Source organism: Symphalangus syndactylus, chromosome 10 (genome assembly GCF_028878055.3).
Source record: "Symphalangus syndactylus isolate Jambi chromosome 10, NHGRI_mSymSyn1-v2.1_pri, whole genome shotgun sequence".
Classification (NCBI taxonomy): Eukaryota; Metazoa; Chordata; class Mammalia; order Primates; family Hylobatidae; genus Symphalangus; species Symphalangus syndactylus.
In genome coordinates this window covers 67785716-67857804 of record NC_072432.2, presented here as the reverse complement: position 1 = coordinate 67857804, position 72089 = coordinate 67785716, and the positions used below count along the sequence as shown (strand labels likewise).

Below are 72089 nucleotides of genomic sequence, written 5' to 3'. Positions count from 1 at the left end.
ATCCAAAAATATATAATGCAAAGTAACAAGTGATAAGTGCCATAGCCAAAACATCATAGCATACTGTGAACCTCAGAGTAAAACCAGTTTCCCTAGTATATGTCAGCATTGGGTGGGCTTGAGATTATTAATGTTTCATTTCTTAATAATTACTGACAATCCACTGTGTGCTGGGCCCAGTGGTGGACTATATAAAAATACAAAAGTGAATTCCAAATTGTGATCTTCATAGATTAGGTTTTCTTTTCATAGCATACTATCTACCTGCCTAAGAGAAACTATTTCTGAATCAGTCTTCTTTACACAGTGAACAAATAAATGTCAATAGACCTTAGTAATAACACAAGCAGATAAAGTAGCATTATTGTTCTGAAGCATTCAGTGATATTTAATGACATTTGTATGAATAAATACCTTTAGACAAATTGTTTATTTTCTCTAAGATACCAGAAATACCTGATCTACTTACTAAGAATGGACACTTCCAGACCCTATCCTAGACCTGAGAAAATAAGAATATCTGATCTTTGGGCCTGGGAACCTGCATTTAGGGTATTCTTACACATGCTGAAGTCTGAGACCACTTCGATAAATTTTCTTGAAATTCACTTTTTAAGCTATTATGTTATAATTACATGAAGTATATAAAGAGAGCTTTTAAGGTAAATTCAAGTGAAATCAATGCATCAAATGAAAAGATCTAAGTCAATGATCATAATAATTATCAAATTTATCACTCTGGATTAAACCGCTCCTTTCATAGTATTCCCCAAACATTGTGATAAATATGACTCCTCTGGTCACATTGATAAACATTAGTTCAGACGTTATGTTAATAAATTAGAAGATAAAGAAATGGAATAGAGCTTAGTTTACTAGAACTCTTTTCAGAGACAGTAATAGGGAAAATGATGTTTCTGGTTTCTCCATCTACAACGTTCTGTTTCATACTAAGAATAGGCAACTTCTGAGGAGCCATACATAAAGCATCCATCTTGAGCATTTGTATAAATTAATGGCATATTTTTATTACATAGACCTGACTGCAAGACAAATGCAACTTAAATTATTTTCTACTTTGAAAGAGTACAGAATTCCATTTATATAAGAAGCAAAAGATTCCATGTCCTAAAGAAAATAAGTTTAATAAATAAATTTTCTCATGTTAGAATTAAATATTATTGGATATAAGAAAACAAGAACCACAAGATATAATTTTTTAATGTCACTCTAATAAAAATTTCTTGCTTTGTTCATTGTCTCACGAGAAGTTGTTAAATCTTTTTTTTTTTTTTTTGAGACGTAGTCTCTCTCTGTTGCCCAGGCTGGAGTACAGTGGCGCGATCTCGGCTCACCAGAAGCTCCAGCTCACCACAAGCTCCGCCTACGGGCTCACGCCATTCTCCTGCCTCAGCCTCCCGAGCAGCTGGGACTAATTTTTTTGTATTTTTGGTAGAGACGAGGTTTCACGTCTTAGCCAGGATGGTCTCGATCTCCTGACCTCATGATCCGCCCGCCTCGGCCTCCCAGAGTGCTGGGATTAGACGCTTGAGCCACCATGCCGGGCTCTGAGAAGCGGTTAAATCTTAATAAGAGTCTTAGGTGTTAGTCTAAATAAAGGAATTTTATTGTGCTTAGCATCTAGAACTTTCATTATATCAGAGAATATCTATGGTTAGATAGGGACTACCAAAAATTTAAATTAAAACTAACAATTCATATTTATGTATTTACAACGTATTATAGAGCAGTTTCACCTGAAAACCTCACAAAAACTCGGAAACTATTTGGGATGCTCCAATATATAGCATAGATCTGAATATGAGGTAAGCCCTCAATAAGTGTTAGTGGAAATATACAATGAGTGAATGGGCCTCTGTGTAGTTGACGCCTAGGAATAACATAGAGGTTTCAGAGTCTTACCTGTTAATTCATGCCACTGAATAGACTACATGAATATGACACAGGGATAGATTCTAGGTAAAGTGTAAGCTCAAAGTTAAAATGTCTCCTTATTGACAAGGATGCCTGACATTTTCACAAGATGGAAAAGGACAGCATTTTTGCTAACACCTGCCATCCCTAATATAGGGAAGCCTTTGTTTGCAGCACAATCTGTCCTGTTCTGGTTAAGTTGTCAGTCTGGCAGGGATAGAGGGTTTAAAAAAAAAAGTAAAAAGAGTAAAATGAGCTTAAAAAAGGGAACTTAAATAAAATAGTTTACAGAAGGGGCTATGATAAAATAATTACCAAAAGTGAAGCAAAACCTTTAGCCTGAACTAAACCAAGGATAAGCAGTTATCAAATAACCTAAGACAGCCAATATTTCTCAAAACTCTACAAACTCTATCAGGGACACAAATCATCTGGGGATTTTGCAGAATTGCAGACTCTGATCCAGTAGGTGTGCCTGAGCCCCAAGACTGCATTTCTAACAAGCCTCCAGGTGATGCTTAGGCTGATCTGCTGGTCAGAATGGCAGAGACCCATTCTGTTTTGCTTACTGCTTTGAATCTAGATATGACTTTGTCATCCCTGCATCAGCAGTGGCAATCCTGGCGGAAGAATCATCTATAGAAGAAAATTTCTCTGAAACTGATAGAACAGAGACTGTAACTAAGATCGCTGAGCCATTTACTGGAACTACCTCTGTACTAGATACCTCATATTATAAGGAAGTCATCTCTACAACTGAAACAAGTATCTCTGAACTACTGAGAGAAGAACGAGATGAGTTCATGATTTGAAAGCGGCAAAAGGGATACCATGCAGAATTGTGCCAATAGCCTAGCCAGCTAGCCTTAACATCTAAGAATTTTTTTTCAGCAAGCAAAAATCTTTAAAAATGAAAGAATTCGGGCATTTAAGGCAAGTGTTACACTTAGTAAATGCAGATGCTTAGGACTACAGGTCATGCAGCGAATTTATGGAAACAAAAAAAAAAACAGCAGTGTAAGAGTCCCCCTAGTATCACAAAGTTTGAGTTATCTAACAATTACTTAATTTAAAATTTTTCATCCTAGCCTTCAGGTGTATGAAGACAGAGCAATGTAGAAACTCACTTCCTACAACATTTAATGATGCATATCTTGTAGTTGATCGTCAATATTTTAGTGAGAATTAAGGATATGAAGAGAATCAAATCAACATTTCAAAAACATTACCATAGTAAGAGGTGACAGCGTGCTGGCAGTCCTCACAGCCCTCGCTTGCTCTTGGTGCCTCCTCTGCCTGGGCTCCCACTTTGGCGGCACTTGAGGAGCCCTTCAGCCCACCGCTGCACTGTGGGAGCCCCTTTGTGGGCTGGCCAAGGTGGGAGCCGGCTCCCTCAGCTTGCAGGGAGGTGTGGAGGGAGAGGCGCGGGCAGGAACCGGGGCTGCCCGTGGCGCTTGCGGGCCGGCTGGAATTACTGGTGGGCGTGGGCTTGGCGGGACCCCCCACTCAGAGCAGCCAGCCAGCCCTGCCTGCCCTGGGCAGTGAGGGGCTTAGCACCCAGGCCAGCAGCTGCGGAGGGTGTACTTGGTCCCCCAGCAGTGCCGACCCACCAGCACTGCACTCGATTTCTCACGGGACCTTAGCTGCCTTCCCACGGGGCAGGGCTTGGTACCTGCAGCCCACCATGTCTGAGCCTCCCAGCCCCTCCATGGGCTCCTGTGCGGCCCGAGCCTCCCCAACGAGTGCCACCCCCTGCTCCACAGCTCCCAGTCCCATCAACCACCCAAGGGCTGAGGAGTGCCAGCACGTGGGGCAGGACTGGCAGGCAGCTCCACCTGCAGCCCTAGTGCAGGATCCACTGGGTGAAGCCAGCTGGGCTCCTGAGTCTGGTGGAGATGTGGAGAACCTTTATGTCTAGCTCAGGGATTGTAAACACACCAATCAGCACCTGTGTCTAGCTCCAGGTTTGTGGATGCACCAATCGACATTCTGTGTCTGGCTGCTCTGGTGGGGCCTTGGGGAACCTTTGTGTCCATACTTTGTATCTAACTGATCTCATGGGGACGTGGAGGACTTTTATGTCTAGCTCAGGGATGGTAAACGCACCAATCAGCACCCTGTCAAAACAGACCACTCGGCTCTACCAATCAGCAGGACGTGGGTGGGGCCAGATAAGAGAATAAAAGCAGGCTGCCCGAGCCAGCAGTGGCAACCCGCTCGGGTCCCCTTCCACACTGTGGAAGCTTTGTTCTTTCGTTCTTTGCAATAAATCTTGCTACTGCTCACTCTTTGGGTCCATGCTGCTTTTATGCACTGTAACACTCACCGCGAAGGTCTGCAGCTTCACTCCTGAAGCCAGCGACACCACGAGCCCTCCGGGAGGAACAAACAACTCCAGATGTGCCGAATTAAGAGCTGTAACACTCATGGTGAAGGTCTGCAGCTTCACTCCTGAGCCAGCAAGACCATGAACCCACCAGAAGGAAGAAAGTCCGAACACATCTGAACATCAGAAGGAATGAACAACTGCGGACGCGCCACCTTAAGAGCTGTAACACTCACCGCAAGGGTCTGCAGCTTCATTCTTGAAGTCAGTGAGACCAAGAACCCAATAATTCCAGACACAGTAGTACTAAAAGTTCTCCCAAAATGCTTGTTCTAAACAATTTTTTCATTAATATTTCACTAATGATTCTCTTCTATTAATTTTCAACCCTCGCCCACATAAGAATTAAAACAATTCAATAATTAACACCCACATGTAAGATATATAAGAAATATGGTAGAGTTCTTGGCACATGTTGGATGCAAACTAAAGCAAAATGATGGTTTACGAATACGCATGTTTGTCAGAAAAAAATGTTGTGTAAACATATAAATCAATTTAATCTTCTTTCTGTTAAAATTTGTTTCCAGAATTTTTGTCTATGTTTTCCAGGTCTTAAACACTGAATATCACACTCTTCTTACGATTCTTATTAGCAATTCAAGGACATAAATCTTCATTCTTTTCTGACACAGACTATTTAAATGGATCTGTTTTTACTTTCCTGATTTTTCTTCAATAAGTCTTTTTGGCAAGCAACTGATTTACTATGTGTAAGTGTGCTTGATATTCTAGTACAGACTTCTCAAATTAGGAGGGATAAAGTGAAATGAAAATTCATTGTTTGTGTAAAGAATTACATAGCTCTAGTCACAAGAAACAGAATTATTCTACAGAAATTCATAATTATATTAAAAAAGAAACAAAAACAATGCCAAACACCAAGTGAATGGCAGACATTGTGTAGGGGGTTTATATAAGGATTTACACTGTTAGATAAACTATAGACTAGAATAACCATGATAGTATGTTAAAAACCTGAAACAAATTATGACACAAAAATTTGTTATACAGTGAAGTGGACTTCAAAAACACAGGATATACTAGTTAATCTTGCCTGAACAATCAAGTATTTGGGAAAATATTAAATTAGAATAATGAACAAATTTTTAATTTATGTTTAAGACCATACTTTAAAATAAATTCTACATAGATTAAAGACTTCAAAGTAAAAAATAAAACTATACAAAAACTTACAAGGAAATATACCTCTATATCCAAATGAAGCAGAAAATTCTATCTCAACATTAAGAAAAGGCAAAAAGAAAAGACTGATAGATTTGGCACCATAAATAGTTAAAATATTTTAACAAAGAAAATTAAACTAAAATTAAAAAGTAAATAACGAATTTCATTATACATGGCAGTGAAAAGATTACTATCCTTACTCTATAAAAGTTTCTACAGGCTGAGTGGCGGCTCACACCTGTAATCCCAGCACTTTGGGAGGCCGAGGTGGGCGGATCACGAGGTCAAGAGTTTGAGATCAGCCTGGCCAATATGGTGAAATCCTGTCTCTACTAAAAATACAAAAAATTAGCTGGGCATGGTAGCAGGCACCTGTAATCCCAGCTATTTGGGAGGCTGAGGCGGAAGAATCACTTGAACCCAGGATATGGAGGTTTGAGTGAGCCAAGATTGTGCCATTGCACTCCAGACTGGGTAGCAGAGCAAGACTCCATCTTGAAAGCAAAAAAAAAAAAAAAAAAAAAAGTTTCTACAAAGAAAGTGTTTTAAATGAGCAGTACAAATAAACAGAAAATTCATGAAACAGAAATTGCCAATGAACATTGAAAAATATTCAATGGACATATTCAAAAACATGTTTAAAGCTATTATATAGCATTTATAACCATTTGACAATTTGCAGTGACTACTGTTCATATTCATAGTTGACTAATTTTCCAGCCTTCTCAAAATCTCTCCAACCTTTCTGGAAGGCCGGAAGCCAATCAGGCAACACACGTAGCAAGTATTAAAAAAAAATTGAAGTTTGTGGCCTAGCTATTTTACATATTTTAGCTCTGATAATTTTCCCAAGAATCAGAGATCATGAAAGTGCCAACAGTTATTGAGCTCTGACTACTGGTCAGGCACATTTGTATTTACATTTAGAATAACATTTGATCCTCATGATACCCTTAGAAGGAGAAATAATATTATTCTTATTTTAATGATAAAGAAACTGAGTCAGAAGAGCTATTGAACACGCACCAACCTTCACAGTTAATATGTAGCAAAGGACACTTCAAACCCAGGCAGTCTTTCTCCAGAGCCCATGCTCTCTTAATCACTATACTGTATGGATTCTCAGGTTTAACTACAAGAATGTTAGCAAACTCTTACACTTAAGAATGTGATTTTATATGTTCATAAAGGAGAAACACTGAAAACAATCTACAATTGTAGTCACATGTAATTAATTACACTTCTATATATCCATATGAAGCCATAATTTGCATCTTTTTTCTAAGGAAGAATATTTAATCAAATGGAGGATATTTTCATACAGCTCTTTAATAAAACCTACACAGTGGTATATATGCAATATACACATGCATACACATACACACATATGCACACAGAATGTTGACTAGATTATAAATATCACAATATATTAACAGGGATATAATCTCTAGGAAGGACTGCAGGTGATTTTGTTTCATTTTCTGTTCTTTTGTGCATTTCTAAATGCTCTGCAATCATCCAGTATATAAAGTGTCCACAGGAGAGGATGAATGTTTGTCAACTCCATTCACCAGAAAATTTGGAAGCCATGCTAGATCTCTCTCTCTTCCTTACTTCCTATACCCAATAAAAATATTAGCTAGTATTTTGAGTGTTTTCTATGTGTCAAACAGTAAGTATTTCATTTTTCATTCATAAAACATTTATTAGGCACCTACTATGTTCCAAGCGCCATGAAAATGTTTTCAGACACTGTTGTGAATCAAATGACACTATCTCTGCCTTCATGGAAATTAATCTACTAGGAAAGACAAATTTTAAACAAACAATCTCAAATAATCACACAGGAAGAAATATCTAAATACAAACCGTGGTGGGTGTTTCAAAGAAAAAACAAAAGATTATAATTGCAGATTTCAGACAAACTTAAGACCAAGAAATTGTCTCTGAGAGAGTGAGATTTAAGCTAAAATACTGAAAAATGTGGAGAGATGAGGAAACAACATCTCCAAAAATCTGAGGCTAGATTTTTCAAGGATATGAACAGACATAGTATCAGCTGAAAAATAAGATGAAACTAGACAGGTCGGCCGGAGACAAATTATATGGTGCTTGTTAACCATCCTGGATCTTATCTGTTTGGAAGCCATTAAAGGTTTTAATGATTATATCCTCAAAATAATCTTAGTACTGAGTTGCAAGACTAGTGGTGAGATGATCAGCTACAAGACAGCTGTTAGGCTAAACCAAGGCAGTGGCAATGGTACTGGCAAAGCTGAAAAGCAACATTATTTTATAAACTCCAACTATACTTATTTTCAAGGACTTTAGGAAAATAGCTTGATAGTCCCCTTCGTGTGGAGAAGACAAGGCTCTGAGGCATAAACTGAACTAGAACAGTTAAACAATTAAAAAGATAATGTGCTCTACAACAGGAGGTAACAGGAATTTGTGGCTAGGGCTTAGAAATAACAAGGTGAACAGAGCACATCAGCAACTGGTTACAGTCCAGGAAGATGAGTGGCCAGTGAGATTCCTGGTGGTCAATGAACATTTTTCTAAGAAAGGGTGCCGGAGTATCAATTTGCATTGTGCTATTTCAAAGCAAAATTTCTCTTGCCCTGAAGTTTGATTAAATGTGAGACACAAGTTCTTGAATATGCAATTCTTAAAAATACAAATATAGAAGGCAAAGAAAAGACAGCTGAGATGAATAATTAGAGAATAAAGATGAGACAGAGTCTTTATTCCCAAATATTCTAAATAGTGATGACCCTAGGAAGGCGTGATAGACATACAGTGGGTGGACATTTAGAGTAGTCACATTTCACAGATAACCAAAGTGAAACTGAGAAAGGTCACTGGCCCCAGATAATGATGCTAGTAAGTAACAAAGCTCAGCTCCAGAGACCTGAGTGGCTCCAAAATTCAAGTCCAAATCACACTGCTTTGTGTGAACTGCTGAATAATGAATCATTCATTCCATCTCTTTATCATAACCCTCCCCCTTTACTTATTCCCATTGCCACTGCCTTGGTTTAGCCTGACAGCTGTCTTGTAACTGATCATCTCACCCGTCGTCTTGCATCTTGCCAGTTAATTATGCCCCTCAGCACCCATCTCTAAAGGTTTTTGCTCTCTCCCTGCTCACCCTGTGTCCCACATGCCTTGCCACAATTATGTAGAATAAGCACATAAACCAGTCAGAGGAAAGAGGACATGACAAGGTGTGTTGGAAGGGTTCTGGGGAATGAGCTTCAGTCTGAAGACATTTAGGGCCAGAAGCTGCTACAGCCAGCCACCTTGGGATGACAAAGAAGGAGGTTCCTTGAGAGTAAAGTGAACACTGAGGAAATTTGAGACAAGAAGTACAAATATAAAATAATGAAAGAATTGACATTAATCATACCAAGTATTAATAGCTAGCCTAAAGAATCTGCTTATTTATCTGAGATAATGCATTTTTTCTATTCTACTTAAACAAGTTTGGATTAAGTTTTCCATTGTATGAAACCAAAGCATTTTAATAACTAAGAACCCAAGTTACTTCAAGTCCCTGTGTTTTGTTTAGTTTTGTTTTGGGGGGCTGGGGTGGGGGAGAGAAAGGGTCTTGCTATGTTGCCCAGCCTGGCCTCAAACTACTGGCCTCAAGCAACCCTCCTGCTGCAGCCTGACAAAGTGCTGAGATTACAGTGCCTGCTGTAATCCTGGGGCCACAGTCTCATGTGGTAAGTATCATCTTTCATATTCACCTCATGTGCTATTAAGACAGCCAAATATAAAGGGGGTCCCTGGAGAAACTCCAACTGGCCTGCGCACTGGGAGAATGGGTTAGAGCTATGGAAGTTCACACCATTTTTAGGGGGAGGACCCTGGCCCCTCCTGTCCCTGTGTGGAAACCTGGGATTCAATCTGGGAGATGGGGGCTGAGTTTTTTCATTTTCACCTGATAAATTCCATTTTCTCACCCTTCTATGTGTCCTTGAGCCTAATATTTCCTGGTCCTATGACAAGAACCTGGTTTTTAGCTTAACTAAAAAGAAAGACTTACAACATTTTTGGCACCCAATGTGGAGCTTGAGAAAGGGTGAGTGAATTGCAAACCAAAGAATCTTTTTCTCTTTTGTTTCTAAGCCTTTTTTTCCTCAGACTTTTTCTGAGAGTAGAAGAAACCACCTCCATTGCTCCCAAGGGTTAGTAATGTTGGCCTCGGTCCAACCCAGCCTTTCCATGGCCTTTCCTTCCCTTTACAGGACAGATGGGTAAACAATATTTCCCCAACCGCCCTCCCCTCCCTGATGTGGCTGGGATGCATGGCCCAAGGGACCCACATGGCTGGCTGGCATTCTCCACCCCATGTCCATCTCTCCTCCCCCCAGGAGTCCATCTCTGTTCCACAGCAATGAAATGTCTCTCCCTGGTGGAGAAACCATTTGCATAAGAATAAGAGTTTTTTACCCCAAGCATCCTTTTCTCCTCTCCACTCTGTCAGCAGTGTACTTTTAAATAAGGGTGTTTTTTTTTCCTTTTGGAAGAGGTTTTACTGAGCTGAGAATGATGGGAATCACTGTTTATATTTTCTGTAGAGTTTTAATTGTGAGAAAGGATTTGTGAGGTTAGTCTTAAGCTGTAGCCAATCTGGTATGTTTTGTGCATCTTTCTTTATGGTCCATTGCAAACTTTGCTGCAAGCCTCCATCTTCTTGTCCTTGGGGGAGTTGCCTATAACCCCATGGCAAGTCTTTGTTTAGCCTTCACTTGGCCCAGATTTGCTTTGGCTTAGGGAATGATTCCCTTCTGGTTTGATATCTGCATGACCTTTTGCTATTTGTTGATTCTCCTCCCCTCCATGAACCACCTTGTATTTTCCTTTCTCTTAGCCTTTAGTAAAGTTTGAAAGCCAGCAATATTGGCCACTTGGTGCAGTTAAGTCCAATAATGAGAGTTAAAATGATTTTCTTAAGGAGGGCTCAGCTTAATTAAAAGTAAATATCCAACTTATAGGTATATTTAAAAGGCCTTCATGTTTTTTTCTCTTCTGGGATCTTGCTTTTCTGGAAAAAAATTTTTCTCAGTAACCTGAATTATTTTTCTCAATTTTTGTCTTGCCACTTTTAATGCATGAATGAGACGAGAGAGACCTCTGTTCTCCTCATGGGACCCCAGGAATTAAAAGTGGATAGATCCTTCTCAAAATCTGTCTTTGGCCCCATCTATGTCCGTTTATTAGGCCTTATGTTTTCCTAACCATCTCTTAAAGGGCTCCACCCAGAGGCCAATAATCCAATTAGGAGATTGGCAAATGAAAAATCTTATGGCTGCTGGGTTTTCTTCTGCCTGTCTGTGTAGTTGTATATGTGTTGTGGGTATATCTATTGAAAAGAGCTCTAATTAAAGGAAGATAAGCCTAAAGGAAGATAGGAACTTGGATCAAACATTTTTTAAAGGGAAGATAAAAGCTGAGATACTTTTAAGTTCACATGACTTTATCCTGTGAGCAATGAAAACAGCCTTAAAGATTATTGATAAAAAGCAGATGTCATTGAAATATAAATAGGTGGACTAAATTTTGCAGGTTGGGTACTAGGTTTGCTAAATATTTCAAGGTTATAAACCAATTTTTGGTTTTTGAGAACTGTTTGACTTGCCTGCTCAACAATTGGTAAGGCCTGGGATGTAAAGAACTAACCACACTCTTATTTGTGCTGGAAGGAGTCAAACCTTGGCTGCATCTAGCACATAATTAAAATAACTTACCAGGTTTTACATTACAGTTAAAAATTGATAAATTTTACCATTATAACATGTAATTGAAAGTGCTGAAAATACATTTACGTGCAAGGTATGTAAGAACAATAAAATGTGTTTTTAGTAAAAGATTATAAAAACGCATAAAAATGTAAATTCTGTCAAGGTTAAAGAATTGTTTTAAATCAGATAAAGCATAAAAGTTCAAACAAGTGGTGGAAGGATCATAAAAATTAATTTTGCAAAAATTTCACGTATGAACATATTGACTAAATTCAAAAATGTATTATATGGTTTTCCTGTAAATAGAGCATTGAAATAAAAGCACAACAAAGTACTCTTAAGGTACTAATCTACTCTTTAGCAAAATTTGTAAAAAGTTATAAAAGGTTTTTGTTTCTTTAAAATTTCTGAGTCGTCATTTTGACAAAATAATATATGGTAATCTGGAATTCTATTTCATAACATCAAGTGTTTTAAACCTCTAACATATTTAACAGGTTGCCCAAAATCAAACTTCGGTTTCAAAATCGTCTTTTCTGACACTTGGTTTTTTGGATACTTCAGAAGGTCCCCTGGAGCATCCAGAAGAGAAGTAAATAGGATTATTTGACATATTTAGGTACATGGGATTGCCAAAATAGTGTTCAATCTTCTTTTAGGTTGTACTTTAGTGAATAATACTAATATTGTTCTAAAATTGTATGGGATTTATAAAGTTCTAAGTATATGCTATAAATTATAATTAAGGTTGTTATGTTATTATAAACCACGGAGATAGCCAAACTTATTTGTCAATTGTATTTCTAACCGTAACTGTCCTGGACATTTTTTTATTCACAGACAATTGTTGTCTTGTTCTAATCCTTTGCAAAAGATGGTTTGTAATAAGCTATGGAACTTTGACAGGTGCACTCAAATACAGGTTTCTGATATCTTTTGAGATTGTAATATTGGAATAAAGGAAAAACATACAGAACTCATCAAGAGCTGAAATGTTCACAAATATCAAACAAAACAAGAGCTAACTGAATGAATTCAGGAAACTGAAATAACCTTTTTGACTTTTGCTTGAAATATTGCTGATCCTTGTTTTATTTTTTCAGAATCAAGGAAACTTATTTTGAATGATTTATGGCCTTTAATAATTGAGTAAGGCATACTCCTGTGAGCAAAATTTGGAGGATGTTTATTTCTCTCTGCCTAGTTCCTCTAAAATTTGGAAACTGTGAGTATTCTTAATTTATGTCAATATACTTGTTTGCATCAATGCGGGAATCGAACAATGAGAACTCATGGACACAGGAAGGGGAACATCACACTCCGGGGACTGTTGTGGGGTGGGGGGAGGGGGGTGGGACAGCATTAGGAGATACACCTAATGCTAAATGACGAGTTAATGGGTGCGGGAAATCAACATGGCACATGGATACATATATAACAAACCTGCACATTGTGCACATGTACCCTAAAACCCTAAAGTATAATAAAAAAAAAAAAAAAAGAAAAAAAAGAATCCATTTTCTTTTGCAAGAGGATGCAATTGGAGAAACTGATTGTTTTACAAAGGTTTTGACTGGAAAGGTATGCCTCCCTTTAAGAAGTCAAGCTCAAGTTGAAGAGCTGATAAAAGCCCCTTGGGGAAACTGGCCTCATACCTTTGTTGACACAGTCCCTGTACAGGGTTCATGACCTGTGTTTAGTAAAAATGTCACTTTCTAACAAGTTCAGGAGCTCCAAGTTTATCTTGGGACCTTAAGAAAAGAAGATTGCCCAACTCACAGGTATTTGAGGATACAAAACTATGGCTTGGCTTGGCTTTAAAAGGTCTTATCTGATATTCCTTGTGGAAGACTTCCATCAAATCCAATCTAAAAGGCCTATGAAAAAACAGTTATTCCTGCTGCAGTTTATGCAAATAATCAGGCCAACTATAAGACTAAAATCTATTTTTCAAACAACTTAGTACTATCATGATTCATTGTGTTGGTTTTTTTAACAAAAATGAGGACTGGATAGAGAGAAATTATGTTTTAAAACTTATCATACATTTGTCATTAAATGCTAGACTTCCACCTCCATACTTAAAATTCTCCAGTGACTTTCCACCAACTTTAGAATGAAGTCCAAAATCTTTTGGTATTTATCAGAGTCTCCACAATGGGAACCTTGCTTATCTATGCAGCCTCATAACATGCTACTGCCATTTTATTTCTTAAATTCCAACTATATAGATCTCATTTTGATCATCCTTCAAGCATAAAACTATGTCTTGAATCAGGATCACTGAACATGCTATGCTCCCCCTGAAACATTGTTTAACTCACCTTTTAAAGTTCATCTAAATGACATTTCCTCAGTTATATCTTCCCTGAATCCTAATCTACACAGGCCTGTGTTCTTTCATCATATTACAGTATACTATATCTTGCTTTATGTAACATCCATAATTATTTAAATTGCATGTTGCATTACTTTCATCAGACCACCGTAACAAAGTACCACAAACTGGTGGCTTACAACAACAGCTATTTATCTCCTCCACTGTTCTGTGGTATATAACTCTGAAATCAAGGTGTCAGCAGGACCATGCTCTCTCTGAAGTTGGCAGTGGATAATTTTTTCTTGTGTCTCTTCCTAGCTTTGGGGAATGTACTGCTGGCAATTCTTGATATTCCTTGGTTTGTAAGCACAACATTCTAATCTCTGCCTCCTTTTCACATGAGGTTCTCCCTTGTGTCTCCATGTCAAGATGTCTCTCTATTTATAATCACACCAGTCATTGGATTAGGCCCACCCTAATCGAGTATGATCTCATCACACCTAAATAACATCTAAGAAGGCCCCATTTCCAAATACAGGGTCTCACAATTCCTGAGGGGTAGGACTTCAGCATATTTTTGTGGGGAAGGCATAATTTAACCAATAACCTGTTTAATGTTTATCTTCCCTACCAGGGTGCGTATCTGATAATTAGGATGATCACATGGTTTACCACAGAACCAAAACTCTGAGACTGAAAGAAGACAATGTAATAATGACTCCAAAACAACAGCTATAAACCAAAATGTCCTAATTAAATAGAGCTATCTGCACTCCACTTGAAGGGAAGAAATCAGATGCCACTGTTCACTGCTCAATTCTGAAAGCTTGGAACACAATAGATGCTCAATAAACATCTGTTAAATAAATGAATAAAATGTACCAGTGAATGAGGAATGATGTTTTCATTTATTAAACTGAATGCTCTCAGAAGACAGATAATCTGCACTGGATGCTTAGAGATAAATATGAGTTTGCCAAGACAAGATCACTGGTGGCAAGCTGTTGAAAGGGGAAGGGCAAAAACCCAGAAGCATAAAAGCACTTAGTGTGATCAATAATTTTGAAGTAAGCACAATGGGTCTGAGTACAAATGGTAACAAACATACCAAATTGTGAGTGCTATTAAGGCTTTACAAGCAAATAAAAAACACAATCAAACTTATCAGACCATGCATATTAGTCAGGATTCTCCAGAGAAACACAACAAAATGGGATATATAGAAAGAAGGAAAGAAAAAGCCAAGCTGGGAATTCAGGCAAGAGTTGCTATGGCAGTATTGAGTCCAAAATCCACAGGGCAGGCCAGCAGGCAGGAAACAGGAAACTCAGAAAGAGTTCTGTGTTACAGTCTTGAGGCACAATTTCTTCCTTTCCAGGAAACCTCAGTCTTTGCTCTTAAGGCCTTCAACTAATTAGATAAGGCCCTCCCCCATTATGGAGGGTAATCTGCTTTACTTAACATCAACTGATTACAAATGTTAATCCCATCTAAAAAAATACCTTCACAGCAACATCTAGACTAGTGGTTGACCAAACAATGACACATCATAGCCTAGCCTAGTTGACATGGAAAATTAACCAATCACATCATGTGTAGCAATTTAGTGTTAAAACTTCATATAGTTAACAGCTCATATTCCCTGAGCTAGTTTCACTGGAATTAGAGTTTCAGGGTAAAATTCATTGATGACATATTGGGATGAATTTCCTGGAGTCTTTAAATAGAATATGCATAAGAAGCATTCATGGAGCTCTGTTGTTGTGGAGCTCCAGTAAACTCCTCCAGGACTAATGCTCTGTAATGTGGTTTGGGAAATGCAGAGATAGACAATGGAAAGCATCCAAAGTTTTAAGCATTGGATTAACCTGTAAATTGTGTTTTAAGAAAATAATTTTGGTGAAAAAGTAAAAGTTGGATGGGGGTGGTTGAGGAAGTAACAAGCATAAATACAACAAACTATGTCATTCATGTAAGATGTAAAAGAGATAATGACGCCCAAAGGAAGAGCAAGAATCAATAAGAATAATTATGAACATATTCCAATACTTATCAAGGTTTTCCAATTACACTATTAAACAAAATGATGATATAATAACCATGAGCTTAATTACACAGACTCCTTGACATGAACACTTTATGTAAAAATCTGAAAGTTCAAACCAGCTCTGTTGGGTAGGGTAGCTGTTTCTAGCCAAGTTATCTGAGCAAGAATCTTGCGAGTTGGAATACTGACATTTTTCTCTTAGTCTACAGAATTTTACATTAGAGTCATTTGCAGCAAAGTCAGAAAATGAAAGAACATTTATATATATATATAAATATAATGATATACTGAAAATGATAGCTTCCTTTATCTTTATTTTTAGCTTTTTAAAATAAAATACTTTATTGCTGAAAGTAAATTTTTAGAGATTATAAAATTAGCTCAACTTAAACAATAGTGGTTCAAGAGTATTGCATTCTTTTCTCACCTTTTCTTGATATAAAAAGGAGAAAAAGGGCCAGAGGTGGTGGCTCATACCTGTAAATCCCAGCAGTTTGGGAGGCCAAGGAGGGAGGGTCACTTGAGCCCAGGAGTGTGAGACCAGCCTGGGCAACATGATGAAATCCTATCTCTACAAATATATATATAGTCAAAAGCATTATATTTCACCTAAATTTATGCCAGGAAATCTACTAGTTGATAGAGCCACAACAATGCCTAAGACAGAGTCTCTCTGTCTGCAGCTTATTCACTATGATTAGACGGAATTTCTCACAACAGAAGTTAAACATACCTAGGAATATCCTGGTACATGCAAAAGAAAAATCTTTGGAGACAAATAAAACTGGGCTCAAATACTGGCTCTTGAAACTATGAGCAAGTTACTTATTTTCTCAAGTGTCAATCACTTCATATACAAAATTACCATCCATATAAAAGCCCACAGAACTACACCTATATCTTGATTTAGATTTTTAGATTTTAGGTTGTTCTCATTGTTATTAGTTTATCCTAAAATAATTTTTAGAAGGTATAAATAAACCGAAAATCCAATAGCCAAGGAGATGAAACCACCATTGCAAAATGGTAACTGAGACAGTGAAAGAGATCTGACCTAACCAACTCCATCTTGCTTCCAACTTCCAAACTGTTCTTGTTCATTCCTGGGCATAGGCTGAACTAACTTTAGAAAGAACTTAGTTGATAGTTTAAAACAAAGATGATAAGAGCCCTTTCCCAAGACAAACCTCCTTCTTGCCTGGGGACTAGACTGCCTTTGTAGGACTAACAAATTAGCCACAAGATTAGAAAGTATGGTTTAGAAGTCATGCAACTGGAGGCTACAAGACTCTAAACCTCCCTAAAGTGCTCCTAAGATCAGTGCTTGAGAAATTTTGCAGACCCTGCTCTTGATGGATCGGCTGGCACCACCCAGATGGATTAACTGGCTCATCTGATCTTGTGGCCCCAACCCGGGAACTGACTCACCACAAGAAGACAGCTTCCACTCCCTATGATTTCTTCTATCTAACCAATCAGTACCCCTGGCATATTGGCTTCCCCCTACCCACCAAGTTGTCCTTAAAATCTCTGATCCCTGAATGCTGCAGAGACTGATTTGAGTAATAATAAACCTCCAGTCTCCCAAACAGCCAGCTCTGTGTGAATTACTCTTTCTCTATTGCAATTCCCCTGACTAGGCAGTGGGCAAGGTGAACACACTGGGCAGTTACAAATTTGGGGACTCACCCAGAATTGCCCTTGTGGCTACCTTCCCATGGTTCAGTAGCCCCCATCTGACAATGGATCCAGAGGCCAGCCCAAGTGGCCACCTTGTTCTCTTGGACTGGGGGCTGGCTCTGGTATTCTCTCTACAGGTGGGGCACTGCCAAGCCAATGTGCATGAATTTAATGCAATAGAGAAATAGTCCTGGGGAGACATCCCTTAACTGTAGCCCTATCATAGGATGTCTGTCTGTAGCCCCACGTTGGGGTGCTTGTCTGTAGCCCCACTGTGGCATCTCTGGGTTGCTGAGTATCCTAGGTGCTGCCAGTGCCTCCTTCCTTCTCCCTGCTGGTTGTGTAGCCCCATAGTGGGATGTCTGTCTCTAGCCCCATTGCAGGGCTTCTGTTTGTAGCTCTACCCTGCGGTGTCTGTCTCAGTTCAACTCCTTTGAGGGTCTCAGTTTGTCTGCAGCCCCTTGCAGGGTATCTATCTTGGTTCGGCTCCTGAGAGGGTCTTGGTTAGCTCTCCCTAACTAGTAAGAAGAGTCTTAGTTCAGGAGACTTCTCTTCAATCAGGAAGATTTTGGGGAGATTTCACAGACAGACAACAGCAGGATAGCTTGGAAAGGATACTTTTGGAGTTCTTGGTTGGGGATCTGATTTGGAAGGCTTTCTGTCTGGCTTGTCGTTGTCTGTGTTTGTATATGTAAAGGGGATCTCAGAAGGAATTGTTGATGGAAGTCCAGCAGGCCTAACTCAGACAACCCTCCTTGTTTGTCTGGTCACATTCGGTGAGCTCTAAAGAAAGCTCAACAGGCATGTCTTGGGGTGACTCTCTACTTTTCTACTTGTCCAAAGACCACCCATTGTAAATTGCTGGTTGGAGGTAACCCCTCTCAACCTGGAGTTGATCAAAGACAACAGGGACCAGTAGAAAACAGTTTGAGCCTCGCCAGGTTGACATTGGAAGCTGAATGAGATGACTAATATCTGTTTTATGTGTATTTTGCTGGGATAGAAAATGTTAATTCAGATCCCTGTGCAGCCTTTTGGGCAACATCTTGCAAAATTGAGAATCCTTTGTCCATGCTATCATAAAATAGAAAAGTTTGATTTTCTTTTGTAAAGTAGCTTGAATCCCACAGCTATGGCACAGTGAGCAGGGTCATCAAAAGCCACTCTATTCTTCTGAAAGCTGCAGAGCAAGGGAACCTGGAAACGGTATGCCAGCAAAAAGGGTAAGAAAATCCTACCAGCCAAGTTTCTGGTCTCTCTCTCTGTGTGTGTGTGTGTGTGTGTGTGTGTGTGTGTGTGTGTGTGTGTGTAAACGGTAAATGCCACAATTTATCTCCTCTGCAAGGGTTTGATTAATAGAAAAAAGGATTTGTGAGACTCATCTTAGGCTGTAGCAAATCTGGTGTACTTTGTGGTAAGAATTTGTCTTTTTGTATTGTTCTGTGATGGAGAGAGGAGTATCACAGGATAAAAATGTGGGTTTAGGATGCCTGTAAGCCCACTTTTCAAGGCAGCCCAGCAGGCTGATCAGTTACAAACTTCGCCACGGGTCCCCTCAAACCAGTACCAGATGAAATTTCTCTGTCTTGTGTCCTTAAGAGCTTAACCTTGTGACCATGTGGGGCTAGTTTTCTTGGTTTCCACCACCCAGAAAACAGGAATTTTGAGGTTCAAGTCATAGTTAGCCTTAAAAATTATCTTGAGCAGTTAAAAGCCTTTATAAATTCAAAATTAATTTCTCTCAGCTTCTTCTGGGAAAAGCAATAGAAATTGCTCAATGCTGTGTAGCTCAGTAGCTAAGGCTTTATCTTTTGACAATGGTGGCCCAGGTTCAATTCTTGACTTCTGGAATGATTCCTTTCTGGTTCATTCTTTGTATAACTCTACCATTTATTGAGGCTTTTCCCTCCATGGGTAGCTTCTGGTTTCCTGTCTTGAATTTTCCTTTCTCTAAACTACACTTGGGGAGATTCTAAATCTTATTTACAAAGAAAAAAATAAAAAAGAAACTGCTTGCCATCTCTTTGAGACCCATTATGCATCCATGGTTAAGTTATAACCTTAGTTCAAACTTATTAATTTTATGTGGGAAGTTACTTGTGGTAGAATTCAAAAGTAGAAATACTGGTTGTCCTGGCTAGAGTCTGGTAATGAGGTTTAAAAGGAATTTTTTTAGAAAAAAGGGCTCTATGGTTAAAATCAACTTAATTAAAAATGGTATCTAAACTATATGTATTTCAGAGGGCTTTATCTTTTTTCTCTTCTTGAACTGTGTTTTTCTGAAAAAAGTATTTTTCTTCTCAGTAGACTGAATTGTTCTTCTCCATTTTGTCTTCTTGCCACTCTTAATGCCCACATGAGAGAACCAAAGATAAACTCTAATAGCCTGGGACTCCTAGGGAAAAGATACCACAGACCCCAATCTAGGAAAAACCTCTGCTTTCCTCACAGAAGCCCAGGAATACAAAGAGAATAGATCCCTCTCAAAATCTAAGGCTCTGTTCTGTTTTGCATTGTGTTAGCTGATGGTTTTGACTTTTATGGGCATCACAAATTATTTTGCATCATGAGAGAAACTTGGCGTGTAATAACCAGCTAGGAAATATACTTTTGGGGGCGATTAATGGCAGTTATGGAGACGTGAATCCCAAATGTCTAAGACAAGACTCAGTTAACTTAGAAAGTTTATTTTGCCAAGGTTGAGGATGTGCACCCATGACACAGCCTCAGGAAGTCCTGACAACATATGCTCAAGGTGGTAAGGGCATAGCTTGGTCTTATACATTTTTGGGAGACATGAGACATCAATCAATATGTGTAAGGTGTACACGGGCTCAGTCTGGAAAGGTGGGACAACTTGAGGCAAAGGCAGGACAGGTCAGAGGGAGATAAGAGACAAATGGTTCCATTCTTTTGAGTTTCTGATTAGCCTCTCAAATGAGGCAACCAGATATGCATTTATCTCAGTGAGCAGAGAGGTGACTTCTGATAGAATAGGAGGCAGGTTTTCCCTAAGCAAACCCAGCTTGACTTTTCCCTTTAGCATAGTGATTTGGGGGCCCCAATATTTATTTTTCTTTCACATTTTCCCCTTTTCTTTTTAAAAATATTTTAGAGAAAGCATTTTAAGAGAAAATTAGTCTCTGGTCTCAGGATTCATCTGATCTATCATGGCTAGGATGGTTTATTCCTAGATGGTAGGTCCCAAGTTGTTATGAAAGTTCATTTATAGCAGGTTGTAAAGTCTCATGTCCTATGAAGAGAAAATAGGGTGAGGAAGGGAGAAAAAAAAAAAAGAACAATTCTGGAAAATTGATATAAGCTACATCGCTCTGAAGTTCATACACCAGTAGGAAGGTGTGAAAGTTGCTTATGTATATAAATAGGTTGCTGTTATTTTCTTCTGAAGTTTAAGTTGTTTAGCTTCAGTTTGCAGGGTTTTACAAAAGCACAGCTTAGTTTACAGTGACTCCAGATTAGGAAAAATGGGAGAAAAAAAGAAGGAAAAGAATGAGAACATTGTTTTGAAGACTTGTAGCCAAGAAAAATTAGAATTTTGTCCAAACTGTAGAAAATAATAAAAATTGAAAAACATTAGGCAAGAATGGAATCTAACAACAGGTGTACTATAGTTTTTGAAACATAATTTTTCTCTCTCCAGTTTCCCATTTTTACTAAAGACAAATCATGGTAGAACAGGTTTGCTTTATTATAATTGGCCTAACTATTTGTATACAGTGCAGCAAGAACAACTGTTTTTACATAGGCTTTCAAAGTCACTTTGATGGAACTTTGTTCCATAGAAGGAATCTCAGATAAGACTTTTTTAAAGCCAAGCCCAGCCACGGATTTACATCATAGAATATCTATGAGTTGGGTGAATTCCTCTCCTCTTGAGGTTCCATGACAAACTTGGGGATCCTGTGCCTGTCAGAAAGTGACATTCTTTACTTACCATAGGTCACAAACCATATATAGGAACTATGTAGAAAAGGTATGAGGCCAGTTTACCCAAAGGGCTTTTATTGGCTCCATAAGTCAAGTTTGATTCCTTAAAGGGCAGCACACTATTCCAGTCAAAGCCTTGGTAAAACAACCAGTTTCTCCAATTGTGTCCTTTTATAAATGAAAACAGATTCTTGTTGCACTTATGCAAATAACTGTATTGCCATAAGTTAAGAATACTCACCAATAGTTTCCAAATTCTGGAGAAATCAGGTAGAGAGAAACAAATATGTTCTAAATTATGTATATAGGAGTATACTAAATTTTTAAAAAGCAGTCAATAGATCAAAAGAAAAGTTTCCTTGACTCTGGCAAAAACAAAGGATCAGCAATGTTTTAAACAAAAAGTCAAAAAGACTACTTCAGTCTTCTATTAGTTCTGTCCATGCAGTTTATTCCTATTTTACTTGATATTCATGAACATTTCAGTTCTCCATGAGTCCTGAAAATTTTCCTTCTATTCTGATGTCACAATTTCCAAAGTCATCAGAAACTTGTGTTCAAGAGCACCTGTTAGAGTTTTATAGCTGATTATAAAACCACCTTCAAAAGAGGACCAAAACAAGACAACAATTGTCCATGGATGACAAAAAGCTTTAGGGCAGCTATAGTCAAAGACACAATTGACAAGGAAATTTGTTACCTCTGTGGTGCATAATAATTTAACATAATAATAATAATTATTACTGATAATGTACACTAAATCTATCAGAATTAAAGGTTTCCCATAATTTTGGGACACATATGGGAAACGTATAATTCTGACATGACTTAGTGTATCAGAATGGCTCCACGTTTAATGGAGCCAGCAATTCAACACAACGTAGATCATACTTTGACTTCAAACACCATTTCATATTTGACAGTGTTTCTTGTCAGGCCTCTGAGCCCAAGCTAAGCCATCATATCCCCTGTGACCTGCACTTACACATCCAGATGGCCTGAAGCAACTGAAGATCCACAAAAGAAGTGAAAATAGCCTTCATTGATGACATTCCACCATTGTGATTTGTTTCTGCCCCACCCTAACTGACCAATGTACTTTGTAATCTCCCCCACCCTTAAGAAGATTCTTTGTAATCTCCCCCACCCTTAAGAAAGTTCTTTGTAATTCTCTCCACCCTTGAGAATGTACTTTGTGAGATCTACCCCCTGCCCGCAAAACACTGCTCCTAACTCCACTGCTTATCCCAAAACCTATAAGAACTAACAATAATCCCACCACCCTTTGCTGACTCTCTTTTTGGACTCAGCCTGCCTGTACCCAGGTGAAATAAACAGCCTTGTTGCTCACACAAAGCCTGTTTGGTGGACTCTCTTCACACAGACACGCATGACATTTCTTGTATAATTTTTATACCAAATAAACCAAATTATGTCATTTTTGGACTTTAGGGAACCTGATATCTTGAAAGATTAATTAGGTCAGAAAAGACATAATTTATAATTTGATTTTGGAATGTTTGTCAAATATCAAAGGTTTAAAACACCTAAAATCACAGTTCATTGTAAAATAAGTCATTCGTTTTACCAAAGTCAATTCTGGAACTGAGGTCTTTTCATTTCCATTTCAGGGAACAATACACTGTTTTACTCCAAAATATAAAGCTGTAATTTAAGGCATTTGTACTAACTTTTAGATTAGAATATGTGCATCTTTCATTTTTTAAACATTTTTAATCCTTCATTATTTTTAATAGATTACATTTTTAGAGTCCCTCATCATTTTAAGTAACAAATTCTTACCAATAGACTATATATAAATTTTAGTAATAACTTTATTAAACAAGCCCAACATGATATTAGTACTAATTCTGCCCCTCTCTGATGTTCTTTCTTCATTTAAAACACTAAGACATTGGCGAGGCACAGTGGCTCATGCCTGTAATCCCAGCACTTTGGGAGGCTGAGGTGGGAGGATCACTGAAGGTCAGGAGTTCAAGCATGGCCAACATGGTGAAACTCCATCTCTACTAAAAAAAAAAAAATACAAAAATAGGCCAGGCATGGTGGCTCATGACTATAATCCCAGCTGCTCAGGAGGCTGAGGCAGGAGAATAGCTTCAACTTTGGAGGCAGAGGTTGCAGTGAGCCAAGATCATGCCATTGCACTCCAGCCTGGGTGACAGAATGAGACTTCTTCTCTAAAATAAATAAATAAATAAATAAGACATTAACATCTTCCTATGTCTTGCAGTTATTTTGAATATTCAGTGAGAAAATAAATATAGCATGATTTACTATACAATAAGTGTATTACACTAATGGTTTAAAATTCTTGAAGTACTTGATGTCATTTACAGAGAAAACGTGTATGACTAGATTTGTTTTGGTAAAAATAATATTACAGCAAAGAAAATATATTTTTAGAATTAAGATGAATCCAGGAATGTTCCCCAAAAAGATTTTGAAAGGGGAACTGAATTTATGTGGTTACATGGTTGAGGTTATCAATCTAGCAAAATTCTGATTAAAGGGCAATTGTATCTTTGTTTACATTCACAGTCTGGGGACATCCAGGTTATATTACGAAGACCAATTTGGTATTTACTATAGAAAAATAGAACTCCTGCTTAAAAATATTGGGAAATTTTCCCATGACTCTCAGTCGAAAGGAAAGCTACTTTTCTCAAGAAATTACCATGATTATATTTTATGGATATCGTAAATGTTTTACCTGCTTTCCTTTTTTTTCAACTTTGGCTACTTGGAAGCTCAGGGAAATTTGTTGTCAACTTCCAGAAAGTTTACAGACCTATATGATGTGGGTTTCTTGCAGCATCCATGCTGTACAAGTTAGAGATATTAACTTTTCTTCAGTCTAAAAGCGCTATTGTTAATTACGTTTCATCATGCTAGACTTCAATCCAAGAGAACACATTTTTTCTCAGAGCTCAATGGCATTATTGATATCCTACACAACAATATTTCCACAGAAATTTTCAAGGTAATCTGTAAGTTCTAAAGCATGATAAGTATTTCAGGTGGCATTACCCCAGAAATAATATCACTTCCTTCTGAATAAGAAGAAGCAGCACATACTTTTCATAGGTCCAAAGAAACTATGATGATTGCTACATTTCAGTGGAAATGAGTGTAATACAACAGGAAATCAGACTTCAGATATGTTGCTGCATGACTGAATTTAATTCTGCTAATCTACCTCTATTAAGAAAATATTTTCCATCTGTCACATAAATCTCTGCACTAACAATAATTTTTCTTTACTGTCACTTTTTTAATTTCCTGTGACCAGAGATATTAGCTCTTTTATATATTGTTCTAGTAAGTATTGAGTCAGGATCTTTTAAAGCCATAAGTTAATTAAAGATTAATTTGAGTGACTGTTCCTGTTTCTTAATAGATGTGTGCTTCCACTTATTTGTGTTCCTCAGATTCTTTCTGGTCACAACCCACTCAGAAATTGTCTTTCGGTTTTGCCAGCGTTCATCCTAAATCCCTCAGAGCCAATGATCCATTACAATGTAGATCACACTTTGACTTCAAACATTTGGCTGATGAATATGTTGGCATCAAAACAAGAAAGAAGAGACATTCAGCTTTTGACAAACTGAATTATCATCAAAGAAAGAAGTGGAAATTTCTATGTTAATTAGGAATAGAACCATCTTCACTGATGTTGGGGCATGTAATCATTCAGCAACATATTAAGGGCTAAGATTAGCAAACCAGGAATATATTGTATTGCACTTAAGTCATCAGAATTTTTTTAAAGGCAGTGAAACTCCAACAAAGTAAATGAAATTAAGAACAGTCATTCAAAACTAACATCAACTCTGGAAGTTTGATAGGAATAAAGCAGCTTCTTTATTCCTATCCCACCTCACAAAGGATTTTTAAAACACTAAGCACTTAGATATGCTGTAAATTCAGCAACTTGCACTATGTCTTACACCCAGCAGATATTCAATAAACGTGGGAGGGAGGGAGGGAGGGAAGGAAGGAAGGAAGGAAGGAAGGAAGGAAGGAAGGAAGGAAGGAAGGAAGGAAGGCGGGCAGGCGGGCAGGAGGGAAGGAGGGAAGGAGGGAAGGAGGGAAGGAAGGGAGGAGAGGAGAGGGGAGGAAGGTTGGTTGTAATCTTCATGACCTAAAAATTATAAATATGCACATTTTTCAAATGAAGAAATTGAGACACAATGAGATAAAATAGCTTGTCTCATATAACCCAGCAAAGAATTGTTGGTATTTGGCTTTGAAGTAGAATGACCTGACTATTAAGTTCGCTTGATTCATCTCTACAGTGTACTGTAACATAAAGTTAGTTAAGTGTATGATGATTATTAAGATTTGGGGAGCGACATGGAATGCTGGTTAAAAACTCACTCAGGCCCCAGTAGGAAGACTTAGGTCTTCACTCAGTGGGAAGACTTAGGTCAAGCCCCACTCAGCTAGTTAGCATCTATGTCATCTATGTGTACAAGAGAGATAACAATAGAACTCATTTTATCCTGCCACATGGAATATGCTAAAGGTTTAATAAGTAACAGCTGTTATTATTAAATAATAATGTATAAAAACTACAGATTATAGGATCATCTAGCTTAGGAAAAATTATGCTCAAAGCCTAGATTTATCAAAAAGACAAGGCTGTGATTTTCCATTAGACATCCACTTCAAAGTCAAAATATCCGTGTAATTTTGCCATAATCAAAAATTTTGCATGTCATTATATTTTTATTTAATTAAATGTCTCAAGTTAATAATGGCAAGAACCACATGATTTTTAAAATACAGTTGTTCTCATTTAGTTCTTCTTTGGGAAAAGAGAACTTCCTAAAAAATGCATATATAAGGTCTTGTAAATAGTCTACAACCTTAAGATAATCACAAAGAAATAAAATATAGTTAAGACTGAGAAACTGCATGAACCTTCTATTATCCCTCTTCCACCACTAGATTTGTCTTTCCTGCTTTTTTGAAACTTAGATCTAAATCTTAACAGCAGCACTCATTTTCATCATCCTTCAGAAACACTTACTCAATGAAAACAACTGTGAAAAACCATACATAGGATAAGATATATACAAACTTTCAAGCACGAAACAATAATACAACTTCATTATTTCAACTAAAAAATAGAAACATGAAACCCACAACATATAGCACAATGATCCAAACAGTCAAGCGATATTTTAGATATTCTTTACATTACTGGCCATGCATCGTACCTGTGTGCAGGTGTGTGTGTGTGGTATTTAGCAACATTTATTTAATTAGGCACTTTTAATTTTAATTATCATTTTTGTTCCCATATGTTCTCCTGATCATGTTAGAATTCAATTTAAAAATATTTGTATTTCGCACATGTGTAGGCCTTTGAAACAAAATAGAAAATATGATGAGACTAGCAAATAACAAAAGATGGCCCATTAAATCACTTAGAATAGAAAAAGCTTGTGCCAGCTTTTCCTTTGAAATAAAGAGGAAATGGTGCACCACAAGCCCCAGATTGTTTTTCTGAGGTGATAGGATATTATGATTTGTTGTATCTGTTTCCTCAGGAAACAGCAAATGTTGAACAGGTCAATGCTTTTCAGGAATGAAAAAAAAATCCAGAAAAAGACTGCCAAATTGGCAAGAACAACTTTCCTATCTTTGTTTGAAGAGCATCAACTCGGAAGTTATTTTATTTCCGAATAGCCTTTCTCTTATTGCCAACAGAAATCCATTACAATATATAAGAGCTAAGATTTCTTGTCCCTTTTCACCTTTATTTGCCGTCTTTCAACTGGCAAGAGTCATTTCGACCAGCAGATTAATCAACTGTAAGACGGATCCTCACACAAAGGTAGGTACTTGGAAATATAAACTGAATATTTTTACTTTGAATGTTAAAATTTTTCTCAAAGATAACATTTTCAAAGATAACATTTTATGAGCTTTTCATAGAACATTCATTATCAACAAAAACATAAGTAGCTTACATGAAATTGTAAGTCATTAAATGCATTAAATTTTGAAAAATTCTGGTTTTTACAGGTCAGAGTAAAACATTCGTGTTGGGCATTTGGGCCAATCAGTCCATCCAAGTACACAATTGACTTTTCTTCCTGACGTACCTTAAAGTTCTTGAACTTCATAAGGTAGAATACTCTCAGGTGTACTCTAAAAGAGAGGATTGCTCTACAGAATATTTTTATTATTGGTTTTTCTTTTGTTTTTCAAACTTCTTTTAAGAATGGATCATAGGAAAAGTAATAGTTAAAGGAATAGCCACACCCACATATATATAATTGAATATCCAGTGAAATTTTGTCCATAGGATTCTTTCAAGACTTCCATTGCTCAGACCACACGCTCAACCTATGTGCAGAGTTGACTAACAGGAAGCCAATTTGCACCATGGTGTATGGAGTTGCTTTCCCCGAACTCAAGCTATCATGTACTTGAAATATATTGTAAAATTTGACCCAATTGAGAGTAGAATACCTGGACATCTCCATGTTCTTGCCTTGGTCTCTGATATATGGATTTTTGGAAGCACTTTGAGACCACTCATCACAGACTAAATTAATGTAATAGAATGTTGTTAAAACTAGGAAATATATTATGTGACTCTTCTCTTAGACTATATCCAACAGGGTGATTCCTTTTTTTTCCTTATTTTTAAGCTGTTCCAAGCAATAAAATTTGTAACATAAGATCTAGTTAAAATGTTAATATCTCAAACCCATCTATAGAAATCTATAAAGTAATGTACCTACTATTTTTAAAATATCAAAGTGTTCAAATGTAAATAAGTATACATGTTAAAGTAGTTACTTCTAAGGGAAATACCTTAGTTATAAAAGCTTCTATTGCTCAGAGCAATGTATGAACAACTCTTTGGCATTATCCCCAGGATCAGTTTACAAGTCAAAAATAAAAACTACTTCCACTATTTTGAAGTCAAATTTTATAAGCCTACTAATATTGCCCCACAGTAATACTGAATCCAAAATAATTTTAGGCAAATTCTCTAAAATTGCTATAGTAGGATATTTGTATTACATTATATCCAAGTGTTGAGACATTTTAAATAGTACTTTTTAATAAAAAACAATCATACTGATCACCTATTGTGCTTATTTTCAGAGGCAGCCGAAAGGATGAAATCGCTGACTTGGATCTTGGGCCTTTGGGCTCTTGCAGCGTGTTTCACAGTAAGTATCATTAACCACGATCACACATCTTTATACTTTCTCATTAGCCATTACTTCAGATTTCTTTTTACATTAATGATGTTACCTTTTCTTATATATTAGTAACTATTAGCCATCGATGAAACACTGTTTAGAGCTTAAATTTGAATTTAAAATCTAATTTAAATAGCCACATATGTCTGATGGCTGCCATACTGGACAGCTCAAGTCTGTGATATCAGACTGCATTAAACAGATATGTATAAATGTTAAGTTCCCATACTCTAGTCAGTTACACAGTAGGTAAAACTCTATAAAAACAGGTAATCAAAATAAGGGAACCATTTTCCCAGCATGTAGTTTATGGATCATTTACACCAGAGTCACCTAACTCACTTATTAAAAATATAGTAAAGACCTCATCCAAGCCTCAATAAGAGTATCAGATTATGGGACCTGGAAAGATGCATTTTACCAAGGATCCACAAGTATCTTTGCATGCTAAATTTTGAGAGAATGCTAAGCATTTATATATAAACAACTACTTTGTATACAAAACCAGGTTGAAGACAAATGAGATACTAAATATCATACAAAATTACAAAAATGTTTTTTAAACACACGTATTTCAAAGTAGTAGAATCATACTCGATTTCAAAGTAGTGTTAGATTAATTCCAGTGACAGAAAGAGAATATTAATTCCAGAGTAATTTCCACCAAAGTACTATAAAATCTATATCAAATTGAAAAATATGAAAGCTGTTTTTTTAGATTATGACTTCCACAAATCAAGCAACATAAAATTACATCATTCTGAAACATGAAACATAAAATAATTCCTCTTTCATCTACTTTCTTTTTTTTTTTTTTTTTGAAACGGACTCTCGCTCTGTCTCCCAGGCTGGAGTGCAGTGGCGCGATCTCGGCTCACTGCAAGCTCCGCCTCCCGGGTTCACGCCATTCTCCTGCCTCAGCCTCCGGTGTAGCTGGGACTACAGGCGCCCGCCACCACGGCCGGCTAATTTTTTGGTATTTTTAGTAGAGACGGGGTTTCACCGTGTTAGCCAGGATGGTCTCGATCTCCTGACCTCGTGATCCACCCGCCTCGGCCTCCCAAAGTGCTGAGATTACAGGCGTGAGCCACCGCGCCTGGCCTCATCTACTTTCAAAAAGGAACAAAAGCAGGAAATTCACAGGTTACTGAGGTAGTCTGACCTTGGCTAAATTACTGAGAGCATTATATGTTGACATACTTTTTAATAAACCAATAAAATATATTGATATATTTTAAAGGTAATATCTTAATGGCTTGATTATAAAGCTGATTTTCAATATTTTTATTCCCTCAGAATACAAAAGAAAAACATTTATAATTTCAAAGTATCAGGCTTTTATTATATAAAATTTTTTTATAAGATTAATTTGAAAAAGATAACTTTCTGGGCTGGGCACGGTGGCTCACGCTTGCAATCACAGAACTTTGGGAGGCTGAGGTAGGTGGTAACTTGAGGTTAGGGGTTCAAGGCCAGCTTGGCCAACATGGTGAAATGCCGTCTCTACTAAAATTACAAAAATTAGCCCGCCATGGTGGCATACACCTGTAATTCCAGCTACTCCAGAGGCTGAGGCAGGAGAATCGCTTGAACCCAGGAGGTGGACACTTCAGCGAGCCAAGATTGTGCCACTGCACTCCAGCCTGGGTGACAGAGTGAGACTCTAACTCAAAAAAAAAAAAAAAAAGAAAAAAGAAAAAGATAGTTTTCTGATAACATAAGCAGTTTAAATAGAAATAAACCTTTCCCCAACTTAATTATATGAGATTCATGATGATTAATAATTATTGAATGTTGGAAATATGAAGGGTAGCATGTCATTTACGTGTGTGTGTATATGTACACACACACACACACAAATAAAGCAAGTCTAACTACTATTAGTCCCATTAAAATACAAATAAATTTAGGTTCAAAGTATCTATATCTTAGATGTACTCTTCCTAAATAATGTAGGAGATTCGTGCCAATTATGGCCCTTCAAGAGCATAGTGTTTCTTCTTAAAATAGTATTTTCATCATTTTTCTGAGTTCATTACCTTTAGCCAGTTGTGAAAAGGGAGCTAATCAATGTGATTGGGCATATTTACTATGAAGATTTTTCATTACTTAATATTAAGATCAATATCAGGATGTCTTTAGGAGGCAAGGGTACTTTCAGCTAATTTTTTAATTGTTTCAACAATAAAAGTGAATGGAGTATTTTCCCACACTAAGGATTTGTTTTCTTGACAATTAAAAATCAAGTCCTGAAATTCCATACATCCTGACTAGTCTTTGGTTTGACAGCACTTGGGTCAAATGCCCTCCATAATACCACAGAATGTCATTAGCTAGAGAAGACAAACATGAGGCCAGTTCTACAGAAGTGCCTTGGCATTTTTCATTTGTTGTATTAGTGATTCTAATAAAACTTTTACTGGCACGTTAAAGACAGAAGCCAGGCTGAAGAGCAAATGGGAATTGAGAAGTGGAGTTGGCAAATCTAGAATACCCTTTCAAAGTTTCAAAGTTTCGCTTTGAAGGAAAGAGGTGACAAGAAAGTCAACAACAAGGGTACCGGTGGTTGAAACTGAACCTTTTATAAGCAGGGAAATAATATAACTTGATATTTCTTTTGCAAATGATCTATTTAAACTTTCTGTATATTTTAGGTGAAAGGGTAAGAGTAGAATCAAGCAGTCAAATCAAGGTGTCATTACAGTAATTTGGGAAAAAACAAATGACTTAGGTTAAAGTGGAAGTAAGAGAAATGATAAGAAGTGGTTAGATTTAGAATTCAGGAAGGGAGATGCAAAGCCAATAGGATTGTAGGGGAGAAGGGTGAGTGGAACATAAATGATAGTTGTTTTCTGAAGAAAATGATCCAGTTTATAATTCCTGCCATTTAACTGGCTCATTTTCCTCAGAAAACAAATTCTAATATTATAGTTACAGGAAGTAAAGGGAAGACTGACAGATCCAAGTCCCTGAGAAGACACTTGTAAAGAAACAGAAAATTCCTAGCTATCAATGACTCCAGGTTGTGTGGCCAGTAAATCAGGGAAGTTCATTTCTAATTGCCTGAAATATCTTGGTGAAGCAGGAGAAAAGCCAGTTTGGTGGGGGTAAATGAGGATGAGGTGGAGAATGCTGATAAAACTGGCATCAACTTGGAAAATTACCGGCCTCTGGGGAAGTGGGAAAAGATAATCTAAGATAAGACACCCAAAAAAGGATTTCAGGCAGCACTGAAGGACGCTAACTTTCTGATGGTATAGTGCTTGTGACATCCTCTAGCATTGTTAAGAACCTGTAATTAGGAATCCAGGAGAGAGATGCTTTACTGTAATACTAAAGTTTAGATTTAACAAGGGTAATACCAGACAAATAGGTGAAGGGACTGAGAACCACAAGAAGTGAATGTAGTTTTGTGTCCTATATAAACCATCTGCTCCAAGCAACCTGGACTTCTTGCCATCAGTAGAGTGGAACTTCATTCTTACCCCAGAGCATTTGTGTATTTTCATTCTATTTGGCATGCTCTCTCCTTATTTTATATTCTTTAAGCCTCTTTTCAAATGACTTCTTCTCACTAGAACAATCCTTCATCATTTTCCTATCCAGAACTGATCACTTTAACTCCTTAATGTATTTGTTCCTTGCACTACTTTTCAGCTATTTTTTTTTATTTTTTTAAATAGAGACAGAATCTTGCTACGTTGTCCAAGTTGGCCTTGAACTGCTGGCCTCAAGCAATCCACCTGCCTCAGCCTCCCAAAGTGCTGGGATTACAGGCATGAGCCACCATGCCCAGCCTCAGCTATTTTTATTTCTAAAAATTGTGCTCTATGTAAACCATACTTGAGCCAATCATCGCTGTAAGCATTTTACAGGTAATATTTCACAACAAAAATCTGACAATAACAACAGGAGGTGGGTCCTTTTATTAACGTCATTTTTCTGATGAGAAAAAAGAGTCTCAAAAAGGATTCCACATTCGCCAACCTCTACGAGCCAGAAGCAGAACTCAAACCCTCACATGAAACCCCAGAGACTCATTCCACTCATTTCACTTCCCTTTAGATCATATTTATCCTGCCTTGTATTGTAACTCCTCGGCCTGTAGATTCATAGAAGATCTGTTAGTAACCCTGGCTCCCCACCACAGCTCCTACATTAGCTCATTGCACAAAGTAGGTACTCATGATGTCTTTCACAATTTATTAGTGTTCAAAGTCTGAACAGCCCTGAACTCTTGAATTAGACCTAATAAGACATTTTTCTCATCCTGGAAGGGCATTTATTTCCACTTACAATTTATTTAAATGACAGATTTGACTACAGGCAAAGGATAAGATTTTTGTTCATTATATATTTTTTTTAGTCAATACTATCCCTGCTTTCATTGAGAGCCTAGGTATTCAGAAAGCAAAAGAGAAACTTTTTCTCTTTGATAATAGACTTTCGGACTATGTGACTTAGATACAATGTAATGGTTTTCTATTGCTGCATAACAAACTACCACCAATTAGTAGCATTAAAAACTCATTATTATCTCAATTTCTTTGGCCACAACTCTAAACTTGGCTTAGTTGGCTTCTCTGCTCAGAGTCTCACAAGGCTGAAAAGGTGTGTCCACTGCTGTATTCCTTTTTCTGCAGCTCAGTGTCCTTTTTTAAGCTTGTATGGTTGTTGGCAGGATTCAGTCCCTTGGTTATTGGACTGAAGCCCCTACTTTCCTGCTGCTTATGAGCCAGGGGCCACTCTCAGCTCCTATAGCCAGTCTACCATGTACCTCCACGTGGCCCTCCCCACAACATGGCATCTTGATTCAAAGCCCAGAGAAAAACATTTGCTGCAGCTTCAAATCTCTCTGATTTCTTCTGTCTCTGACATTGTAGAACCTTTATTAAAAGGGCTCACCTGATAAGGTCAGGCCAGCATGTGCCAGCAGGGAGTAGAAATCTTGGGGCCATCTCAGAGTTCTGCCTACCATAGAAAGCATTCACCCTTATATTTAACTGTGAAATATCTGATTTGAAATTATTTACTTCTTATTTCCACAGCCTGGTGAGAGTCAAGGAGGCCCCAGGGCACCATTTCCACCTGGACCAGTGGCTCCTCCTCCACCTTTTGGCCCAGGACTTGTTCCACCACCTCGTCCTCCACCCTATGGTCCAGGGAGAATCCCACCACCTCCTCCTGCACCCTATGGTCCAGGGATATTTCCACCACCCCCTCCTCAACCCTAAGGTCCTCCACTCCATCCTGATGCCCCAGGTTATCCACAGCCTCCTTCCCAACCAAGACCCTATCCACCTGGACCTCCATTTTTCCCTGTAAATTCTCCAACTTATCCCACCCTCCTTACTCCTGCACCCCAAATATGAACAACTGCAGCAGGTGCCACCACCACCACAAAAGACAGCACTACCCTTGTAACTACTGCTTCTACTACCCAAAATATGAATCCCAACACTACTTCTAAGAGACATCTACATAAAATCACTTCCATTTTTGAATGAGAATGAAAAATTCCAAAAGTGCTGAGCTTTGGGGAGAAATGATCTTAGAACGAAATTGTAGAAAAAACCCATGCAAACATAACATTTATACCAATGAGGTGAAAATAAAGAATTGAGCACCAATATGAAGTCTCCACTGTTGTCATCAGAGCCAACATTTTTCCCCCAGTTATGTCACCTAAATGAGTGAACACAGATCATTTGAACCCTTAAGAAAATATTTACTCTAGAATGACTTTGAAGAAATATCAAATCTCTTAGAGTGTTCCTAAAGTGAGAAAATCATTTAACTATCATAGAAATGGCGATTATAGCACAAATCTCATTATTTCAAAGGAATATCCATTTCTCTATTCTTTCTGGACCTACAGGTAGACTACATTTCTTAGCCTTCCTTGCAATTATGCATGGCCATGTGCTGAATTTCAGCCAATGAAAGGAAAAAAGAAAGAAATAGGAGTTACTTCTGAAACTGTGCCTGTGATGGTTAATACTGTCAACTTGATTGGATTGAAGGATACAAAGTATTGATCCTGGGTGTGTCTGTGAGGATGTCACCAAAGGAGATTAATATTTGAGTCAGTAGGGTGGGAAAGGCAGACCCACCCTTAATCTGGTGGGCACAATCTAATCAGCTGCCAGCATGGCTAGAATATAAGCAGGCAGAAAAAATGTAAAAAGAGAGACTGGCCTAGCCTACCAGCCTACATCTTTCTCCTGTGCTGGATGCTTCCTGCCCTCCAACAGTAGACTCCAATTTCTTCAGTTTGGAATTCAGACTGGCTCTCCTTGCTCCTCAGCCTGCAGACGGCCTATTATGGGACCTTATGATCCTGTGAGTTAATACTTAATAAACTTCCATATATATACACACACACACACATATATTCCTTTAGTTCTGTCCCTCTAGAGAACCCTAACACAGTGCCCCAAAGAGTTAAAGAAACAGTAACTAACAGAAATTCTTAAGTTTGCAGGATGGCAGATAAGAAAAGAAACAAATTGCTGGAACGCTCCCTCTGCTTATGAGATCAAAGAGCTAGCTGAAATGGATTGGAACCAATATGGCCAAATGAAGCCATAGCAGGGAATTTATTCTCCACCCCAGCTATGAAATAGTTTTGATGAAATATAACTGAATGAAATTAAATAACATAGGATTAGATGGAATGAGATTAATAGAATGGAATGGAACAACAGAGTGCACTGTACTTCATACCCCTTATTCTGACAAATACATTCACCTTTATGCATACTGGGACATGTTGTTCAATGTATTTCTTAACTGTTATTCATAATAATAAAAATTTTAAATACTTATTAGGGATGAGAAAGAATGTCACTTTAATGATTGACGCTATGCTGAATAAAGAGAGAAAGGTTAAAGAGAGCTGATGGATCGGGAGAAAGTCATGAGGTCAATTAACTGGTGTTTCCAGTGGGAATAGTTAAACTTGTAAACTCGAAGGAGAGGCAGTTGTCATTCTGGAGTGAGATGTGTGAATGAGCGATTTAGAAATAGGAAATGTTAGTGTAATAGCAATCCAATGTGTGACTGCAGCAGTGAGTAGCTGAAATAGAGAAAAGTCACTGGAGATTAGAAGATGCAAGATGAGAGAAGCTAGGGATTGGATGGGACATCCAGTGGAAACAGACACATAGACCAATAGAACAGAATGAGAACCCAGAAATAAAGCCACACATCTACAACCATCTGATCTTTCACAAAGTCAACAAAAGCAAGCAACAAGGAAGGGAGTCCCTAATCAATAAATGATGCTGGCATAACTGGCTAGCCACGTGAAGAAGAATGAAACTGAACCCCTGCGTTTTACCATATACAAAAATTAACTCAAGATGGATTAAAGACTTAAATTTAAGAATAAATACTAAAACTATAAGAATCCTAGAAAAAAGTTTAGGAAATATCATTCTGGACATTTGCCTTGGAAAAGAATTTATGACTAAGTCCTTAAAAGCAATTGCAACAAAAACAAAAGTTGACAAGTGGGACCTAATTAATCTAAAAAGCCTCTGCACAGCAACAGAAACTAACAACAAAGTAAACGAACAACCTGTAGAATGAGAGAAAATATTCTCAAACTACACATCTGATAAAGATTTAATATCCAAAATCTATGAGGAGCTTAAACAATTGAGCAAGAAAAACAAATAACCCCATTAAAAAAAATAGGCAAAAGACATGAGCAGACACTTCTCAAAAGAAGACATACAAGTGACCAAAAAACATATGAAAAAACATTCCACATCACTCATCATCAGAGAAATGCAAATCAAAACCACAATGAGACACTATCTCACACCAGTAAGAATGGCTATTATTAAAAAGTCAAAAAATAACAGATGCTGGTGAGGTTGCAGAGAAATGGAAACACTTATACACTGTTGGTGGGAGTGTAAATTATTTCAACAATTGTGAAAATCAGTGTGGTGATTCCTCAAAGAGCTAATAACAGAACTATCATGACTATGTATATACCCACAGGAAAATAAATCATTCTACCAGAAAGACATGCACCCGTATGTTCATTGTAGCACAATTCACAATAGCAAAGACATGGAATCAACCTAAATGTGCATCACCAGTGGATTGGATAAGGAAAATGTGCTACATATAAACATATAGAATACTACACAGCCATAAAAAAGAACAAAATCATGTCCTTTGTGCAACATAGATGCAGCTGCAGGCCATTATCGTAAGCAAATTAATACAGGAACAGAAAACCAAGTATTGCATGTTCTCACTTATAAGTGGGAGTTAATTTGAATACAACGCACATAAAGATGGGAACCACAGACACTGGGAACTATTAGAGGGGAGAGGGAGTGAGAGGAGATGAGGGCTGAAAATCTACCTGTTGGGTGCTATGCTTAGTACCTGGATGCTGGGATAATTTTCACTCCATCCTCAGTATCATGCAATATACCCAGGTAACAAACTTGCATATGTACCCCATGAACCCAAAATGAAAGTTGAAATAAAACAAAAGAAAAGAAAACTTGAGTCATCCAGCATGACTTCAAGCAAATAGCAATATAACTGACAAATGAAATGAGAAGAGGTGATCACATGAGCAGAAGTCAGAGTGTAGAACTGAATGGAATTGGCCTCAAAGAAGCATGTATTGCCTAAGGAGGTGAAAGAGAAATATTGCCAACTATGAAATTTTAGCTTTTGTTTTCAGTACTCTGACTTTCAGGGAGTAACAGATCACATTTACAAGTGGCATATTGCTGTAGTTTAGACTGGCCATAGTATTCCCATAGAAATATCCCTCTACTCTGAGCCTCTAGCACAGCCAGTCATAACTCATCAAATACATCAGATTTCCATGCAATCAATGTATCATTAAAGTTTCTCTGAACTGAGGTTTTCCAATCACACTCAAACTTGTTTCTCATGACCATATACATCCCAGGTTCAGAATGGCTGGGACAGAGGAAGCTGTGCCTAAAGTTTACCAATTCTTCAGCAAGCTACTGTCAAGTGTGCTATGTTATTACCTGTTCTGTATACTTTCTAAGTAAGCACTAAATAAACTTGGTATGTAATGAATCTTTTGTCTAGTGAGTTTGGACATCATCCTGAGTCCAAGACTATTGCTACTAGTGGAGCCTAGTAGGTGTTGCAGCCATCAGTCACTGCATCAGTTATGGTGCTGTCAGGAGGCAGCAATAATGCCAATTATTTTTAAAAGAATTTAATATCAAGTATCATTAACTAGGCAGCAAGAATTGTTAACGGGGTAACTGAAAAGGCAAAATGAGAACACCGGAGGTACCTCATGGAGGTAGCAACTGCAGAAAGAAGCTAAGACTCCTAGGGCTGAGGAAAGAAGGGTAAAGTTTGAAATTATTGAAACTTAGAAGTTTGCAGGGAGGTCCCACAGTATGAAAAGCAAACCCATGAAAAAGTAGAACTTCCTGACTTGTGTTGGTCTCTCTAGGTATACAGGAATGGTCCTCTTTGTCTAAGACCTAGTCCAGTAGGAAGGAATGCTGGAAGGTTGGTCCTGGAGTCTCTGAGAGGATTTAATGAGGCTGCTTTTGTACGTGTTGGAAAAACAACAGAGTTCAACACTGACCAAGGTTCCTTTCCAAATGCTTGACTCATACCTTCATTCCTGAAGTATCTGAATCCTCAAGTGGTTATACATTTTCTTGGTTGTAATAGTTTCCCCTTAATTTTCACCTTTGGACATGAACATACTAAATGGTGTCACAGAGAATCTCCTGAATTCCAGACAGTCCTCTGTGTTCCTCTTTTTTAGCAGCAACCCAATTTCCCTCTTGGTAATCAGGAAGAATCCTGCTAACCAGTAGAGTAACTCTTATTTATTTTTGTTCAGTGACATGAGGAGATCAAAATGTCCTAATTCCTCCTTTGTGAACAACTAGCATAACTCAAAGTTACAAAGACAGAAAGCAAAGATTCTGTGAGTGGGCTATTAGTTGTAATAATAATAAGAGCCTTAATTTCTGTTCCCATGAATTCTGGCCCTGGGAAAGCTGGATGCATATGTTGGTCACTGATTGAAAGCATGTACTGCATCCTATAAAATAGAACCTCATTCTTGCAGGGTATATACTCTCAACTGGTATCATAAAATCTTCAGTAGGCCATTACACTGTTTTATTAGATTAGATGCTTCTCTGTGATGGGGTATGTGGTAAGAAGAATGAACTTCATATGCATGAGCTCATAATCACATTCTTCTGCTGTGAAATCAGTTTCTTGATCAGAAAGATGTCATGATAGATAATTTTATTCACCAACAGCAGTGAGACTACACCAGCAACTTGAATTTCCTTAACAAAAGGCAATTGTTGCTTTAAGTATTGTTCCAGAAAATATCTAGTCAAGATCTTTTAAAGCCAGGTGTTAATTAAAATTTCACTTGAATAACAGTTTTTATTTTGAAAAGAAATGTGCTGCCACCTGCTTTGGAAACTAATCCTTTGTTGACTCTGAGTCATGCAGAAATTATTTTAATTTTGACAATGTTCATTCTTAAGTCCTTCATATCCAATGATCCATTACAACAACAAATCACACCTTGTACTTAAAACACTTGGCTGAAAATATACTGGGCATCAAAACAATTTACAACACCAACCAAAAAGAGAAGTTGTTCATCTTTTTCACAAAATAAGCATGTTACTAGAGAAGGTAACAATTCAGGAAGTATTAGATATTAACTTAAAGGATTTCCTGAGTCATAGAAGGGTACAGAAACAAAACTGTCTATAATCAGCATACTAACAAAGCAGACAGGAGTTCTAATTGTCAACTTGTCATCGACAAAGACAGAGGCAAAGAAAACTAGGTAGTTTAAGATCAATTCCAACTTAATTCCCCATTCACCACCAAAAGCTTTTAAGTCACCTTTTAAATTTGAATATGTTTTACCACTTTACTAGAGATTCATCATACCCAGGATATTTTAAAAATACCACAGAACAGAGCCCTCAGAAATGATGCCGCATATCTACAACTATCTGATCTTTGACAAACCTGACAAAAACAAGAAATGGGGAAAGGATTCCCTATTTAATAAATGGTGCTGGGAAAACTGGCTAGCCATATGTAGAAAGCTGAAACTGGATCCCTTCCTTACACCTTATACAAAAATTAATTCAAGATGGATTAAAGACTTATATGTTAGACCTAAAACCATTAAAATCCTACAAGAAAACCTAGGCAATACCATTCAGGACATAGGCGTGGGCAAGGACTTCATGTCTAAAACACCAAAAGCAATGGCAACAAAAGCCAAAATTGACAAATGGGATCTAATTAAACTAAAGAGCTTCTGCACAGCAAAACAAACTACCATCAGAGTGAACAGGCAACCTACAGAATGGGAGAAAATTTTTGCAACCTACTCATCTGACAAAGGGCTAATATCCAGAATCTACAATGAACTCAAACAAATTTACAAGAAAAAAACAAACAACCCCATCAAAAAGTGGGCAGAGGACATGAACAGACACTTCTCAAAAGAAGACATTTATGCAGCCAAAAAACACATGAAGAAATGCTCATCATCACTGGCCATCAGAGAAATGCAAATCAAAACCACAGTGAGATACCATCTCACACCAGTTAGAATGGCCATCATTAAAAAAGCAGGAAACAACAGGTGCTGGAGAGGATGTGGAGAAATAGGAACACTTTTACACTGTTGGTGGGACTGTAAACTAGTTCAACCATTGTGGAAGTCAGTGTGGCGATTCCTCAGGGATCTCGAACTAGAAATACCATTTGACCCAGCCATCCCATTACTGGGTATATACCCAAAGGACTATAAATCATGCTGCTATAAAGACACATGCACACGTATGTTTATTGCGGCACTATTCACAATAGCAAAGACTTGGAACCAACCCAAATGTCCAACAACGATAGACTGGATTAAGAAAATGTGGCACATATACACCATGGAATACTATGCAGCCATAAAAAATGATGAGTTCGTGTCCTTTGTAGGGACATGGATGAAACTGGAAAACATCATTCTCAGTAAACTATCACAAGGACAAAAAACCAAACACCGCATGTTCTCACTCATAGGTGGGAATTGAACAATGAGAACTCATGGACACAGGAAGGGGAACATCACACTCCGGGGACTGTTGTGGGGTGGGGGGAGGGGGGAGGGACAGCATTAGGAGATACACCTAATGCTAAATGACGAGTTAATGGGTGCGGGAAATCAACATGGCACATGGATACATATGTAACAAACCTGCACATTGTGCACATGTACCCTAAAACCCTAAAGTATAATAAAAAAAAAAAAACTGTTCACTGTAAAAAAAAAAAAAATTGCATGATGGAAGAAAGACATTCCCACCAAAAGGCTAACACTTACTAATAACATGGGTCACAATTTTCTATGTCCTATTTATTTAATCCTCAGAACAATATCAAGAAGTAGACGTATTACTATCTTATTTTGTAAATGACAGTGTTGAGACATAATTGGATTAAACAGCTGGTCATACAAAACATAGCTAATAGGAGGGGAGTTGACATTTCAGCTTAGGCTACCTGACTTGAATGCTACACACGATCATTGAACTACTCTATAATGAAAGACTCTTACATTTTATTGACTGCAGCTGACGGAAAACATATATTTTACATAATAACCCAGCACACCCATATATATAACCATATAATATATCCTGAAAAGTACTTATATATAATGCAATCTGATATTTACTTCTATTCTGCCCTATCCATCCTCTGAATTCTGTTTGCTACTCCCTAAATAGATTTCATGTATTACTGATGAGTTGCATTCAAGCGTTAATGAGTGCTACGATTAAAAATATATTAATTAGTTCAGTGGTTCAAATAATTGGATTTGAGAGACAAAGTAGCGTAATGAAGGGAAAAATTCAAGCTCTCAAATACGGCAAATTTAAGGTCAATTCCTTTCTCAGCTATTTTAGTGAATTTGAGCAAGTTACGTGACTCCTCTCTAATTTATTATCTAATCAGTGATCTGATAATAACATAAATTGCAAGGGGTTGTTGTGAGCATGAGGACAGCTAATCTACATAAAGTGATTAGCACACAGTCTAGGACATGGTAAGGATTCAACAAATTATGTCTACTAGAAAATAAAGCATAACATCTTCTAGCATATGGTAATTTCCTCTCAACTGAATAGATTTGATTTCATATGAGTAAATTTCTCAGTACCTGCCTTCATTTTATACATAAAATTGTGTAATTTACTACATCCTTTTGCCATAAATTTAAAATAGATTGTTTAATACCTCCCATCTTTGGTAGGCAAGTGTACATTGAATTTATCCATCTGGTTTAGATAATGGGATAACACCACATACTTACAGAACACAACATATATTGGAGAATTTATTATCCATTAAGCAGTCCAGATATTCATTATTAGCTTCAGAAAAATGTGTTAAGTAATTTCTATATATTTAACATTTTAAGTAGCTCAAATGCATGTGTACTGTATCTTTAAAATTACACATCTGGGAAATAAATATGAAATTGAAAATAAGAAACTAGAAGGATTCTATTTCCTAATTCTCTCCCACCACTAGATATCTTCTGTTATTTCCAAAATTAAGACAAAGAATTTATTTCAACTGCCTCCTTTTTCCATTCTTTAAATTCCTTCTTCCCAAATAAGCTTCTTCTCAAATAAACCAACTCTTACTATATATATATATATGTCAGTTCTGATACATATGTATAGACACATTAAAACTCCAGTATCTATAGCCTTTAACAGCAGTGGTTCCCAAACAAAGCTTCACTTTGCAATAACTTGGGGAGTTTTTTAATTCTTGTGTTCCTTTGCAGCAACATGCATGTAGGTGGAAGCCATTACCCTAAGCAAACGAATTCAAGGACAGAAAACCAAATACCGCAAGTTCTAATTGATAAATGAGAGCTAAACATTGAGTACACAGGAACACACAGAAGGGAACAATAGACACCAGGGCCTACTTGATGGTGTAGAGCAGGAGGAGGGTAAGGATAAAAAAAACTACCTATTGAGTACTGTGCTCACTACCTGGGTGATAAAATAATTTATACAACTAACCCCAGCAACACACAAATTGCTCATGTAACAAACCTACACAGGTACCCCTGAACCTAAAATAAAAGTTGGAAGGAAAAAAACTAACATAAAATTAATTAAATTTTTTAAACGAAATTAAATTATTTTGCCTGTCTTCCTGCCCCATAACTTTTGATAAATTGTTCTGGGGTAAGGTCTGAGAACTGGAATTTTTTAAAGCTTCCCAGATAGTTGTGATGTGCAGTCAAGTTTGAAAACCACTGTACTCGAGCATTCTATGCCTTAGGGCCTGCTAGGACAGTGATTGGATCACAGTTCTATAGATGAAGCTGCCAAACTGGCAACTGCAACTATTATTTCTTTGTTTCAGTAAAGAATATCAATACAGAACTTTACTCTCTCTCAACCTTTCTCTTAACTCCAATAAAAATCCAGACAGAGGTATTTAAGAAGAAAAGCTTTTCTATCAAAGTTCTTTCTCTTCTTGGACTTTTAAATTGTGGCTACCTAAATTGAGTATCTGGCAAGAGTAAGATTAAGCAGTTATTTGTTCCAAAGAAGAATCTTCTACCAAGGTAGGTATATAGAAATATGAATGTAAGAATTTTCACTTTGGAATTCTAGCTTTTGCTCATATTCTCAAGAATATTGTCTTCACGGCTTTTAATGGAAATAGGCATGTTACCTAAAAATCTCAGATGTGTTTTTTAAAGAAGAAAAATCATTGTCTGTGGTAAAATTCCTTAAAATTCCTTAAAAAATGTCAAGAACATTCATATTGATTAGTTGCACAACTTACATCAAATTTCACAATCTATTGACTTTTTCCACTGCTATATTTTATGGTCTCTAAAGTCAATCATAAGTAGGAGAGTCTTAAAAAGGTATATAAGTTAGATTTGCATTTTTGTTGTTCTTGTTTGAGTTAGGTTTCTTATGCATTGTCAAACTGCTTTCTAACATGAAAACATATAAGAAAAAAGCTATTTTAAGGGGGTAGACACATGCACATACAACTATAGAATCTGTCGACCTGCCTTACATCATTTTCAAGGCTAATGCCAATGACAGATACCACATAAACCCCAGGACAATCTGTCAGTCTATGTGCTTGAATTTTGCCTTCCCAGAACCCAGGATGCCATGTGCTTATTATATATTGTTGAAAATTATAAACAAATTAGGACAAAAACCTCTTTTTTCTAATTCACCCACTGATAGACAATAATTGACTTTTGGAAAAAAGTCATATCAAAGTAATAATACTTCAGTAGAGTGATGTTAAAGGAAAAATACACATTAGATGGTTTCTTTTGCTTCAGACAAATCTAATAACAATAACACAATAATTGTATTAAGAAGTTATTTTTTACAATAGTCCTGTCACGTTGACAGTATTTAGGTCACAAATCTATAGAAATCTGTAAGTTTTGACTAATTTTAAGTAAACATACTAAAAGTATACCCTAATTAGTTATGTTCCAAAGTAGTCACCACTAAAGGCAACAAGGAATTTCCAAAAATACTTTAATTTTAAAATGTACTTTCAATAATTATCTGAAAATTACCTTTCACAGAATAAAGTACCACCATTTAAAAAAAAATCACAAACATGACAGTATTGCTGTGCATCTATGCTGCTTCCTCTCCCCAAAATATCAAGCACATCTTTAAAGGTTATGTTGCTCTTTCTTCATCATTTTACATAATAAGTGTTAAAATGTTTTAAAATTTTTTTCTGAAAAACACTGTTGATCGATTTGGCTAACTGTGGATAATCTTTGGCCTGTTTTTAGGAGCAACTTTAAAGAATGAAATTAACTTTCCTCTTGGGCCTGTTGGCTCTTATTTCATGTTTCACAGTAAGTTCCCTCAATTCTAAATTTACTTGTTATATTTATTGTTAATCATGATTTCAAAGAAAGTTTTGATACCAAGAATTTTGTCCTGTATATAAAAATACAGTGTCAGGCTGTTGATCATTATGGACTTGTTCTTACTTTCCATTTCCTTTCTCATTTATGACTAACCATCTAGTCAGTGGTTGCTAAGCATGAAGGGACAGTAGATTGCAGGAAGAGGACACAGGGCAGGTAGTATCTAGGAGAGCTAGCTCTTATCTAGAAACATCTCTTCCTTTTTATTTCTTTTTCAAAAGGACTACCATCAAATTGTCAGAAAAATATAATTTAAGCTTACTAAATGTTTTAAAGCTGTAGGAAATAGGAAAGTATACAGTTGGAGCTTCATGATAAATTTTCTAAAAAGACAACATGATATATCAATGCAAGGATTGCTGATTGTGCAATAGATTTTTATTGAAAATATTTGTAAAAACTAAAATCAGGAAGCCTTTCTGATGCCTGAAAATATATTCATTATGACTAAAATATTCCTTTAACTGACTGGAAATTAAAGTGCTACTCACTTGGGAAAAAAATAAAAACAAAGTCATTCACTCAAGAAGCACTTACACTAATTCAAACTTTTGAAAACCATTTGTTAAAGCTCTATAGGAGATCCAAAAATATATCATGCAAAGTAACAAGTGGTAAGTGCCATAGCCAGAAACATCATAGCATAATATGAATTTCAGAGTAAGATCAGTTTCCCTAGCATATGTTGGGGTTGGATGGGCTTGAGAGGAGAGAAGGAGTCCTATTTGTCTCATTTCTTAGTAATTACTGATAATCCACAGTGTGTCAGGCCTAGTGGTGGTTGACACAGAAATACCAAAGTCGAATTCCAAATTGGGATCTTCATAGATTAGGTCTTCTTTTCATAGTACAGTATCTACCTAAGAGAAACTAGTGAACAAATAAATATCAATAGATCCTAGCAATGACACTGTCAGATAAAGTAGCATTATTGTTCTGATGCATTTTTTGATATTTAATGACATTTGTATTCTTCTGAAGCATATAGTGCTATGTAATAACATTTGTATAAAAAAATTATATTTCTGAGGTTGAAATAGAAGAGTATTATACTCCATGAGATACCTATATCAGAAACACCTGATCCACTTATTAAAAATGAACATTTCCAGACCTTATCCCAGACCTGAGAAAAAAAGGGTCCTGGAAACCTGCATTCTAGGATACTCTTACTCATGCTGAAATCTGAGACCCCTTGAGTAAATTTTCTTGAAATTTACTTCTCAAGCTATTATGTTATAATTGCATGAAATATATAAAGAGAGCTTTTAAGGTAAATTCAACTTAAATCAATCCATCATATGAAAAAACCTAAGTCAATAACTACAATTAATTATCAAATTTATTACTCTGGAATAAACCACTTTTTTGGTAGAATTCCCCAAATATGACAAACATGACTTCTCTGCTAACATGAATAAACACTAATTCAGACTTTATACAATAGATTAGAAGGTAAAGAAAAATCCATGATCAAGTAAACTTGAAAAAGTTGGGGGAAATGAAATAGAGGTTGTTGACTAGAATACTTCTCAGAGACAATAATAGAGGAAATGCTGTCTTTGTTTCTCTGTCTACAACCTTCTGTTTCATACTGAGGATAGGCAACTTCTGAGGAGTCCTACATAAAGCATCTATCTTAAGGATTCATATGAATTAATGGCATATTTTTATTCCAGAAGCCTGAATTGCAAGACAAATGCAACTTAAATTCTTTTCTACCTTGAAAGAGTATAGAATCCCATTTATATAAGAAGCAGAGGATTCCATGTCCTAAAAAAAATTAGTTTAATACATAACTTTTCTCATGTTAGAATTAAATATTATTGGATATAAGAAAACAAGAACCACAAGACATAATTTTAATGTCACTCTAGCAAAAATTTCTTGCTGTATTCATTCTCTCATGAGAAGCTGGTAAATCTTAACAACAGTCTTAAGCATTAGTCTAAATAAAGAAACTTTATTGTACTTGGCATCTAGAACTTTCAATATATCAGAGATTATCTTTTATGAGATAGGGACTATCTAGGATTTAAATTAAAAATAACAGTTCATATTTATATATTTACAATGCACTCTGGAGCACAGTTTTACCCCCAAACCTCACAAAAACCCAGGAACTATTTGGGATGCTCCTTTACATAGCACAGAGCTGAACATGAGATAAACCCTCAATAAGTATTAGGGGAATGACACAACAAGTGAATGGGCCTTGTATAGTTGACACCAAGTAATCACAAATAGGTTTCAGAGTCTTACCTGTTGATTCATGCCATTGGATAGGCTATATGAAGTATGACACAGGGATGGATAATAGGCCAAGTGTAAGCTCAAAGGTAAAGTATCTCATGATGGACAAGGACATCTGCCATGCTCACAAGATGAGTAATGACAGCATTTTTGCCAATACCCGCCATCCCTAACTCAGAGAAGCCTTTGTTTGTAGCACAATCTGTCCACTAAACTGCTCTGGTTAAGCTGTCAGTCTGGCAGTTCTAATCCTTAAGAATAGGAAATAGAAGTTTAAAAAAAGTAAAAAGTAAAATAAACTTAAAAAGGGAACATAAATAAAATACTTTACAGAAAGGGCTATGATAAAATAATTACCAAAAACAAAGCGAAACCTTTAGCCTGAACTAAACCAACAATAAGCAGATATCAAATAACCAAAGACAGTTTGTAGTTCACAAAATAACCAAAAGACAGTTTGTAGTTCACAAAACTCTACAAACTCTAGATACTCTATCAGGAAGACAAATCATCTAGGGATTTTGTAGAACTGCAGACTCTGATCCAGTAGGTCTGCCTGAGCCCCATAAGTCTACATTTCTAACAAGCCCCCAGGTGATACTGATGCTGATCTGCTGGTCAGCAAATAACATTTTGAGTAACAAGGCCCTGGTCAACTGAGAAATCAAACAGAGAAAGGCTGAGGTCTTCTTATGGGTTTGTATAAATGCTCAAATGTTGTCATGGGAAAGCCTTACACTCCTTGCCATGTGCAAGGAAGGAAATGGCATTCTGAAATCAAGTAAGAGAAATTTCTGCTTATCACCAAATATGTGTAATTCATTCGGCCCAAAATACTTGTTGAGTACTTATTATTTACTAGGCATTATTCTAGATGTTGCGTAAACAGCAGTGAACAGACAAAACGTTTCTAACCTCATGGAGCTTATATTCTACTTGGGGAAGACAAGCCATAAACAAAATAACTGACTATGTAATGCAGAAACTTTGGGAAGAAGGAATTTTAGGAGGACGTAGAAGAAGGATGTGGTTTTAGATAGGGTAGCACAGTGGAAAACGGCATTTGATTAAAGACCTGAAGGAGGTGAAAAGGCCAACCATGCAAGCAGAGGAAACAGGGAGTTCCAAAGTCTGGAGGAGGGTACACTTGCCTAGTGTGAAGAATAAGGAGGCTAGCACGGCTGGTAGAGAGTGAGATGGGAAGAGAGGAGCACGAGGTGATACTAGAGAGTTAGAGGAGGGTGAGGCTGCATCAGGTCCATGGGCTTTTGCAGAGCCTTAGTTTTACTCTGAGTGACATGCAAAACTTTAGTACATGAAGTCAGTACAAAACCTCAGAAAGACGCCATCTCTTCCCACACACTCTTCCTTTCCATCATCCATAATGATTTGGAGAAAAAAAAATGAAACTTCTGAAATATCTGAACGGCATCCATAAATATTTACTTAAAGTAACCTATAGTATAAGAAGGATACAAACATTGATAAACATGACCTCTAACTTCAAGGGGTATATGACTGTCAGAGGATACAAGATAGATTGGTAATAATAGCCAGAGCAGGAGTTGACAAACTTTTTCTGAAAAGGGCCAGATAACAAATATTGTAGGCTTCTGTGGGCCTGTAATAAGTGGTCAACTTGGCTGAGGTAGCTTGAAAGCAGCTACAATAAACGAATGGGCATGGTTATGTTCCAGTAAAACTTTATTTACCAAAACAGGCAAACTACATTTGGCCCACAGCCTTAGTTTGCTAACTCCCAGTCTACAGAGACAGTGAACAAGGCAATATGGCATGTAAAAACCTGATATTTTATTTACAAAATAATAATAAAATTAACCCAACATTATTCATGAGTTTGCAAAAAATATTTATGTTTCATTGAAACTGTGTGCATGCAAAATACTATGCTAAATTATTTGTCATTTTAATTATTTTTTCTAAAGAACATCATATGGTAGATACTGTTACTTTCTCTCTTTTAAAGGTAAGTAACAGAGGTTACACAACTTACCCAAATTCACATAACTTGTGAATGGAGAAACAAAATTTTAACTTGCCTTGATCTATTTGCCTATCTTCTGCCTTTTCTTCTATTACCTGGGATGAACTAAAATCACCCCAATATATTCTAAGACCAACCTCTCAACTCGTACACTAGATCCCATCCTCTCCCCTAAGCAAAGAGATTCCTGCAATTATCTACTCTAAATTTAAACATCAGCAATTTTTCCTTCTCTCTATTGATTGTTCCTACTAGCACATAAATATGAGGTAATATCATTTATATGTTTGTTTTCATTCTCCACTGATCTTCTGGCTCCCATCATGATCCATTTGAAAAAGTTGCCTCTGCACATCTTCACTTCTTTTCCTGTTCTGTCTTAAGCCTACTCCTAGCAGACTTTGCCCACATCATTTGAATGAAACCACATTTGTCAAATTGTACTCAAAATGGCCATGCATGTCAGCTTTCAGTCCCCACAACAATTATGTCTAAATTATATTTGACATGATTGGTCTCCTACTTAAAGAGCTTTTTCTTTTTCCTCAACTCCACTCTCCTGATTTTTCTCCTACTTCAATGATGACTCCTTGTTGGTCTCCTTCTCCAGACACATCTCCTCTTCCTGATCTCTAAATGTCAGTCTCCCAGGACACCATCCTCTCACCCTTTCTCCATCTATGAGCACAAATCCAGTTGCTCAAGCCAAAAAAAAACTTGAAATCATCCTTGACTCTATCACCTCCCAGATCCACACCTTCAGCAAATATTGCCCACTCTGCCTTCAAACCATCATCTAAATCTTACCCTTTCTCACCACCCTCCAGCTACCATTCTAGGCCAAGCCACCATCGCTTCCTACCTGTTGCAACAATAACTGATCTCCCTGCTTTCACTATTGTCCCTGCAGTTTATTCTCCACACAACAACCAGAAAGATGTTTTTCCAAAGTAAATATTGCCATATCATTCCTTTGTTCAAAACCTTCTAATGGTTTTCCATAAGACTTAGAAGGTGGGGGTGCAAAGTCATTAACCCTACCTACCAGACCCTGCTTTGGCCTCCCCACACCTTAACTCCAATATATCTACGTAACAAAATTGCATTTATGCTCCTTAAATGTTTTACAAATAAATAATAATAAATTTAAAAATATCTGCCCTCCTGGAACTCACACATTAAATCATTTTTGATTATTTAAAACCATCAAATGTTAAAACTACAGAGAGAATATAATCAAATTTAAATATAGGTGGGCTGCATAATAATAATATTAAAGCTACCACTTATGGAGTGTTTAATATATGCCAAGAAGTGTATTACAAAAGTACGCTGTTTAATCTCTCCAGAAATCCAGTGTGACAATTATTATTATTATGCTCTTTTAACAAATAAGGAAAACGAAACTCAAAATAGCCAGTTCTGCATTCTGTTTCAAATAAGCTTATCACTTGTGAAGGTAATTGCCCCAAATGCAGACTCCTTAAGAAGGCATTTTCATCATTTGTCTAGGGTTATAACGTTCACCACCATCAGCCAGTGGAGGAGGGAAACTAGCTAGTGAAAAATTGTGTTAAGAGAATAGGAAAAGATAAAAATAATAAGAATGGAGGTCAGGGGTCAGCTATTTGCTGTAAGGTGTAATTTTTCACATGATTTCTCCCCACCTCTGCTTAGGGTCCAGAGAGCAGCTCATTGAAGCTCACTTTGAACTTAATTTCCATGACACTGTACCATCTGGGTTTCCTCCTGTCTCTGATTCTCCTTCTCTAGCTGCTCAGCTTTCTCTTATTGATATCCAAGTTTCTGTCTTCAGCCATTTCTTCTTCATTACTTTCTTATTGCTTTGACCCAACAGTGCTTTACAAATCTATTTCTCCACTGAGATTTCAGTCTGTATCTACAAACTTCCATGAGTTTTCAAACTCAAAAGGATTAAAACTTAATTAATTTCTTTCCTCTTGACACCTATATCTTCATTAATGTTAGCAGCCATGACTTAAGATCTCAATTTCGTTTGAGTCCACATTCATTTATTCAAAAACATTTACTAAGAACTTGGCCAGGCATGGTGGCTCACACCTGTAATCCCAGCACTTTGGGAGGCCAAGGCAGGTGGATTGCTTAAGCTCGGGAGTTCGAGACTAGCCTGGGCAACATAGCAAGACCCCATATCCACAAAAAATACAAAAAAAATAGCCGGGTATGGTGGCACACTCCTGTGGTCACAGCTACTTGCAAGGCTGAGGTGGGAGAATCACCTGAGCCTGGGGGGCAGAGGTTGAAGTGAGGTGAGATCACACCACTGCACGCCAGCCTGGGTAGCAGAGCATGACCCAGTTTAAAAAAAAAAATGTACTGAGAACCTCCAAGGTGCCAGAAACTGGAGATAGAATGATAAACAATACAGAGACATTGTTTGAAGAAGTTAATAATTACTATACTATATAATATTGATAAGTGACTAAAAGTATTATAATAGAAGTGCTAAAGCAACAAAAAGAATAAAGACACCTAACTTACCTTGAATTCCTCATACCTTTTATTATTCACAAAGATGCCAGGCACTGACTAAGATACTGAAGACACAAAGCTAAAGAAGATACAACTTATTCCTTCAACAGCAGTAAAATAGCACATGGCCTAAAAGTGGAGAAAAATATCAAAACAAATAATTACTATCACTGTGAAAAAAAGTGATGAAGTTTGCTTTTGTCTCCAATAAAGGTTTTACAAAAGTAAAATTTTGGCTGATTTTATATTGTATAAAGATATTTTCTGTACAATTCTTTTAATTTTCATATCAAATTCTTGGGGGAGGGGAGTGAAGCCACTTAAACATTTTGAAGGAAGAGCTTGCCAGGTGAATGGAAATTAGGGCAGGAATGAAACATTCTCAGCTAGAGGAACTGCTTTTATGAAGGCACAGGCACTACCAGCAAGAGCTCGTTATGTTGAAAGAACTAGTACTAGTTCTACATGGCCAGAGTGAGGATAAAGACGTGGCAAAAGATGAGATTGGATGGTGGTATAGGCTTTTGTGTTTGGTTGCAAAGAACAGGGTTCCACTCACAATATTTATTCTTGCATTTTTTAGGGCCGCCTTAGTTTGCTGTGCCAGTTCTAATTTATATTTATTCTTGCATTGAGTTCCTTTTTCCTTAAAGGAAGGAAACATGACTGGCCAGGTTCTCAGTAAATGTTTTCTTCCTTCCTTAAATAAGGAAGTCAATGCAAGAATAAATATAAAGTAGAAGGGACACAGCAAAAGCAGGTAGCCCTAAAAACCGGTCTTTGCTTCTCATGGCATCCCTGCTCCTCTCTGTACTGTTCCCTCCCTGAGATGTGCTCTCTTTACTCAAAGCCCCTGTGTCCTTATAGCTTAGTTTGCACGTGGCCCTTATTAATGCTCCAGACTCTGTCTGGCTCCTCTCATCTCACAATGTTCACATGTTAGTTCCTACTTCTAATTAGAATATCTCAATATTTCCTATTTCAAGTTACAAAGAGAAAGAGAATTTTATAAACCTGGCTTATTTTTCTTCTTCTGGCCAGAAGGTCTAAGATCCTGGATAGCCAGTGGTTTGGAAGTCCATGGAACAATACCCCAGAAATAACCTAAATAAATGTGTTTATGTTTATGTTACAAGAATAAAAGGTGATAATTAAGACAGGACCATCCCTGGAAAGGGAGAAAATGTAGATATAAAATACACAGAGGAATTGATCATGTGACCAAGACATCACTATGGCTCCCTCTGAAATGACTTGGAATCTTTGAGTTGTCACTGATCTTTGTAAGAGATTCAGTTGTGTGATGGTGACAGTAACCAGGATAAAAGGGAAATTGAGAAGTGGAAATAGAAAATCTAAACCAGCCTTCCTCACTATCTGGCTAAGAATGGAGAGAGATAAGCTAATAAAGAAAGCTTCAGGGGTACCCTAGGTTAAGAATGAGATTCTTTAATACATGAGATATCAATCAATATTATAGACTGGAAGCATACAGCCAGGGATTAGAAGGAGGTTTATTTTACAAGAATAAAAGAGAAGGAAGACCCTAGGGACAGAGAAGATGTAGATATAAAACACAGGTGAAGAGACTGGTCTTAAACAGGAAGAGAGAACAGCAAGATATTTCTGAGTTTTATAGGTGTAGGGCAGGAAAGTGAGCAAGTTCTGATGTGTGATGGCCTAAATTATGTGAATTAGAAGGCAAGATCATCCTCTGATGGGTGTAGGGAGGAGCAAGAAAAGAAGTGAGGTATAGATGCTGTGAAGATAGCCTTTTGGGGAAAATGGGAGGAAATGATTTAGCAGTGCTGATGCACCAGAGAAACACAGACACTATAGTTCTCTAGTGTTGCTACCATTAGAAACTGTGGCATTCTCCAGCAATGTTCATCACCGTGGAAGTAGGACTAGGGAAGGTAGTTTGCATAGAGTTGATCCAAAAGTTTGATGTTTCTAAAGGAAATATGGCAGAGACACAGGAAGGAGCTGAATGTTGTAGGAGAATGATTAGAGTCTTGCACCTTCCTAAAGCTTTGTTTCAGGCAAACTGATCTTCTGATGGTTGCTAGAATAGAACCTATATTTTCTTGACCTTGTTCATTTGTTTATGATATTATTCTAATTTGGCTTCTTCCTCTTCATTTCTACTCTGTTTTATTTTATCCTCATGTCAAATGCTATCTTCTCTACATGGCAATTAGTCCTCTCTCTTCGATAAAAAATAAAATTTTCGTCTAAATTACTAAAATTTTTACAATATTTATCAATTATTTCTTGAATTGCTACCATCTACAAGCCATGCTTGTTATTGAGTACAAAATCACTCAAAATTATATTGGGCCCTTACTCTACCTTACTATATCTAAGCACTTTACATAGATTATATATAATCCTATCTACCACTATAAATGGTAAGAACTATTTCTAGAACCAGTTGAGGAGTGAGGAAACAGGCAGAGATAACCATAAGCATAAGCAGAGATAACCCAGCTAGCATGTAACAGTGGAAGGACTGGCTCTAGGAGGCTCTAGCAATCAGACTCCAGTGTCTTCGTTTTAACCAACATGCTATACTAGCTCCATAGGCTTTTTGTTGTATTGCCTTGTATTGTCGTTGGAAGGTTATAGCTTCCACTGATTTCAGATTCATGTAAACAGAGTCTTAAATCTGTTTCTCTTTGTCCCTAGAAAGAAGTGTTGCATATAATAGTTATACAATTAACGGTTCAGAGTCTGGAATCTCACTGAATTCTTAGAATGAAATAAGAAAGAATTTTCCCAGATAGTCAACCTGGGTATTTACCTCCACTCGAAACTACATTCAAAGGTGGTCTTTTCTTATACACAATCAAGGTGATTTGGTCCCTCCCTAAAACCTACAGGTCAGATAGCAAGGTTACCACTTTTTTTGTTTTTTCTCATTTAATACTATTCTACTTTTCTTTGATTGCCCAGGCATCCAGAATAAACAGGAAATTTTCTAGTCCTTATTTTTTCTAAGTTATTTTCTCAGTGAAATATATGACTTATGGCTTAGTATATCCTAATGTTTACATAGTACACATACTAATACATAGTATATCCTAATGTTTGAGCTTTAAATGATCAAATTTAGAAATTTTGTTTGTTGCCTTTGTTTTTATCTCCACAGCCCGGTGAGAGTCAGAGATTCTCCAGAAGACCATATCTACCAGGCCAGGTGCCACCACCTCCACCCTACAGGCCAAGATGGGTTCCACCAAGTCCCCCACCTCCCTATGGCTCAAGACTTAATCCACCACTTTCTCTTCCCTTTGTCCCAGGGCGAGTTCCACCATCTTCTTTTTCTCGATTTAGCCAAGCAGTCGTTCTATCTCAACTCTTTCCATTGGAAAATATTAGACAACCTCGACTCTTTCTGGGTTATCCAAACCTACATTTCCCACTAAGACCTTACTATGTAGGACCTATTAGGATATTAAAACCCCCATTTCCTCCTATTCCTTTTTTTCTTGCTATTTACCTTCCTATCTCTAACCCTGAGCCCCAAATAAATATCACCACTGCAGATACAACAATCACCACAAATCCCCCCACCACTGCAACAGCAACTACCAGCACTTCCACAAAACCCACAATGACGGTCAGCTCCTCAACAGTACCTATCTCTTCAACACCAGAGCCTGCCACCTCCACATCAGCAGCAACCACCACAGCATCTACGGAAAATACTACTCAAATTCTCACCAACCCTCCTCACACACTATTGCTCAATGCCACTGTCCAAGTTACGACTTCCAACCAAACTACATTAAGCAGACCAGCCTTTAAAAGTTTTTGGCAAAAACTCTTTGCCATTTTTGGTTGAACATGCAATAAATGATATTTTCCAAACTGCTCTGATATCTTAGAAGAAATAAACTGCAATGATCTAACCAGCACACCGAATAAATAAAGTATTTGAGCAGTAATATGCACCTATTGCTATCATTATGACTACCACTCTATCCTATATTTTATCACCTACCAACAGTTGATGAGACAGGTTCCCAGAAGGAAACAGAGACCCTTTATGGGAAAAAAAATTAATAAAGGGTGTATTTAAAGAGAGTGGACAGGATTTAAAAAAAAATACAGGGCTGAGACATTCAGGGTCTCCCAGTAGAGCTGGTCATGGGCCTATGTTTGATGAAGCAAAGGGAACAAATAAGGAGCCCAGAGCCTGAAGAAGAGTTGGGACAATGAAGGAAAGGCCACCCAATAAGACCCGTTGTGCAAAGATGTGACTACTGCCAGGTGTGACTACTGCTCCTCATTAGCAGTCCACTCTTCTCTGCCTAGTTCTCAATCCTGGGAGGATAACCATACAAACTCTTACATGTGGGTTTTCTTACCTGGGGGTTTTGGTTGGGTTCTGCTGATGAAATAGGTGGAAGGGAGAGGTATAAATCTTTTATATTTGGAATAAAATATAAAATATGGTCCAACTGTGTAGGTCCCATGCCATGAATGGACCTAAGCTAAGCTCCTAATAGTTACACAATTAATAGTCTCCTAATAGTTACATGATTAATGGTTCAGAGCCTGGAATCTCACCGAATTCTTAGAATGGAGTCAGAAAGAATTTTCCCAGATAGTCCCACTGGAGTGTTTACTTCTACTTGAAACTACTTTCGAAGATGTGACTACTGCCAGGTGTGACTGCTACTCCTCATTAGCAGTCCACTCTTCTCTGCCTAGTTCTTAGTTCTCTGATTTCTTAGAAGCTAAGCTCCATTCATGGCAAAGAACCTATATGGTTGTACCATTTTTTATCTTTTATACCAAATAGTACCCCTACCTCTCTCTTCCACCTATTTCATCAGCAGAACCCAACAAAAATCTCACAGGTAAGGAAACCCACGTGTAAGAGTTTGTATGATCATCCTCCCAGGACTGAGAATGAGGCAGAGAAGAGCAGACTGCTAATGAAAATTTATCAGCACATAGGCTAACACCGCAAGTAGCCTCACTCAGCATCTTGAGGCCAAACAAGCAGTCAAGGCAAAATATGAGGGTTCCTGACTTCCTACATAGAAAGGGCAGAGACAGCAGAAACATATGACATCAGTTTTTTATTGCCTTTACCCAGGAAATTCACACATATAGAAGGTCAACCAGGTAACAAACATATAAGCAAATAATAATATAAACTAAGAGAAAAGAAAGAAAATAATTAAAATACCAACTTAAATTGATCTAGTGGAAACAGACACATAGACCAATGGAACAGAATAGAGAACCCAGAAATAAAGCCATATACTTGCAACGATCTGAGCTTGGACAAAGTCAACAAAAGCAAGCAATGAGGAAAGGAGCCCTTAATAAATTATGCTGGGATAAATGGCTAGCCATGTGAAGAAGAATGAAACTGAACCCCTACCTCTCACTTGAATCCTACACAAAATCACTAAACTACCCTATAACAAACAACTCTACATTTTATTGACCAGACCCCATCTCTACAAAAAAAAAAAAGAGGCCAAGAGTGGTGGGCTCACGCCTGTAATCCCAGCACCTTGGGAGGCCAAGGCAGGCGGATCACGTGGTCAGGAGATCGAGACCATCCTGGCTAACACAGTGAAACCCCGTCTCTACTAAAAATACAAAAAACTAGCTGGGCGCGGTGGGGGCGCCTGTAGTTCCAGCTACTCGGGAGGCTGAGGCAGGAGAATGGCGCGAACCTGGGAGGCGGAGCTTGCAGTGAGCCGAGATCGCACCACTGCACTCCAGCCTGGGTGACAGAGCGAGACTCCGTCTCAAAAAAAAAAAAGAAAGAAAAGAAAAAAGCTGGTTTGGTGACACACACCTGTAGTCCTAACTCCCGGTTAGGTGGCTGAGGTGGGAGGATCCCTTGAGGCCAGGCTTTCCAGGCTGTAGTCAGCTATGATTGCACCACTGCACTCCAGCCTAGGTAACATAGCAAGACTCTGTCCCCATCCCAACCCTCAACAACAACAACAAATAGACTGTTAGCAATAGCAGTCTACAAGCTCAAGAGGTCACTCAGCCTCATACCTGTTTTTCTTGGCTTGTATACCATGTTATAGAACTGAATTTGAAGATATTTGGGCCTATATTCATTTTCCAAACATTATATACTACTCTCTGTTCTTCTACCTGCCTTCTCACTTATTTACTTTACCTAGGCTTAAGATTCCTAGACTCTGTAGAGAAAGCAAAATGTTACTATGCTTAAAAATATGTAAATAAGCTCAAGGCTATATGTTCTGGATAATGATGCATATAAAACAGTTAGGTAAGAATGCACATCCCTGTTTCCGACTTGTTTGATAGAACAAGAAGTAAAATAAATATTTTACATATAGGAAGTAAAATATATGCTATCTCCATTCATGAATATTCAGAACTAAGATGCAAAGGAATATTGATATTAGCATCTTGACCCTAGCAATTTGCTTAAAGTTTCATTCTGAAGGAAATTATTATCTTTATATGATTCTAAAACTTGACAACAAATTTCAATAAAATAATAAAAGATACTAATTGCTCTCCTAAGTTGATCAAAAGGCTGAAAGTTGACATTCAATCTTCTCTCAGAGTCCAAGCATATTTTCATTCCCTGGGTATTTTTATTTATGAAGATACATTTGCTAAAGTTTACTGTATTTCAAAACATAGTCACACACTAATGTAATATGATTAAGCAAGTGCATGTGAAATTATCTTAACTGTGACAAGAAACTATAGCTCTAAAAGCTATGATGAGTATTGATCTGATATGACATTAAATATTTTATTAAACATTCAGAACCTTGCATAAAACCACAAATTTTTTTGCAATATTGGATTTAATAGAGGAAGACTTTCAAAAGACTGAATTTGAAACCAAATATATATATGACTGCAGATATATATATATATATATATACCTTCACTGAAGTCTGAAATCCCTCAATATCATCCATGAAAGCTGAAGTCAATTTCTTTCAAACTCCTGTTAAATATTGATATTTGGACTCCTCTTAAGAATCACAAATATTTTTCCATTCCTCTGTTCCATCATGGAAATCACTATCTATGGCAGCTATAGTCTTACGAAATGTATTTCCTTTTTTTTTTTTTTGAGACAGAGTCTCGCTCTGTCGCCCAGGCTGGAGTGCAGTGGCGAGATCTCGGTTCACTGCAAGCTCTGCCTCCCGGGTTCACGCCATTCTCCTGCCTCAGGCTCCTGAGTAGCTGGGACTACAGACACCTGCCACTGCGCCCGGCTAATTTTTTTGTGTGTGTTTTTAGTAGAGACGGGGTTTCACCGTGTTAGCCAGGATGGTCTCGATCTCCTGACCTCGTGATCCGCCCGCCTCGGCCTCCCAAAGTGCTGGGATTACAGGCATGAGCCACTGCGCCCGGCTATGTATTTCCATAATAATAAGACTTGAAAGTCAAAATTACTCCTTGATCCATGGGCTGCAGAATGGATGTTGTGTTAGCAGGCATGCAAACAACATTTGTCTCCCTGTACATCTCTATGAGAGTTCCTGGGTGAGTTCATGCATTGTCAATAAGCAGTAATATTCTGAAAGGAATTTTTTTTTCTGAGCAGTATGTATCAACAGTGGACTTAAAAGAGTAAACCATACTGTAAACAGATGTGCTATAATCCAGGCTTTCTTGCTGCATTTATAGAGCACAGGAAGGGTAGATTTACTGTCATTCTTAAGGGTCCTAGGATTTTAGGAATGGCAAATGAGCATTGGCTTTAACTTAAAGTCACTAGCTACACTGGACTCTAACAAGGGAGTCAACCTGTTCTTTGAAGCCAGGCATTGACTTCTCAGCTATGAAAGCATCTTCTTTAGAGAGCATCTTCTTTCAATACACTGCTATTTTGTCTACACGGAAAATCTGTTGATTTTATCTTAGCTAGATTTTCTTAGCTAGATAAGAAATTATCTTACCTAAATTTTCTGGATAACTTGATGCAGCTGCTACATCAGCACTTGCTGTTTCACCTCGCACTTCTATGTTATAGACGTGGTTTCTTTCCTTAAACCTCATGAACCAATCTCTGCTAGGTTTCAATTTTTCTTCTACAGCTTCTTCACCTCTCTCCATCTTCATAGAACTGAAGAGAGTTAGGACTTTGCTCTTGATTAGGCTTTGGCTTAAGAAAATGTGTCTGATTTTATTTTCTATCCAGACCACTCAAACTTTCACTATATCAGTAATAAGGTAGTTTCACTTTCTTATCATTTGTGTGTTCACTGGAGTAGCACTTTTAATTTTCTTCAAAATCTCTTCCTTTTCATTTACAACTTGAAGGTTTGGCTCAAGAGGCCTACCTTTCAGCCTATCTCAGCTTTCGACATCCCTTTACTAAGTTTAATCATTTCTAGTTCTTGACTTTTTTTTTTTTTAGACGGAGTCTTGCTCTGTCTCCTAGGCTGGAGTGCAGTGGCGCGATCTCAGCTCACTGCAACCTCCGCCTCCCAGGTTCAAGCGATTTTCCTGCCTCAGCCTCCCACGTAGCTGGGACTACTGGCACCCACCACCATGCCCAGCTAATTTTTGTATCTTTAGTAGAGACGGGGTTTCACCATGTTGGCCAGGCTGGTCTCGAACTCCTGACCTTGTGATCCACCCACCTCAGCCTCCCAAAGTGCTAGGATTACAGGCGTGAGCCACCACACCCAGCCTCTAGCTCTTGATTTAAAGTGAGAGATGTGTAACTCTTTCTTTTATGTGAACATGTAGAGGCCACTGTAGAGTTTTTAATTGGCATAATTTTAAATTATTGTTTCTTAGGGAATAGAGTGGCCAAAAGAGTAGGGAGAAAAATGGGTAAAAGGCTGGTAACAGTCAGAACACACAGAACATTTATCAATTAAGTTGGTGTCTAATATGAGTGCAGTTTGTGGCAATTAAAAGCAATTACAATAGTAACATCAGTGAGCACTGATTACAGATCACCATAACAGATATAATAATAATGAAAAAGTTTGAAATATGGTGAGCATTACCAAAATGTGGCATAGAAACATGAGATGAGTAGGTGCTGTTGGAAAAATGGTGCCTATGGACTTGCTCAACACAGGGTTGCCACAAACCTTTAACTTGTGAAAAATGCAATATCTGCAAAGCACACAAAAGTGTGGCACAATAAAATGAGGTACTTCTGTACTCTTCATTTCACTGTTGCAAACATGTAGACATCCTTTTTTTATTTTTTTCCAAGATGGAGTCTTGCTCTGTCGCCCAGGCTGGAGAGCAGTGGTGCGATCTCAGCTCACTGCAACCTCTGCCTCCCAGGTTCAAGCAATTCTCCTTCCTCAGCCTCCCAAGTAGCTGGGATTACAGGTGCACACTACCATGCCCAGCAAATTTTTGTATTTTTAGTAGAGACGGGGTTTCACCATGTTGGCCAGGCTGGTCTCAAACTCCTGACCTCATGATCCACCCACCTTGGTCTTTGTTTCAAATAATTTGTATAAGAAAATGGTCTAAATCAGCTGAACTCTCTCTTACTCAACAATCTGCCTTAAACGGCAAATTTCCAGACATCCAAAAATGATAGTCTCACTTAAAAAAATTCTGTAAGTGGAGGTAATGAGACTCCGAAGACTTAATTTACAGATAAATTAAGTAATATATCGAAACCACAAAGAGAGTAAATGGCAGAGTTGAAGTTCAGACACAGCTAGTTTGTTTCTGGGGACTAATCTCTAAGAGAACAGGACACTAGGGTCGTCTAGCTATATGATTTCTCTATACATGAGTTCAGGAATTGCAATGTGCTCATTAACATTTCTCACATAATGAAATATTAAATAAGAATGGTTATACATCAGTGAGAACACATAGATGCAGGAAGAGGAACCACATACACTGGAGCCTGTCAGGGGAGTGGGGTGGGGAGGGAAAACGTTAGGAAGAATAGCTAATGCATGCTGGGCTTAATACCTAGGTGATAGGTTGGTAGGTGCAGCAAACCACAATGGCACACCTTTACCTATGTAACAAACCTCCACATCCTGCAAATGTACACCAGAACTAAAAAGAAAAATTAGAAAAGAAAAAAAGAATGGTTATACATGTCTAATGAATTTCCCCTTTTTTCTAAAATCTAGCAAGTCACAAAGCAAGCACAGATGAAAGGTACTTTTCTCTGTCTGAGTAGCGGCTCCTGTATCAGCATTCCCCTTCATCGGTTCAAACTCATAGAATTCCATTTAACCCAAGTCCATCCACAAAAAAAAAAAAAAAAAAGATCTAGAGTATTCTCTACCTATTTAAAACCTCTAGCTTTAAAAAGAACCAAAAAAGACAAAATCTGGTCAAATTTACCCTATGCAAGAAAGTGTTCACAAACCTCAACATCACATGACTTTGTAAGATAAATCAAGTTATAATACTTCCAAATCTTGGCCAACTAAACCTGCTAAAAGTTTAGGAATTAGATATAACTCTTACCCCAGAAACAATATTCTTTAAGACCCAATTTGATCCCAAATTCCTTCTTCTGGTAAAAGAATTGGTCAACAAAATTAAATTATAAGCATCGGGTCCGCAGAAAACATCAGGCCAATCAAAAGTTCATATAATTACAACCAGAAAGTAAATAATCCAACCAAATAAAATCACAAATTTCACAGCAAGCTAATCAAAGAAAAAAAATTTTAAATAATACTGAGTCAAGAAATTCTATCCATCCAAAATCTCTGCCTAAAATGTATAGACAAATGAGAATTAAATAGGCAATCTATCAACCCCGGATCTGGACAACTAATTTTCTAACAGAAATTCCCCTACACAACAAAGGAGCTACCAAATCAAAACTTACAGAAACACAACAGCTAAGAAAAAATCTACCCCTTATCCAGTCCAAATAGCCACAATGACACCAAAAAAAAATCTAACCCCCACTCTGGAACCAATGTTTAACAGAACTCCAAACAACACCTATTACCTTCAGCTTTAACTAGTAAGAGAAATGGTCTATGCCAAACTATGACACAAGACCTTCACAAAACACCTGTATAATCAAAATTTCACAAAAATATGATCAAGAAGCAATGAATCAGTGAAATAAAAATTCCCTTAGAAAAGCAAACTAACCAGAGAAAATACTACTTTAACATAACTGAATCAAAAGAAGCTAGGTTCTCAAATGCAGAGACAGGGACAAATATACAGAAGAAATCTAAACAGCCTAAACAGCCATTGAGTGAGCAGAGACCTATCCTATGTAAGAGGGGGCATCATCAACCTCATCAAAAAATTCTTGGTTAAAAAAAAATCTCCAGCACAGCCAAGGAGTAGGCAATACCAAAATTCTAAGAACTCAGTAATTTGCGAGAGATCTAGTATGAGCAAATACCATCCAAGCAAAACTGGTAAAAAGTTGCCAAGGAAATCTAAAACTACTTCTAGAAAAAGTATTCAACAAAAATGCAAATAATCTAAACCACATTCAACTTCCATTGGTAAAAGAAATGGACCAACCTAAATCAAGCCACAAGTACTAGGTCTTAGAAAACTTCTAACCAAATAAAACTTCTTAAAAATTGAATCATAAAGAAAAAATACAGCCAAACAAACATTGTCAAAAAATATCAAATTAGTGAAGGATAATATGAGGTCAATTTTATTAAACACAAATAACCTAGATACTCAAAACTGAAGCCAAAAGCATCACTGAACAGAAAAGCAAACAGGCAAAACATCATCAGAGACATCTCCCACTATACCGTCAACATCCCCATCCTGGTCAACCAAAACTTCAACCCAAGGTGCCTTCACTTTGGCAATAGTACAAAAATGTTATTCTGTTTCACCTTATTTTTGTACATGTAAGCTGTTTCAATGACAGGGCACATAAAAACATCATCAAAGTCAAGTCAGTAAAAAAACTCCATCCTCACTCACATAAATATCGCCATAAACCATCAATTAAACCTAGACCTCACTCACATCATCATTATCCTCCAGTAGTGCCCCATACACTTCAACCTGAAAAGTTGCTACCAAATCCAACAACTTCTAAACCTGTAGCCTCCACCATGGCTGCTTGCAACAAAGCTACTACTATCAAGACAGTGGCACTTACTACTAAACTTCCTCCACCTCTATTCCTATGGAGAATACCACTGAAATAGTCACTAATAAACTTCTATTAGCTCCCACTAACAAGAATATGAGAGTGCCACCACCAGTTTCACTGTCATTGTCAAATTAGTAGCTGATATCATGAAATTTATCACTCTAATTATGAGCATAAAATGTATCCTCATCACCAAAACTCTGGCCACCAACACAAAAGTTTCTGTATCTACCAGGATGCTCTTCACAATACTTCAACCTTCTCTCTATATATCATCTCCACCTAATCAATTACTGCTAAGGCTACATCGGCTACCAGCTCATCATCAGATGCCACCAACATCAATAATTCACTTCCCACAAACACTTCCTGTTGGGAGCAGGCCCCCCAAAATCTGGCCATAAAGTGGCCCCAAAACTGGCCATAAACAAAATCTCTGCAGCACTGTAGCATGTTCATAATTGCCCTAATGCCCGCGCTGGAAGGTTGTGGGTTTACCGGAATGAGGGCAAGGAACACCTGGACCACCCAAGGCAGAAAACCACTTAAAGGCATTCTTAAGCCACAAACAATAGCATGAGCAATCTGTGCCTTAAGGACATGCTCCTGCTGCAGTTAACTAGCCCAACCTATTCCTTTAATTTGGCCCATCCCTTCATTTCCCATAAGGAACACTTTTAGTTAATTTAATATCTATAGAAACAATCCTAATGACTGGTTTGCTGTTAATAAATACATGGGTAAATCTCCGTTCAGGACTCTCAGCTCTGCAGGCTGTGAGACCCCTGATTTCCCACTTCACACCTCTATATTTCTGTGTGTGTGTGTCTTTAATTCCTCTAGTGCCGCTGGATTACGGTCTCCCTGACCGAGCTGATCTCAGCAACTTCCCAATCCATGACAACTGCCTCCACCCCCACTGCCAGTATCACATCAATTTGCATATCTACTACCAGTCAGTTGGAAGTACCTTCAAAACTGCTGAAACTATCAGCACACTTGCTTCCACAGATGTCACCATAGCTATTGATCTGAAATTTAGAAGCACTACTTCTAATGCCACAAACTTATTTAAGACTTTGCCACAGACATGATTGCAATCAGCACATCTATTGCATTTACCTTGAAAGGTGAGACAGCTGAAGTTTCAACATTTAACGTTTTATCTACATATGAACCTACTAACCATATATGGATGATACTACTTCATCACTGTCTTTACAACACCTGCAGTCACTGCTGCCACTACCATATCTGAAGCTTCAGTACCTACCACACCTGCTCTTACATATTCCTTCTACTCCTATCTCTATATCTGATGTTAGTAATCTGTCTATCTGACCACATCTAGGGACTTTCCCCCGACATCAAGTGACATGTTAATTGTCAATGTTTCTCCTGCCACCACTCCCCTGACAACTATACTCGCATATCTGCACTTACTAATACCAACCCCCACCACAGTTGCTCTCTCTGCCTCACCTGGAGGTACCACCAGCCACTCCCACTGTCACCCTTTACCACCACTGTGGCCTACACTGCCCTTTCTCCCACAGGCACAGCTGCCCCTACCAGCTCCAACCCTACTACCACTTCTACTTCCATTTTCCCAGAGGCTGCCACAGCTACTCTCTGCAACACCAGCTGCCACTACTGCTTCTGGAACAAGAGCTTCTTCTACCACATCTGGATCATCTCTGATATGGTTTGGATTTGTATCCCCACCCAAATCTCATGTCAAATTGTAATCCTCAGTGTTGGGAGAGGGACCTAGTGGGAGGTGATTGGATCAGGGGTGCGGATTTCCCCATTGCTGTTCTTATGATAGTGAGTTCTTACAAGATCCCCTTGCTTAAAAGTGCATAGCACCTCCCCCTTTGCTCTCTTCCTCCTGCTCCAGCCATGTAGGATGTGCCAGCTTCCCCTTCACCTTCTGCCATGATTGTAAGTTTCCTGAGGCCTCCCCAGCCGCGTTTCCTGTACAGCCTGCAGAACTGTGAGCCAATTAAACCTCCTTTCTTCATAAATTACCCAGTCTTAGGTAGTTCTTTATAGCAATGGGAGAACAAACTAACACAATCTCCCGTAGCAAGAACCACATTTTCTGTCACCACTCTAGCTGCCATCACTGCACTGGTCTTTATCACAGTTTTACTTACCACCTCTTATACTTACACCCACTGTTTCTCTTTCTACCACTATACTAGTAGTCACCAATGCTTCCTCAGCTTCCTCCATCACTGCTACCACTAATACTTGGTCTGATGCCACCACATCTTTTAGCATTTCATCAGCTTCCAGTACATCTGCTGCCTCCAGCTCACAGTATAACTGTGACCACCTTAATCCCACAGACATTCCTACTTCCTCTATCTCAACTGCCTCATCTACACTCTTTGACTCTACCATACTTGAAACTGATTTTGCCTACTTCCTCTATATAGTAAATTCCCTAGTCCCCACAGAGGATGTGACAACATTTTATCCCAGTGCATTTGGTAATATTACACTTGATTATGAACCTGACACCACTAATCTCCACATAAGCACAACTGATTTCATCAGTTCTTCTAATACTTTTACAAACTCTGATATTACCAATGACTGAATATTCCTACACACACATAAGCTAACTTCTCATTCCAAATTCTATGTACCCACTGCTGTTTTATTTATCACCACTCTCTGCAACACCAGCTGCCACTACTGTTTCTGGAACAAGAGCTTCTTCTACCACATCTGGATCATCTCTGATATGGTTTGGATTTATGTCCCCACCCAAATCTCATTTCAAATTGTAATCCTCAGTGTTGGAAGAGGGACCTAGTGGGAGGTGATTGGATCATGGAGCTGGTAATTCTAATATTTACCACTTTATCTCAATCATGGGGTTGAAAGGCAGACATACAGATAATTACTGAAAGACCTAACCTGACACCAAAAGCTTTGTAATGATTATTTCTTCTAAGAAATGTGTTATATTGTATATAAATTAAATATATGTTTATTTGGTGTTATAAGGAAACACAATCACTATGCTGATGCTATGGATTGGTGGGTAAAAAAATTGAGGAAAGTATAGGAAGAATCAATATCATTAAAATGGCCATACTGCCCAAAGCAACTTATAGATTTAATGCTATTCCTATCAAACTACCAATGACATTCTTCACAGAACTAGAAAGAACTATTTTAAAATTTATATGGAACAACAAAGAGCCTGAATAGCCAAGGCAATCCTGAGCAAAAAGAACAAAGCTGGGGCATCACATTATCCAATTTCAAACTGAAGTAGGAGTTGGGACTTGACCCCAGAGGCAGGGCTCAGACACAGACCAGATTGAAGACTATCTAAAACAGGGCAGGGTCAAAAGAAGCTTTCAATCAGACTCACCCACTAGTGTGCCAAGTCAATTTACTGTTGTCATGGCAACACCTGGGAGTTACTGTCCATTTCCATGGCACTCAATGATCCAAAAGTTACTACCCCTTCCCTGCATAAACCACCCATTAAACTGCATGCAATTAAAAATGGGTATAAAGATGACCCCAAAATTTTCCTAAACTGCTACTCTCTGCCTACAGGAGTAGCTCTGCTCTGCAGGAGCAGTCAAGGAGCTGTAACACCACTGGAGCTATAACACTGCCTGTTCAATAAAGCTTTTTTCTTCTACCTCTGGCTTGCCCTTGAATTCTTTCTTGGGCAAAGCCAAGAGCCCTCCCAGACTAAGCTCCACTTTGGGGCTCACCTGCCCTGCATCAAAACTATACTACAGGGCTACAGTAACCAAAACAGCATGGTACTGTTATAAAAACAGACACATAGATCAATGGAACAAAATAGAGAGCCCACAGATAAGAACACACACCTATGACCATCTGTTCTTTGACACAGCTGACAAAAACAAGAAATGGGGAAAGGACTCCCTATTTAATAAATGATGCTTGGATAACTGGCTAGCCACATGCAAAAGATTGAAATAGGACTCTTTCCATAGACAAAAATCAACTCAAGATGGATTAAACACTTAAATGTAAAACCCCAAAATATAAAAATCCTGGAAGACAACCTAGGCAATACAATTCTGGACATTGAAACAGGTAAAGATTTCATGATGAAGACACCAAAAGCAATTGCAACAAAAGCAAAAATTGATGAATGGAATCTAATTAAACTTAAAAGAAACCATCAACAAGGTAAACAGACAACCTACAGACTGTGAGAAAAAATTTGCAAACTATGCATCAGATAAAGATCTAATATCCAGCATCTAGAAGAAACTTAAACAAATTTACAAGAAAAAAAAAAACCCCATTAAAATGTGGGCAAATGACATAAATAGACAGTTTTCAAAAGATGACATACATGCAGCCAACAAGTATATGAAAAAAAAGTTCAATATCACTGATCATTAGAGAAATGCAAATCAAAACCACAATGAGATACCATCTCATGCCAGTCAGAATGACTATTACTAAAAAGTCAAAAAATAACAGATGCTGGCAAGGTTGCAGAGAAAAGAGAACACTTATACACTGTTGGTGGGAGTGTAAATTAGTTGAACCATTGTGGAAAGCAATGTAGTGATTCATCAAAGAACTAAAAGCAGAACTACCATTCGATCCAGCAATCCCATTGCTTGATATATACTCAGAGGAATACAAATCATTCTACCATAAAAATGCACATGAATGTTCACTGAAGCACTGTCCACAATGGTAAAAACATGGAATCAACCTAAATGCCCATCAATAACAGACTAGATAAAGAAAATCTGTACATATACACCATGGAATACTATGCCTCCATAAAGAAGAATGAGATCATGTATTTTGCAGGAACATGGATGAAGCTGGAAGCCATTATCCTTGGCAAACTAATGCAGAAAGAGAAAACCAAATACCACATGTTCTCACTTATAAGCGTGAGCTAAATGATGAGAATTCGTGGACACAAAGAAAAGAATAACAGACACTGGGGCCTACTTGAGGGTGAAGGGTGGGAGGAAGGAGAGGAGCCGAAAAACTAAATACTGAGTACAATGATTAGTACCCTGGTGATGAAATAATCTGTACAACAAACCCTCATGATATGATTTTAACTATATAACAAACCTTCACATGTACCCTGAACCTAAAGTAAAAGTTAAAAAAAGAAGAAAAAAAATCTGAAGATGAAATGCAAACTACTCAGATTAACTAATATTAGATATAAGAAAAGTATGACATTTAAAAAACTGATGGTAATATCATCAAGAATAACTCTCATCAGACTGAACAAAAAATTTTAGTGAGCCTACAGAAATGTGAAAGTGTTATGGCTTTGTTCACAAGGCATCTGTTTTTGTTGTTGTTACTTTTACTCTATTTCATTTATTTCTGCCCTGATATTGCTTTCTTTTTTCTCTTGATGTATTTTGTTGCTTTTGCCAAGTTCTAAGAGATGCTTAAAGTTTAGCTCATTTGTTTTCAGTCTTTCTCATTTTTTTATAAATATTTGAGAGCTAGAGATTGCATTTCCCTTCATATCCCATAAATACTGGTTTTTTGTGTTTCGCTTTTATTCAGCTATAAATATTTTGTAATTTCCTTTATTAATTATTTTATAGTCTCAAATGTATTAACATGTGATTTCATTCATATGCATAGGGATATTTTTAGCTAGCCTGATTTCTATTGATTAGCAAGTGGGTCTAATATGACCCCAACAATAATTGACACAGATACTTCTATTGAGAGCACATACTTAACAAGAGGAAAATATGCATATTAAGACACAATCCACAGTTTCTCAGGAAGTAATAAAGGTACAAAGGACAACTGTCAACTGAACAAACAACCAACCATTCTTGGTATAAAAGCCTCAATCCACACATGACCTTTACTCAATTACAGCACTTCCTATTCCTAAAAGAATCTAGTAGGAAGGCTATAAGAAACGTTCTCTTACTGATCCTTCTTATTTGCCACCTTCGATTGTAAGTTGCTTCTTGGCTACCAAAATGCCTAGATACAGTAACCGACAAGAATTCAACTGACAGGTAGTTTGACCAGACTTGGAGGAAGGATTCCTTCAAAGGTAGGTACCTGGGAATTCGCAAATTAAGACTTTTGAATAGAGAATCAAGGTTATTTTTTTAAGCATTGCATTTCTAGTGATTACTGTAAAAATCCACTGGTAGAACGGCATTTCTAAATGTTCTTCTAGATTAAAATATGGTTAGTAATGCTATTTTATTTTTCTAATCTTCAATGTAATTTAACAGTATGACAAAAAATTCATGAGATTTCATAGGACTAATACTAGTGAACTCCACATTCTTCCTAATTTACCATGTCTTGATTTTCTCTTCTACTGGCAAATAATTAACATTAGTGATATTTCCTGTCTATCTGACATGAGTCCTAAAGTAATTCACTGTATGGGGAGCTGTGTGCTACTTTTCAGTATGTAGTGTTTATATCTAGTTTACTTACATTTTGGCTAAGAAAGACTCCAAATAAGAAGGAAAAAAAGATCAGAAAAATCATTGATCTCCAGGGGGAGAAACAGCCTTGCCCTAGATAAGGTCTTCGATGCAGTGAAACCAAGAACATATGAGAAAAATGTTTTTACAATAGACTTTCTTCTTTGTATTGTATTTACTTTTTTTTTTCATTTGTAACAGGCCAAAAAGGCTTTTATTTGCCTTATAGAGTCAATTTAACAAAACTGTGTTTAGTGCTTACCTTACACAAGACAATGTGCTCTGTGTTGGGAATACAGATACAAATAATAAACAACTTCAAACACAAGGAGTTGATGGTAGATGAAGTCAGAGGGTCTTTTTCATGAATTTAACAGCATATGATTTTCATTCCTACTAGTGGTTTTTTTTGGGGAGGGTGGGAGATGAACATACAAATATTCTAGAAGTATACTAATGTTTTAAAAGAGAAAACTGAAACTGTTTCCAGATCAAGGTTATATCACAATTCTTTAGGCAATACTATTTGATTTAATCAGTTGTAGTTTTCATTGGAATTACATAAATGTTATTTCTTATTCAAACGTAGTAACATTAGATGAATATGCACTTATTAACCAATTTCACAGTTTTGAGGGCAAGTCTGGTTTAAAGTATGGGTTTCAATTTTTTTATTTTTTTATTATTATTATACTTTAAGTTCTAGGGTACATATGCACAACGTGCAGGTTTGTTACATATGTATACATGTGCCATGTTGGTGTGCTGCATCTATTAACTCATCATTAACATTAGGTATATCTCCTAATGCTATCCCTCTCCCCTGCCCCACCCCACAACAGGCCCCGGTGTGTGATGTTCCTGTTCCTGTGTCCACGTGTTCTCATTGTTCAATTCCCACCTATGAGTGAGAACATGCAGCGTTTGGTTTTTTGTCCTTGTGATAGTTTGCTGAGAATGATGGTTTCCAGCTTCATCCATGTGCCTACAAAGGACATGAACTCATCCTTTTCTATGACTGCATAGTATTCCACATTTTCTTAATCTAGTCTATCATTGATGGACATTTGGGTTGCTTCCAAGTCTTTGCTATTGTGAACAGTGCCACAATAAGCATACGTGTGCATGTGTCTTTATAGCAGCATGATTTATAATCCTTTGGGTATATATGCAGTAATAGGATGGCTGGGTCAAATGGTATTTCTAGTTCTAGATCCTTGAGGAGTCACCACACTGTCTTCCATAATGGTTGAACTAGTTTACAGTCCCACCAACAGTGTAAAAGTGTTCCTATTCTCCACATCCTCTCCAGCACCTGTTGTTTCCTGACTTTTTAATGATCGCCATTCTAACTGGTGTGAGATGGCATCTCATTGTGGTTTTGATTTGCATTTCTCTGATAGCCAGTGATGATGAGCATTTTTTCATGTGTCTGTTGGCTGCATAAATGTCTTCTTTTGAGAAGTGTCTGTTCATATCCTTTGCCCACTTTTTGATGGGGTTGTTTTTTTCTTGTAAATTTGTTTAAGCTTTTTGTAGATACTTTGTCAGATGAGTAGATTGCAAATATTTTCTCCCATTCTGTAGGTTGCCTGTTTATTCTGATGGTAGTTTCTTTTGCTTTGCAGAAGCTCTTTAGTTTAATTAGATCACATTTGTCTATTTTGGCTTCTGTTGCAATTGCTTTTGGTGCTTTAGACATGAAGTCCTTGCCCATGCCTATGTCCTGAATGGTATTGCCTAGGTTTTCTTCTAAGGTTTTTATTAGATCCTACATTTAAGTCTTTAATCCATCTTGAATTAATTTTTGAATAAGGTGTAAGGAAGGGATCCAGTTTCAGCTTTCTACATATGGTTAGCCAGTTTTCCCAACACCATTTATTAAATAGGGAATCCTTTCCCCATTGCTTGTTTTTGTCAGATTTGTCAAAGATCAGATGGTTGTAGATGTGTGGTATTATTTCTGAGGTCTCTGTTCTGTTTCATTGGTCTATATATCTGTTTTGGTACCAGTACCATGCTGTTTTGGTTACTGTAGCCTTGTTGTATAGTTTGAAGTCAGGTAGCATGATGCCTCCGGCTTTGTTCTTTTTACTTAGGATTGTCTGGCTATGGGGTCTCCTTTTTTGTTCCATATGAAATTTAAAGTAGTTTTTTTCTAATTCTGTGAAGCAAATCAGTAGCTTGATGGGGATAGCACTGAATCTATGAATTACCTTGGG

The 72089-nt window shown here is 37.5% G+C and overlaps 2 protein-coding genes across 3 annotated transcripts; both read left to right on the top strand.

Annotated features, from left to right (window-relative positions):
- Window positions 1-27038: 27038 nt before the first annotated feature.
- SMR3B (submaxillary gland androgen regulated protein 3B) lies at window positions 27039-34137 on the top strand. Its single transcript, XM_055296804.2, has 3 exons — window positions 27039-27120; window positions 28407-28474; window positions 33556-34137. Exons 2-3 carry the CDS (start codon window positions 28421-28423, stop codon window positions 33739-33741), a joined length of 240 nt encoding a protein of 79 aa, XP_055152779.2. The 5' UTR covers window positions 27039-27120; window positions 28407-28420; the 3' UTR covers window positions 33742-34137.
- Window positions 34138-43086: 8949 nt separating this feature from the next.
- Window positions 43087-55271, top strand: OPRPN (opiorphin prepropeptide). 2 transcript variants are annotated; one of them, XM_055296284.1, is made up of 4 exons: window positions 43087-43187; window positions 44409-44474; window positions 44650-44705; window positions 54473-55271. In XM_055296284.1, exons 2-4 carry the CDS (start codon window positions 44424-44426, stop codon window positions 54747-54749), a joined length of 384 nt encoding a protein of 127 aa, XP_055152259.1. In that variant the 5' UTR covers window positions 43087-43187; window positions 44409-44423; the 3' UTR covers window positions 54750-55271. The 2 variants fall into 2 exon arrangements, with proteins under 2 accessions (XP_055152259.1, XP_055152258.1); XM_055296283.1 differs by lacking the exon at window positions 44650-44705.
- The last annotated feature ends 16818 nt before the right edge of the window (window positions 55272-72089 follow it).

Coding starts and splice junctions, on each gene's coding strand:
- OPRPN (XM_055296283.1), top strand. CDS start 44,424: ATGAAATTAACTTTCCTCTTGGGCCTGTTGGCTCTTATTTCATGTTTC. Junction 44,475..54,472: donor CTCTTATTTCATGTTTCACA/GTAAGTTCCCTC, acceptor TTATCTCCACAG/CCCGGTGAGAGTCAGAGATT.
- SMR3B (XM_055296804.2), top strand. CDS start 28,421: ATGAAATCGCTGACTTGGATCTTGGGCCTTTGGGCTCTTGCAGCGTGT. Junction 28,475..33,555: donor CTCTTGCAGCGTGTTTCACA/GTAAGTATCATT, acceptor TTATTTCCACAG/CCTGGTGAGAGTCAAGGAGG.